We start from the raw sequence: 72,089 nt of genomic DNA, 5'->3' as shown, positions 1-72,089 counted from the left end.
TGTTTGTTATTTCTATTGATGTTTTATGTTAATTGAAAGATTAGTTAATAATTATGTAAACTATTAGATTGGTTAATTGTGATATTAAGTATCTTTTGTTTTTTTAACATGTTGGTATTTAGTTGATTGGTGTATTTAATTCTTCTTTTAAAATGAATGTTATATACAATTTGTTTTAATTTTATGTGTTCCAATTTAATAACTAATTTAATTTGATTCATGATTTTTTGTATTTTTTATTTCAATTTTTTGTTTCTTGGCACTTCGGGTAGTAGGTAGAGAAGTGTATATATTTTCAATATTTTAATTTTGTTTTATATGTTTTAATGAGTTTTGTATTATGAAATGTGTTTTTTACATTACATTACATTTTATTTATCTACTAGCTGTACCAGGCCACGCGTGGCTGTGGCTCAGTCTGGTTAAATGGAAGAGAAAGAAAAGAGTAAGCGCACATTTCTAATATGTTTAATTTCACAATGCTTGTGGGTACACAATATGTTTTTGTGACTATTGTCTCGATGCGTCCCTTGTAGTTGTTGCACAGCAAGCAAATCGATAGGGTCTGTACGGCCTTTCGATTAAAAACACGCACGTGTTGTACACGCGCGTATTCAAATCCAACGTTGTTTATATATAAACACGTGCCAATGTTGCAAAGGGAACCAACTCCTCCCCGCTCCCTCCACCCACTTCCCGGTGTGCCATCCTGACACCAACTGTCCATCCTAATATATGTAGACTATTGTCTCTACGCGTCCTTTCTTAATGTTACTAAGTGAACCAACTCCTCCCCCTCCCTCCAGCCGCTTCCCGGTCTGCCATCCTGACACCAACTGTCCATCCTAATATATGTAGACTATTGTCTCTTTGCTTACCTTGTAGTTGTTGCGCAGCAACCAAATCGATAGGGTCTGTTTGGCCTTTCAATTAAAAACAAGCGCGTATTGGACATGCGCGTATTCTCATCCAACGCTGTATATATATATAAACACGTGCTAATGTTGCAAAGTGAGCCAACTCCTCCTACCTCCCTCCACCCAGTTCCTGGTCTGCCATCCTGACACCAACTGTCCATCCTAATATATTTAGTCTATTGTCTCTATGCGTCTCTTGTAGTTGTTGTGCATCAACCAAATGGATAGGCTCTGGTCGGCCTTTCGATTAAAAACATGCGCGTATTGGACACGCGTGTATTCGAATCCAAAGTTGTGTATATATAAACACGCGCTTAATCGAATCCAACGTTGTGTAAAATTTTCAAAGCAATCGGTGAAGAACTTTCAGAGATTTAAGATTTTGAACAACCGAACCTTTACATTTTCAGTGTCTGTCCGGGCTTTTGATTAAAAACACGCGCGTATTCGAAACACGCGTTTTTGAATCCAACATTGTGTATATAACACCATGCGCGTTTTCGAATCCAACGTTGTATCAAAATTTCAAAGCAATCGGTGAAGAACTTTCGGAGATTTGCGATTTTCAACAAGCGAACATTTACATTTTTATTTATATAGATAATAATGCATACTTTTTTTTAAACATATTTTTATTTTGGATATGCATTGATTTTTTCGAAACAGTTTAATATTTGAAATGCTATGCCTAACCTCGCCAGAGTCCCCCACTTTTCCATCTGTTGCTTAGATTGGAGTGGGAATAGAACATATAAACCCTCCAATGTAGAACACTTGCCTGATTTTGCTTTTTGTTGGAGTGGCAATAGTAAATCTTGTGCTGCCAAAGATCAACACATTCCCTACTTTTGCTTAGATTGGAGTCGGAATAGTAAATCTAACACCTCCGAAGTCCAAAACTTTCCCTACTTTTGCTTGAATTGGAATTACATTAGTAAATTTGTCTCCTTTAAATTCCAACCCTTGTATATTTTTGTTCTTTAATTCAATTAATTTTATTATTTAATATTTACATAATCAAAAGTTATATTTTTGATAATAATTGAATTTCTTGATTAAGTTTGATATATGTTTTTGTTGTCTATGTGTTTGTTAATTAACATTTTTAAGTTAATGGTAATATTTTGAATGTAATTTTAAAATTGTTTATATATTGTTTTTATATATTTATATATTTAAGTTACATTAAAAATGTAAACAAATTCTTTTTAATTTCATATTTTTTCTTCATTTTAATATTTTAAATAAATGACATACAGTGATATATGTAATGTTATTCTTTTGATCTACTTACCTTTCTTCTGGTGATATTCTTTTCCACGATATTTATGAAACAATATTTCGATAGTTGGGTAAGTAATCTTAATATTTCTGTTGATGATATTTTTGACATGATATTCCTGGTGTCGCGATATTTCGATGAACAATGTTGTGTCATAAGATCAATGTATTCATGATAGAAAAGACGTGACATTGATAATTTCTAGCTCGCTGTGTGGGATCAACCATGTACCCTGAAACTCTGAGCACTCTGTAATATTGAAACATTATATATTTTACATTCCCTTTCACCCATATAGAAGAGAGGTCCTGGTCATTACCATCCAATAACACCATGATCTTTGTGCCTAACAGCAGAAATACCCCATTCAGAAAATATATCGGTTTTACCTTAAACATAAACACCATGTCAATTGTCTGCTAAGTAACAAATGTGTGTGTTCTTGAATAGTCTATCTTTGATGGAATAAATGTAGTTGCCAAAATAACGCTAAAGCTGAGGTGACTGAGTTCACAACATTAATGTAATAAGCGCAACATGTCTCCTTGGTTGAGGATGTCATAGGCGCCTCTCGATATGGCTACAGGAATAATTATCCCTACTGTCAATATGGTAAGCCCTCTTTATATTAGATAGCCCACGTCTTTTTTTTTTCCTTTAGCTGACAGGAAGTGAGTTACTTGATGGCAATTCTGTGACCCTGGGAAATGTCAATTTGGACAATATCTTCAGCTAAATACCATTTTGCTGAGAGGGCGAAGATTTTGGATTGGTATGGTTAGTTTTGTATGGTGGCTTATGCCTTCACTACCATGTTCTATTTTAGCTTTAAATACAAGCAGAGCATACTGAACTGGGCTGGATGTGTCAAAGTTGTGAAACTGAAAACTATCTTCATTTCTACTTAGATTTATGTTGTCCACAAACATTGGGTAGATTTTATTATGGGGTTTACAACTTTTTTGCTCAGTTTGATTGAGGAGCTGAGACCATCCATGTAAATTTTAACTTCGGTTTCAGGGGTGTTCTGCTCCTGTTTGTGTGATCACAGTATTTGGTAACACTATCTCAATTGGGTCAAACATTTAAATGCTTTGATCTATCGGAAAGTGATGAAATATATTGGGTTGAATTATCTTCCTTTGGTGGTTTCTTAAACGTTTTTTCCTGTCTCATTCTGACAATCAAATATTCCTCTTGTGATCTTGATTTTGCCAACATTAATTTGATCAATACTACCTGAATTGGCTACTTGACCAAATTTCTTTGCAAGCTCATTAAAGTATGGAATTGAGGAGTAATCATTGAAACAGTAATTTTGTAATGGCAAGTTCATATTTTCATCTATGTTTTCATTCATAAGATTTAGGCTAACTGATAATAAAGAGATCTGGACATGAACAGAGTTTTTTAAATTGACATTAATTCCTTTCATTTGTTTCCATTTTACCAATTCCCTCTAAAATGTTACAAAAAATTAATCACTTTATTATACATAGCTGGGCAAAGAAGCCAATGATTGCAGATGTTCGATTTGTGCCTCAGCTTTGTCTGACTGCAGAGTCAGAGCCTTAGTTGCTGCATTTAGTGAAAAGTTGATAATAGGTGTAACTGATATCTCAACCTTTGCATAGAATTTAGTTGCGCCTAAACAGGTAAGCTGTGATTTTTCTGCATTTGGCAAACTTCTTACATCATCAGCAACGAGCAGTAATAAATTGCAATCATTCAGCAGCTAATCTAGTTTGCTTTTCACTGTTAGTTTCTCACTACCATTGTCAGTATAGAAATCAATTTCATATGAGGAGAAAACTGAGTGGTAGATTTCAGATCCGGAAAAGTAGTGTTGTCCTCAGGATAATTAATTGTATTGATTACATTTCCAGTTTAGTTTTTAACAGTTGTATTAAGACCAGGAGTGATGCCTTGATCTTTAGGAGCAATTGCAATTGTGTCCTAACAGTTTTGTTCTATAGTCGAGGGTTGTTGGTTTTTTGAGAAAATAAAAAAAGATTTTTGTGTCTCAATATTTGCAATGGCATTTTTCAAATGCTACACCATAGCTCCTGTTCATTTTTGCCCCTATAGAGTCCTCTTTTAGAAAGGCTCACTTGCTTAATGCGCCAATTTCTCATGGTGTATTTAAAAGGGAAGAATAGTCATATGCCAAACCTCCAATCTGGCAAGTGTTTTGCAGGCAATATACACAGCATACATTCAAAGCAAAATACGCAGAATAAATCACCATACATATATAAATTTAAAGTATTCAAGTGGTTTATGATGAATGGTGTACCGTCATACTTACAGCCTTATAAGTTTGTGTAGATATCGTAATCCCAACCGCAGACTGCTTTAATATTAAAACAAGGGGTAGCGACCAAGAAAGAGGAAGTGAACCTAGAAAAAAAAGTGAGTGTAAAAAAATAAGTCAACACCTCCTGGGAGCAACACCAAAATAGATGTTTGATAGTTGTGTAATCGGACCACCTGTATTTAATGACAGATGTTCAAATCAAGACATAGAGCAGGTAAATAAGAGATAATTTCAGCATTCCTGACTGATCTAAGTGTTGCCATTATTGCCCTAAAGACTACATACTGACACTGTTAATACCTAACCAGGGCCAGATGCTGGTGATGCCCTATAATGTAAGCCCTGTACTGTGTTCAACCCTTTTTTAAGTGTGGTGTAAGCTATGTGTCACAATCTCTAAAATATATCCAGTAGAAATACATAATAAACATTAAAAATAACCACTTACTTTGGCTAACAATACTCTGTTATAACATGTATACCAGGTAGGAGTAATGATAATAATTCCTATTTGTAAAGCACAAACAAATCAGCCTTTAAGGTTTGAAGGTGCTGGGGGTTGTTGGGGAGATTAAGTGAGCTATTGGCCAGAGTCAAATGATACTGATCTGCTGCCGGCAATGGAACCATTAGCCACCCGCTTCAGAGTCAGCGGCTCTGGCTGCTGCTCCACACCTCTGTAAGAATATACTGTTTACAATTATGGAATTGCCATGTAGTATTAGCAGTGTTTTCACCCGCTCCTTCCGCCTTCTGGCCTAACAGCATGACGGTGAAGCTCTTTGTGCACTGTACTGTCAGTACACATATTGCACCAAGGTTTGTGGGTTGCTGGACCAATGAGTATCAATTACCTGACTTTGGCGCCATTTCTTAGTGTTGCTCTTTTGCTACCTACACTCTGCAAAGAATGACATACTCCACGGGGCAAGGTCTCGGGCATGAATGACAGGCACTACAGGTGAGACCTTAAAGTGCACAGTACTGGATGAGATTAAATCAATTAAATGCTCTGTTGACAGCGTTTCAGGAAGCACACCTGGAAGGTTGAGTCCTTACATTACTATCAAGATCAAGAATTTGACCATGTGTGGGACTAACAATTTCCAACAGTCTTGGTAGTAAAAAAACGTTTTTTCTACCAAGGCCACTTTCACTACAAAAATCCAGAAACAAGATTTATTTTTTAATTGATTGAAGATGTTTCTGATCTCCACTCACCATTGATCAAAGTGGGCTGGGGGAGAATGAAAGTTTACCCTCTGGTTGAGGTGGGGGTGGGCTTAATGTCCTTTATGGCTATTATCCTCTTGGGCTATGAGCAATAAATCCACGTTTGTTGTTGCCTATCCTGCGCCTTTACCAGACATGGGACGGGGAATTAAATTCAGTTTCCCCTTTACCTCGTCCTTGCCTAAAAGTTGGGGGGATGAAAATGTGGGTGTACATTTCCAGTACTCACCTCAGGGTCTGTGAGCAGGAGCAGGACAGGCTTTAGGACAGTGCTGACCTGTGGAGGGGGTGATGACCTGGGGAGGGGAGCTGTTTTTAGCAATAACTTATGGTTGTAGAGATGAGAGACACTTTTGCCCGGTGGTAGTGAGAGAATCCGAGAAGGCGGTCGTGCGGTGTGGGAGCGCCAAAATAGATTGTCCCACCAGCGTTAACGCAGGCCCTGTCTGGGAGTTTTCTCTCATCAAAGGCTTGAATTGTCTTTCCATGCAAGGATAGCTAACAAAACTGACGCTAGTGGCATGCCAAACAAAGGGCAGGTCGAGTACCATTTCCCGGGGGTGTGACTACTGCCCAATGATGGACGGTATGGCAGAACTGACAGGCTACCCCATCAAGAAATGACTTCTACCATTTCTAATGTACTGAAGCCCTATCGCCACAATCTTAGAAGTCAGGTCATTAGTTTTCTCTAGACTCATTACCCTAACATGGAAGGTGAAAGGGAACTCCTGCTACAAATGAGGTCATGGGAGAAAGCCAACCATCGCTAAAGGACAAATAAAAAAATATATATAAGTTGTGAAATGCCTGCGACACAATAATTTTACTAATTTAATTCACATTTGTAACATGAACAAGCAATGAGTGCCGTTTCGAAGCATTGTTATTATTTTCTTTGCATGATATAAATGCCCACAATGACGTTGATATCGTCAAAGTAAAAAATGAGTTGTAAGACTGCAAACCAGAAACTTTCAATCTATTCCGAAGGAACCATAAAACACATTTAACCCGGTATAACAAGCCATTATACAAGCGCATAGGTTTGCAGCTGCTATTTTTGATAAAAACTGATCATGAGTTTAATATCCCCCTTATTGTACTTCAAATCTCTTCACAAATTCTCACAATTTCATCAGCTAGAGCCAGTAGTCATGAACTTTCACAAAAAGGTCCCTTGCATAATATAGTTAGCTAAAATATGATATTGTGAAATAGAACTAAACGTAAAAAAAAGACAAAAATGCAAATTGTAGACCAATGGAAGAAACGCAGACACGCAAGCCAACTAGGAAAAAAACAAACTAAAAGCAAAGAGTGAGAGTGAAAAAAGTTGCTGCCTTGGCTAAAAAAAATAACCTTTATTAATATTCTTGTATCATTGAGTTGGTTCACAATAAACATCTGTTATTTCAGCGCTCAGAGACCCAAGACTTAGGTGAAGTGAGCTTTTCAAATACACTGTATGTTATGTAATACTTCACAAAGTAACGTTTCCTAAATGTCTTTTTGTGATAAGACATATTGAAGCCGGTCCCATGGTGATGCTTTCCCCAGAACCTTATTTGTTCTCATCTTATATCCTTTTCATTCTTGAGGCGCAGAGAGGAGGAAGTGGGAACAGAATGCAGAAGGAACATTTGCTGCGCGTACATACCTAATGAAAGGCTCATGCTTTGCTTTGTGCCAAACAGAATAGCCCTAAAGCTTACAACAGATTTAGTCATTAAACATTTATAACAGAATCCTAATGCTGCCAAACAAAAAGTCTTCACAGTACAGTGGTAACTAAACTTTTGCGGACTTCGAATCACCCGCCTTAAGGTATATTAAGCACTAAGATCATGACCAGGAGTTGGTCAGTGTTTTCAAACCTTTTGTGTGAATTTTTGCTTGCACAGGGGTCGAAATTCCGAGTTGTGTGGTATTTATTGAACTTATTAATTATCAAGTGCATTTAGTACCTCACCCTTTGCTAAATTTCAGCAGGCCTAATGTACTAGAATTTAACAAGAAACAAGCATTTGCAATGCAATTTGTCTCGCCTTTGGGACCTTGTATGTATTTAGCTATGCAGCACATTAGCCTGGATGCTGAATCATCTACTGTTCTTTAACATGGAGGGAAAGTAAGCACCAAACTGCGTGACACGCCAGGTATGGGAACACATGGAGAGAAATATTGCCTTTCAGCGGGAAATGGTATAGTCCAAAGCTCTGTTTTTAATATAAAAGCAGGGCCTTCTGTGGTCATATTACTGAAAATCCAAGATTTGAAAAAAATATAATTGTCTACAGGTGCTCGTGGAAGAAAAATTCTATGGACTGGAATCTAGAGATTGCTAAAGTGATCCTGGTATTTTACTGACCTCTGCTGGTCATTTTCCATCAAGAAAGTTAAATACAGGCAGTTGCGACAAAAATAAAAAAAAGAAAGTCCCTCAGCAGAAGCAATTCTGGTATTGTACTGACCTATGCTGGTCGTTTTCTATCAAGACAGTTAAATAGAGGCAGTTGAACAGAAAAAAAGTCCCTAAGCGGAATCAGACAAGTCCTAGGGCTGATCTCCAGAGCCACCAAAGTACATACATATAAGTATATAATAAGTATATACTAAATTATATACAAGGTCTCAAATGCTCGACCTAAAAACAGTATGATATTGGCCATTGTGTGTAGATTTTCGTGCAGCACGAAAATATATACAGGGGCAAATTTACAAGCCCCTAGCACCACCGGAGGGTCACTTTTTTAAAACTCCGGTGGCATACTGTGCTGGCCCATATTTACAAGGCCACATAAAGTCATCTTGTGTGGCTTTTCATGGCCTTGTAAATATGGAAGCTTTTCATGCATCACTGTGCGTGAAAGGGGCATGCAGTGGGTGCTGCTGTGGGCATTCCACTGCAACACCCATTGGTTTTTGATGCTGCCCCAGATTTAGAAGGATGTGTAAATCTGAGACAGCACCAAAAATTAACACCATTGAAAAGCCGGTGTCAGAGTGGCGAGACAAGGAGAAATACTTTTACTTCTCCTCGTTTTTTACTCTTTCTATATGTGGTGCATTCTGCAGCAGACATACGGATAGATTACAAAGTTGTTAGGAAACTGTTCTGAACTAATCCTCTCGGACTCGTTTTTTAACAAATCAGGTTTTACGAGTCTGGATGACAGATTACGATGCTTCCCAAAATCGTTAGGTCGTTCTCGCATTGCCTTCAGTGTCAGCCTGTGTTCCGAACGAGAACACAGGCTCCCACTTAACAAAGGGGTGGTTGGGGAAATCCGTGCACCCTGTGGAGAGTCCCGAAATGCATAGGGCTTAGATGTTTTACACTTGTGGACCTTACAGAAGAACACATTAATGATCTTATTCAGGAAACAATATGCTGTGTAATTGACATATGCTTTGTATTGAACATCATTTAATTGTATTATTTTGAGTCCACAACAATGTTGAGCAAGATATATGCACAAATGCATTAAAAACATAATTCTGTGATTTGAAAATCAAGGTAGATGGTCTATATATTTTTGTTGAACATTTGGGTAACAAACAGTGAATGTTGAACTTTAATCGTTTACATATGAAGTTAAATACGTTTTGCAGTGCATACAGGTTATTCTGGCAATGATTGTTTGGACTTCATTGATCTTTAGAATTGAGTAGGGAGATAGGCAGTTCTCTTCACCTGTTCTGCATGCACTCAGTGATTACACTCAGTTACATATAAAGAAAAATAGAAACATTTGGAGTGCTCCAGTCATCACTTTATTGTTTATGGAGCACTCCATGGTATCTGCCACATTGTGCGTGGTTGGGAAGATGGGTCCCTTGGCTACTTCTACGGGCCCTATTCGTATACCTCTGGGTGAAGGGGGGCCCACAACAGGCCCCCAAAGACAGATTACAACAGCTGTTTCTTGTCGGGCAGACTGAATCGGAGCGGCTGTTCAAATCGGTCATCATATTCGCTCGTCCGGAAACTGTGTCCTTGGAGCTATACGAATCAGCTCTGAAAGATTCAGGCTGTCCGAATGCCTTTCAGAACCGATTCGGACTGCTCAAACGGCTTCCGGGCATCGCGTCGGTCGTTGGGAAATGTGCATGATTCATTTGGAAACAAGAGTTCTGAATCAGATTCTGCAAAACCGAATCCCATTCTGAGGCTTTCCGAATGACAGCGTAATCGTCCCCAGAGATAGAGCAAATTGCCCTTAATGAGTATTAATGTGCAGGAAGGTGTCCCTTTTACCATATTTGAATTATAAATCAATTCAATGGCAACAATCATTGTAGTGACATGACGTGTAATAAACATAGGTCTTAAAAATTGCCTGCTAGCATCTTTTAACCCTTTCGGTTTGTATGACAGAATTGTTCCACCATGTTCCACAGTGCACGTGTGTGGATTTCCTTTTTTTGCCTCAGGAGTAGTGGAAGAGTTTCCCCACCCTCTCGAGGCATTTTTTTAACCAATGTAATAACGATCGCGAGTGGTGCACTGACGTCCCTGCATTGAAACTGAAACTGAACGAAGCCGATCTGCTCATTTCAGTTTCACTGTTTCTGTGCTCGTGGGAATATCTCAGCCCCGAGCACTGAAACACACGAGAGAGGTATCATTGGAATGGGGAGAATCTCCCCTTTCCAATGGTATCCCTCCCTAGTGGATCCCTGCTTGGGGATCACCGCAGGAGGGCAATCCCAAAGCAGGGATCCACCCACTAGGTACCAGGGAAGGGGAAGGGCTTTTGCTCCTTTCAACGTTTTTGCATACAATCAGTCTTTTTGCCCCCCCAGGGGGGCAGAAAGCACGCTAGACACCAGGATTTATTTTTTGTTTGTATATAGGAGTGGGGGCAGCCCAAAATGGGCATGCCTATTACTCAGCCCCCAAAAAACCTCCACAGTCTTTCTGCCCCCCTGTGGGGCAAATGGGGTTTATTACCCCTGATCTGCCCCCGTGGGGCAGAAAGCCCAATAGACACCAAGGATTTTTGGGGTTTTATAAAAGAGGGGTGGGGCATCCCACAATAGGCAAGACCATTCCCCCACACAAATGTATTTAGAAACAGTCATATGGGGCAGAAAGACTGTTTCCAAATACATTTGTGTGGGAGAATGGGGTGCAATAGTCTTGATCTGCCCCCCAGGGTGACAGAAAGACAATAGGCACCAGGGAGTTTTATTTATGTACATTTAGAGGTATGAACTGCCCAAAATGGGCATGCCAATGTCCCCACTCCCCTAAAATAGTTGCCACAGTCTTTCTGCCCTCCCCGAGACGCAGATGGGGGCAAAAGCCACTGATCTGCCACCCAGGGGGGCAGGAGCCCACTGAGCACCAGGAATTATAGGTTTTTTATACGTAGAGGTGGGGGAACTGGCATGCCTATTTTAGGCAGCCCCATCCCTACTAATTGGACAGTCTTTCTGCCCCCATCTGTCCCCCCAGAGGGCAGAAAGCCAACTAGGCATCCAGGGACTATTTTGTAGTTGAGGGGCGGGGCTGCCCAGAATGGGAATGCCAATGCCCCACACCTTAAAGAGTTTGACACTGTCTTTATGCCCCCCAGGAGGCAGATGTGGGCAATAGCCCTTATCTGCCCCTCCCGGGGTGACAGCCCACTAAGCGTCGGTGATTATGGGGTTTTTAAACACATGGATGGGAGCTGCCCAAAATGGCATGCAACTGCCTCCACCCCCAAAACTAATTGGACAGTCAATCTGCCACCCTTGTGGGCAGATGCGGGCAATAGCACCTGATCTACCCCCTCGGGGTGCAGAAAGCCTACTAGGAAGCCAGGGACTTGTTTCTTTTGTAGGTCAGGGGATGCTTCCTAGAATGGGCATGCCAACTCCCCCTAAAAAATGTGCCAGTCTTTCTGCCTCCCCCGGAAAGCAGATAGGGGTAATAGCCCCTTATCTGCGCCCCCAGGGGCAAAAAGTCCACAAGGACCAGGGAGTATGTTTTTCCTCTGCATAGGAGAAGGGGGCTGCCCAAAAAGGACATGCCAGTGCACCCAAACACAAATTGGAAAGTCTTTCTGCCCCCCTTGGGGGCCAGATGGGGGTTATTATCATTGATCTCCCAACAGGGAGGAGAGAGCCCTCTAGACACCAGGGATATGTTTATGTGCATGTCAGAGAGTGGCCCCATAGACAAGAGTTGCTCCTCTTTTTTCGGGGGACACATTTTGCCTGTTTCTGCAGCAATATTTTTAGGCTCATCTGACCTCCAATGGTGGTTGAAAACCACTAGATACCAGGGAAAGTTTCTGTGTGTGTGTGAATTAGAGTTCAGCTGACGGTCTGCGTGTACTGGTGTTTGGCTGGCTGTGTGTGTGGACCCACACTTGGCTGGCAGTGTGTAGAGTAGTTCTTGCTTAGCGGTGTAAGTGGACTGATGCTTGGGCTGGCGGTGTGTGTGGACTGGTGCTTAGCTGACAGTGTGCGTGGATGGTGCTTGGCAGGCGGTGTGTGTCGCTGGTGCTTGTATGGCGCTTGGCTGGTGGTGTGCGCAGCCTCAGCTCCTCTGCTATGGCAGAAGAGCATTGCCCCACCAAAAACGTCAGGAAAGAAAAAATAAAGCGAGGATAAGCACTCATTATTTTATGTTCTTGCCAAGTTTTGGGGGCAGGATGGGGGGGTGACCGGGGAGTGGGGGGACCGAAGCCGTTACCCAGTGTGATCCCCATATCTTTTGCTGTCATTTTCCTTGTTGATTTCTAACGTGTGCCCTTCTTGCAGCCCATCGGCAGAACAGTTGTTTCGTAGATGATGGTGCCTTATTTGGTACAATGGCAATGTTTTGAAAGTGAAGTGTTGCTCTGGAATAGATGACACAGTGCTGGGGGTGGGGGGGTTATTGTTCTTAGGTTTATTTGTATTGTCTTTCATTTGCTCCTGAACTTTCACGGAAAATGGTCAAATTCAATTTATGTATCTTAATGCAGCAGTTGTCTCTGGATCATAAAGCCCTGCGTCGTATGCGAAGTTTTGACAAATAAAATCTGTTTTAAAAAAAACAAAACTCAAATTTTGCATTTTCATATTTTATTTTATTTAAACAAATTCAAACAACTGTAGTGGCTGCAGCCTGCTCATTCCAAATCCAAAGTCCATCTCTGATATTTTACATTTGTTCAGGCTACCTATATCCCCTTAAAGGAACCTGAGGTAAGAGAGCATTTTTATCTCTCTCCTGCTTATCTCAAGCCTATTTGACATCTTGGTTTCAGGTAAACCTGTTTGTTTATTGTTGGCATGGCAAGTATTACACTTTCATTTTCCATGATGCAGACTTTGACACCAAGCATGCCCTCTGCTAGTGGTCCAGGTGAAATTGCTTAAAACCTTGCCCTCCATCCTACAGGGTTATTCACCATGTGTGGCTGTTTATAGAAAATGTCTTTTGGGCCTTTGTAAATATTCTAAGAGCCTGAATACATTTGAAGTATAGCTTAATCTGTCTTATACTATGACTGCCATCCACCATTATATCAGCATGTCTCATTAAGAAGCTCTTTAGTCTTTAATTTAACAGATTAAGCAAGACCTGGACCAAGGCAGGGTCCTACCTGTCTGCGAAGAGTAACTGTACACTCTATATGCAGCAGAAGGAATACATTTATTCCAACAAAATTGAGAGCCTACATCCTGTGCTGGCCTCATCAGTGAATGTCTGTCTGCAACTGCCACAAGGAACAGCTGAGTTGTTAAGCACCAGAACATGGGTTGTTGACAAGACCATGGAATGCTAATAACAGTAAACAAGGTAGGTAGATAGATAACATAAAACACTTAAGGCCTTATTACGATGTCGGGCGGAAAGCCTCTGACCAATGGTCGGAGGCTTTCTACCTGACGCGGTTGGTTTAAAGTCCAATCGCCGTATTAGGATGACGGTGGTCAGAGTTAAACCTGTGGGGGGATTCCAAAGTGGTTCCGACAGCTTCATCAGAAAGTCTGCATAGTCCCCTAATGATTGTGTCTCCACTGTCAGGGTTATGATGTCGGTTTCTGAAAGCCATTCCATGTCGACCTTTCCGACATGGAAAGGATGTCAGAAACTGACAATGTGAGCCCCAGGCAAGGCCTCCTTCTCCCTGGCTCTAGGCCTGGGTGGCCCCTATGGTGCACCCCTAAACATCCCTGCACCGTGCGGCAGGCACAGTGAGGTGCCTGCAACACGGTGCAGGGATGTTTCAAAACATAGATTTTCCAATGGAAGCTTGTTCTGTGGGCCATTTCCGCCCGCTGCACAAGCTTCCATTGGAAAATGGGTGTTTGCGACTGCCCTATGGGCAGTCACATCGTAATAGTGTGGTCGGATCTGCTGACCTAAGTTCGAGCGGTTCCTTTCCACAACGCGTCCACCTGACATTGTAATAAGGACCTTAGTATAACTTTCTGACTTATAGATACATTGGAAGGTCTAATGGCATTACAGGTACTGTACACTACCCTTTTCTATTGCATCATCTTCCAGACAGGGATCCAACTAAATTGTACATTGGTAACTTGTTGCGGGAGCATTGGACCTAGTTAAACTATAACTTCACCTCTTTCTGCATATGCCCACAGTTACAGATCTCTGTAGGAACATTACCCTTTCAGTTTATTTATTAACCCAACTACTCCTCGATCCCATGTGAAAGAGCCCCTGTGCATTACTTACATGAAACTGTTTGAAATCTCCTCCCTTCACCATAGGGGGTCCTGCTGCGCTCTGTGCCCTTGCATGAAAACAGCCATTCTACCTCTTGCCAGTCAGCAGTCATACAGGAGCTCATTTAACAAAGCCACCTACCTACTTACCAGTTCCAGAGATTAATTGTCTTCCATCACCTTGTCTCTTGTTGCAGTTAACGCCATCTGCTCTGGATGGACTCTTCCTATAAGGATAAATGTCAGTCGTTTTGAAGAAGTCAGCCCTCTGTCTAGAATGGCATGGTAGGTGAAAAACTATGTATTGGAATGTGACCCTAGCGATTGCCAGTGACTGAGATTAATTCAAGCATTTCCATCACCTTGTTATTTGTTGCACCTACCAGGATCCAGGCAGCTTACCACGATACATAAGCTTTGGGGGGCAGCCTCTCACCAGCAGGGTGTCACAATCTAAGGAGTGGCTCTACTAGTTTTAGCCTGAACAAGGAAGAGGAGACTTTTTTCAAGCAAAACCTGAGAAGACACACACGTAGTACCTTAAAGTAGAAACATTCCTTGGCCCAGTTCCTGAAGGTTATTCTAGTATATAATCCAGCTGACTAGAGCAACCATCCATTCACCTGCTTGCTCAATTTCCCTGCTCCAACTCCAACTTCCCTCTGTCCAGTCAGAGAACCAGTGTCACCCTCTCTGAACACTCTACTATGACTTCACAAGAACTGTCCTGTGTGGTTGAAACAGGTGGCCAGCATCCATACTAACATAATCTACGCCTCTTACACACAGACCTAAGCATACAGCCATCAATACTAAACTATGCTTAATTATGCAACAATCTTTAGGGCGGGACAAGCTGCACCTTGCACCAAACTATACGAAAGTAGTCTAATGAGCAGTGGCAGCCTTGAATATTTTGAACAGGTGCAGCACTTAGGCTCGGATTCCACTGAACCTGGTGAACTAGCATCCAAAACCTTTTGAATCAATCAGTACTTGTAAAGCGCACTACTTACCCATGAGGGTCTCAAGGTGCTGGGGAAGGGGGTGCCGCTACTGCTCGAAGAGCCAGGTCTTGAGGAGTCTTCTGAAGGTGAGTAGGTCTTGGGTCTGTCGTAGGTGAGTAGGGAGGGTGTTCCAGGTCTTGGCGGCGACGGAAGGAGAATGATCTGCCGCCGGAGGTTGTTCGTTGGATGCGGGTGGCAGCAGCGAAGGCGAGGCTGGCGGAGCGGAGCTGGCGGGTGGGGGTGTGGAAGCTGAGTCTGCTGTTAAGTTAGGCTGGTCCGGTGCTGTGGAGTGTTTTGTGTGCGTGGGTGAGGAGCTTGAAGGTGATCCTCTTGTCGATGGGGAGCCAGTGTAGGTCTCTCAGGTGGGGGGTGATGTGGCTGAGGCGAGGGATGTTGAGGATCAGTCGGGTGGAGGAGTTTTGGATACGTTGCAGTTGTCGCAGGTGTTTGGCTGGGATTCCTCCGTAGAGTGTGCTGCCATAGTCCAGCCTGCTGCTGACAAGGGCCTGTGTCACTGTTCTTCTTATATCGGTGGGGATCCACTTGTAGATCCTGCGGAGCATGCGGAGGGTGTTGTAGCAGGAGGTGACGGCGTTGACCTGTTTCGACATGGAGAGGGAGGAGTTGAGTATGGTTCCTAGGTTGCGTGCGTGATCAGTGGGTGTTGGTGCTGTTCCCAGCGTGGTCGGCCACCAGGAGTTGTCCCAGGCTGAGGGGGTTGGTCCGAGGATGAGGATCTCCGTCTTGTCTGAGTTCGCTGCAGTCGGCTGCTCCTCATCCCTTCGGCGACGTCCTTCATTCCCTCATGGAGGTTGGTTTTGGTGGTGTGCAGGTTCTCCGTGAGGGAGAGGATGAGCTGGGTATCATTGGCGTAGGAGATGATGTTGAGGCCGTGCTGGCGGGCCACTTGTGCGAGGAGAGCCATGTAGACGTTGTACAGCTTCGGGCTGAGGGATGAGCCCTGGGGTACGCCGCAGATGATGTTGGTGGCTTCGGATCGGAAGGGTGGGAGTCGGATGGCATTTGTGTACCTGTCTTGAGCAGAGTTTCTTAGGCTGTGAATGGACTACTTCAAAAAGCAATTACCTACTATGAAACGGCTGCTTCATAATATGTAGGAAACCAAATGATCAACCTAATGAGCAGTTCTCAGAGTGACAGCAGCAGGGCTTTCAGGATGCTAATGTGGACTATTACCTGAGTGAGAAAGGTGTGAGAACTGACATATTCACTCACTCAGCCACCTATACATTTGTCTCAGTGACTTGATCAACAACTCCAGAGATATGTCTGTAACTTACATATCATGTTTGTGTTCTGTAACCTGCATGTCAAACGTGCATTAGCTGCAAATGTAACCTAATACAGGTGGGCCCGCTAGATCTGTTCTGCAGGGAAATGGAAGATTGCACTTATCGCTTGGGGTACTGCTTTCGCCTTTGCTGACCGCGTGGAGCCCTGCTGACCGTTGTTTCACCGTGGGAGGAGACTTTGGAAGCCACAACTTGCCACACCCGCTGCGAGGGTGCCGCTTCGTGGTATTGGACTTTGGAGGGTGCCTTATTCACCTGGGCATCTGAGTTGTGTATGCTGTGGGGCGAGGGGGCCACGGAAAAGATCGCGCTGAAAGCCAGCAGGGACTCGAACTACCAGGAGTCCCTGCTTGACCTGAAACAGCTGGTCCCGCGTTTGGCTGACAGCCCCGCCCACGGATACCACAAGCTGTGCGGGAGCGTCCCGGGAGAAGCCCACGACAAGGGCGGGGCCGTCTGCGGCCGTCAGAGGCCAGAGGAGGCTGGGCTGGGCCCTCTCTCTGACATCTCAAAAAGCAAGGGGTGAGACATTACCTTGACTTGGCTACCGGCTTGATCTGCTGTTTTCATCCGTTCATGGGACTATTTTGCATTAACTGAGAATTTTCATATTGATATGGCCAAATCTTTAGCTAAAGTGTGTTCCGGGGGTGGGGGAGCTGGGACTTTGGATGCATTTCTGAAAAGAGCAGAAACTGTTGTGGCGAAAGAAATTGAACTCGTTGAAAGAAGGTTATCTTTAGATCCATCTTGCCAAACACTTTTGCCGAAAACAACTATAGAGCCCTCTATAGGTACCATTGCTCCCTCGGTCTCCTTGGGTATTCCTCAGATCTCTAATGGGTCAGTCTTAGATGCCAGTTTGTCCATTGTATCTGATTCTTCTTTTGTACCTAGTGAACCACCCTCTCCCTAGTTACATGCACTAGGCAGTTACGGTCTACTTCAGTCACTAATAGCAATGTTGCGCCAGGGAAAAGCAAGGCTAGTGATCCCCTTAAAAGTAGTTGGCGAAAAGCTAAGCAGCCCAGGAACTATAAAAATAAAAATATTTCGTCTGGGCGGGGTAGACTGGACGGAAATGTTACCAAACAGACTTTAGAAGATAGGACAAAGGGAGGTTTGGAGCTTGATGAACATAATGCAAAAGACACCATGGGGGCAACATGGGTGATTTCATTACAATTATGGAAGAACGTTTGAAAGCATTCATCTCCCCTGTTATGGACAAATTAGAGCAAATAGATTGTAGATTAAATATCATTGAAAAATATATTACAAATCAGAAAGCCCCAATGCATGAGTCGAACCAACTGGAAGTACACTCATCGAGTGCACTTACAACGAGAGTAACTGATTTGGTGGACTCACGGCGTAGATGGTTCCAAAGCAGCCTGCTTTGGAACCATCCACGCCGTGACTCTGATGCAGAAGATAAAATTTTGCTAGGTTCATCACATTTTGAACCTACACACTTTCTTGTGAGTTGGAATTGATTCAGCTTCCCTCACTTTGACTACAAGTACCGGAGCTTGACAGATCATTACTAGAAAATATAATACAATTTTAATGTCCTACGGAGGTCCACGACTAATTTAAGGTGGAATTGAGGCGTACGCACATAGTACCACCGAACCGACAGGACAACTGGAAATCCATTTTGTTGAGAGAGAAAAAATCTGTTTATGACCTTAAAGGATCTGGGCACGCGTTACCGGTTTAAACTTATTCGCCCTGAAGAAACTCCGTGGTATGGAGTGAAACGCGTTGGCTGATTTTTTGTTGCAAATTAAATTTTGACTGTGTTTTTAAAAAACATGAACATTACAGAATAAAGGAACTTTTTTCATATATTTCATATTGACAGTTCTTTTGTACTTTTTTTGTTGTGCGCCCCCATACAAGACAAACTACCTGTGATCTGGTTAGCACAGCGACGCCAATTAGCAGCTGACGTCGAGGTTGGCTGCACACACAACTCTTAAATTTTGGAACTGGGTTTCAGGTGCGGCATTGGAAGGTCCGCTGCTACATCTTTTATGCACAGTAAAGGCCTTGTCTAGGAAGTACAAAACAATTGACTTGTGTCTGGGGTCACTAATTAAATTGTCATAGGGACAGAAGGGGAAAAGAATATGATACCTACACTGGATTTGAATTGTGCAATGTCTAACTAGGAAACCGAGTTGCAATCCCTGCTTGATTAAACTGAGCGACACTAGGCAATTGCATTTCTTCACTGAGTCTTCTTGTCCATAATCCTCACATTTGAGAGTATCTCAAATTAATTCAGTTCAGGGTGCGCACTGTAAATAAACCTCTCTTGCATATGGTTTAATAGGCCATAATGTTGCTCCTGCCACGACCAATAAGTTTTATTTAGGAGAAACAAGACAACTGAGTTATCTCTTGAGTCATTAATAACATTGTCATTGCAAATGGGGTATTGCCTGTGTAGTTATCCTGCAGGGACTAAAGAAACCTGTCTCCACACACCTGACCTGCCTAGTTCAGTTGTCCTCACCGCCAGAGAGGCCGGTCAAGATAAGAGAAGTTGCTGAATCGGAGGGAGTACAGGAGAGTGAGTCATACAAAGTTACTCCAAACAAGGTCCTCAATTCAAAGTGTTGTCTGGTAGATGAGTTCAGATTGGTGGCCTCATTACGATGTCAGTCGGAGTTACCTCCAACTGACACTGTTGCGAAATCAGGACCAACCGACCTCCGGTCGGTGGTCCCATCTGCCTAATTACGAAAAGATGACACATGGTGTGGTAACATTCCTCTTTGGGAGCTTGTGTTATGGCCGTAAACTGGCTGTAACACAAGCTCCCATAGAGAAATAGAAGATTATGCTAATCCTTCCACCCCGTGTCAGGTACCTTAACTGCCACAAGGTGCAGGGATCAACAAGGGGGCACCATGGATGCCCACTCTGCCTCCAATTGGAGGCAGCAAACAGAAGGCGGCCCTGCTAGGGGACCCCAAACACGCTTTCTGACAGGCTTTCCAAATCGGAAAGCCCGGCATGGAAAGCTTGTCGGAAACCGTGCATCGTAATCTGGATGGCGTAAAACGCCGTCCATATGGATTACGGGCAGGCTTTCAACTGTCCGACAGGTTCCTTGAGCCCGTCGGAATCCAGCCAGAATGACCGGCTGGTTTCAATTCCAGCCCGCTGTATTGTAATCAGCCTGTCGGAAATGAAACCAACGATGTCAGTTGGAGGCTTTCTGACCGACATCGTAATCAGCCCCTAAATTGGGAGTCTTACATCAGATGACTTGCAAGATTTCAGGAAGCTCTTTCCATGTCTCACAAGACTATACATGTTTCTAAGCCTTTTTGCCTCCATGCTGGAGCTCAGGTATTGTGCTCAGGAGGCAATAACAGAGTTGGGCATTGGCCATTGGCCATAACACCATTGGGCATCGGTTTAAGTTTAAAATAGCAGCAGGGTTTATAAGGACGTTGGTCTTGCTTAGGGCACAAGTGTGGCAGAGGCTGGGACAGAAATGTGATAAAGAGTGACTGGCTTATGAGGTAAGGTAGACTGACAGTTACTAATTCTAATAAAAGCCACTCAGTGCAGTGATGCAATATAATGTGCTCAAGTGAAGCAATCCAAAACACATTCTCTCAATTTGAAAGTTTCTACCTCAGCTATAAATATAGTGGTAATGATACATTTTGAGATTTCTCTCCAGAACACAGCCCGAGAAAAAATGTTGGCACCCCCTGCTACTAAGGACCTCTAACTCAAAACAGAAAAACCTGATGGACTGCAACAATCCCACAAAGCCTTGAGCATCCATCAAGTAAGAAGTGTTCCAGGTAGCGATCAGTCCTCTGACATTTCACAGGGACAATTAGCGTAATGCTAATCATTCTTTCATTATGAATAGGCACACTCAAGAACACTAGGAAATCAAGAATTTATTTTCAAGATTTATTAAAATCAAACTCCTATCCTAGCACATACAATATGGATTGTAACTAATATAAAAATAAATAAAATAGTGACAATGAAACTTATCAGGAGGCAGAATAATAAAAAATATATTAACATCATGATGGTCCCTAAAGCTTATTTACAATGATATCCTCAACCCCTCCTTTTTGTCCACTAAATAGACTGGACTCAGCACCAAAATGAAGCCTACTTCAAGTTTGCCAAATGTGTCACACCCACATACCTTTTTAAATAATAATAGTAGTACTAATGTTCAGCTAAAAAATGAGCAGCTGCATCTGCAAGCCAGCAGAAAAGCCAAGCCTTCAGCAAAGGAAGATGATTGGTGTTCGGACAAATATTGAATACAATTATTGTGTCAAGAATATAATGACAGGAATATCAAATGTAAGAATATTGTTTTAAGTGCAACAGTAAAAAATATTTTTTGAGAAAATATCATTGTGTATAATATCAATGTTATGAGTTAATTTATCAGTATTTTCTTTTGTATGTTAGTTTTTGTGTTAGTATGTTTTGTACATTTTTGCAGTTATTTGTCCAAATTTACTATTAATGCTTATAATTATTATATATGTTATTATAGTATACAAGTGAGATTTGGGGTTTTCAGGGGAAAATCTGGCGAGATTATTAAAAGGGGTGAATATTAATTAGCCTCTATGGTAATTTTGATCAAATATGTTATTTTTGTATTACATTGTTTGAATGTATGATTTAAAAATTGCTATTTTTAATACATTTTTTAAAATGTGTAATATACATTTTCTATGTTTGCATATTTCCTCTTTTATAAGTGATGATATGTAACATATTTTATTTTATGTTTAAAATAAAAATGTATTGTAATTTGTAAGTAATTTTTGTTTAGATTTAAATTCCTAGGTTATATATCTAGAAATGCAGAATAAGGTAAATATTTAAAATAATTTATTTGTAAAATATTTAAGCATTATATTTCAAATGTAATATTATATTCTAGTTTCTCAAAATGGTGTAGATGGGAGTTGGTTTTGCAGTGTTCACATACATAATCAATATTTATATTTTTTATAATAAAAAAGGCATATAACACGTTTTTTAATATGTATTTATATTTCTGTAATATCTTTGTTATGTTATGTTATGTTGAATTGTATAGCGCATTGATTACGTAAGAGGGCGTCCAGGTGTTTGGACAAGTGTGTAGGGTTGTGGGCCCCAAGGTATTTATACATAGAGTCAGTTCTTCAGCTTGTGGTACTTAAGAAGTGAGGAGGAGGCTCTAAAGTATACATTTTTTATTACATATATATTTGTATACGTGAGAAAGCTATTTACATCATTATATTTAAACAATATGTTAGTACACTCTTACAATAAATAAAATACATATATAATATTTAAACAGTATTTTTCTATATTTTATCGTATATGTATTTCCATTGTGGTGACTATATTTCTTGGACATTAATAAAGTTGTTTGACATACGATTTTGTAAAACATTTGACATCATTTGTAAAATATTTTTTCAATAATTCTATATTGTTTTTTAATAGTACCTTTTATTTAATACTTGACATAATTGTTACATATTTTCATATCACTGTTCGTTTACATTATTTACAATTTTGTTTATTAAATCCCTATTGTTTTCTATAGGGAGATAGTCTTTTTTAGTTTCATTTAGTGCCTATTTATTACTGCTAAATTAACTGTTGTAGTCTATTTGTCTCATTTTTGGTTAATATCCAAGAAGGAATTCGCAGGAAGATGTTGCTTTCTTTGGAGCATTTATTACCTTTTTTAAGGTTTTTTGTTTATTAGGGTTTTGACAATATTACTGTTACTTGTTACACTTACGTTTTTGTGTTGTAGTTAATTGTTTCTATTTGATTTTCCTGGTACTTTTGGGCTTTATTGGTTGGGGGCATTTTTGTTTTTTAACTATTTAACAAACATATTTCAGATGTATATCTTTTTGACTTCTGTATATAAATATTCTGTTTAATATTTAAGTAGAAACTATTTTGTTATACTGGGTTATTGGGTGCTGTGTAGGAAATCAGTTTTTCTATTATAGGGTTTTGACTATTGATTCTAAGGGGACGATTACAATGTCGTTTGGAAACTCTTCCGACCGAACCAGTTCCTGAATCGTTTCTGACCGAATTGGGTTCTGCAAGTCCGACCGACAGATTACGATACTTCCCAACATTGTTCATTCGGACTCACATTGACTTTAATGGGAGCCTGTGTTCCGAATGAGAACAAAAGCTCCCATTGAAGAAAGGGGTGGTTGGGGAAAACCCTGCACCCTGTGGCAGGCACCCCATGGTGCTTGCCACACTGTGCATGGTTTAACAGGGGGTTCCTTGGGTACTCCCACAGCCCTCAACTGGAGGCCTGTGGGTGAAGGGCGGCCTTTGTAGTATACATCCCATAGCAAACATTAGAATAATATTGAGCACATTTCCATTTGATAGTTTCAATGGCTGTACTTTCCTGACTGTAAGTGTAGTCCATGTGAGAGAGTAATTGTTTCCTTTTCTTTGATGTGATGTATCATGCTCTTTCTGTAATATTGTATTAAATTAGTGTAATAATACAAAGAATTACATGTTTAAAATGTATAATACATTTACTATTGACATAGAAAACGATGGTACTTGTTTCCTAGTTTATACTTACATATGTGTTCTTGCTGGAAATTGCAGTCTTTGTTTTCAGATTTTACATTGGGGTATTGTTATGTTGGTCAGGTGGCTCCTTTTCGGTTGGGGAAAAAACGCTGGTTGTTTTATTTCAAATGATTGTTTGTTGGTAGAAAGTAGGGGATGATGGAAATTCATTTAATTTTCTCCTTTTTAGGCTGAGTTGGTGTTTAGTAATTTCTTTTAGCAGATTAGTATTTTCTCGATGTTGTAAACATTTCTTTGTAATATCTAAAGTTAAAGACATAAAAGTAGTAAAGTGTTTTTGTAGTTGTTATTTTAGTTTTCATTATTAATTAATTTATAAGTTAATATCAATTATTTTTATTTACTTTGGAAGGTAGTTGTATATATTTTTCCACACCTTTTTCAGATTGTGTTTGAAAAATTCGGCAGCGTGTTGTCTTCTAGCAGCTTTTGTGTTTTTGTAGAATTAAGTAGTCACATTTTGTGTGCCTTTTATATTATTAGTTTAATTGATTTTATAATTTTATTACAACATTTGGTTTACAGTTTGTTTTTATTGGTTAGTGTTCTTTTAGTTAAAAAAATGTGTTTAGTTATTTCCTTTTGTGCTGAATGCTGATGAATGTTTATTTTATAATGTTGAATATATATTGTGAGATTTTAGTTTTAATTTGGGTGTATTATTTAAGTATATGTTTATCATATTTTTTGCTTAGTATTTAAATGTTAGTACATTTTTTATTAATATTTTGCTGTAGTGAAGTGTATACTTTAGGGTCATTTATGTTTTTTTAGTAATGTAAAATGATTATAATGTTGTTAAAATATTTATTTTTTTAATGTTTAGTTTAAATTTTTGTTTAATGTAACATTTTATTTTTATGTTTTGTAAATACAAATATTTATGTTTGACAATAATGACGTAGTCAATATTGTGCGTTGCAATATTTTGAACCATTTAGATGTCTAGTTAAAGGTCACAATATTTTTGTTTTTGATGTTTTTGTTACCAATATAAATGAAAATAGATAGTTTTAACAGCAAAATTTTAGTTATCGATATTTGTGGTTTTCATCAGTTAAGTATTGAAAGTTGATAGTTTTGTGAGCAATATTTATTTTCCGATATTTTTGTGAATCGAATTTGTTAGCATCAATATTATGAGATTGATCCAAGGTGATTTTGTCTCTGTATGACCGTCAGTCTCAAATCCTGGATAGGAATTTCCTTTCTATTTCATAATGCTCTGTTCTAGTTTATATATTCTGTCTGAACATTGGTGATTGTTTTAAAAATACCCAATCACTAATATAGCCCTTCTAACATTTCACTTACATTCTGTGAAACCCTGCTTGCTTGAAAACAATAAGGGCGAAGCTATGACATCAATTTCCGTTTAAACAATTACACGAAAGACAATTCAAAACCATATAGAAAAAAACCTGAAAATATGTACAAGCAAGCTAATTTATCATGTTGCAATAAATAATAACATTAATACATGTTCATTTATATTTGAAGCAGACACCTGGATAAATGAAAAGATGATTCAATAAACTAAGAATGTCTGATGGTATCTTATGCCATAGTGTCACTTGGCAATTAATGGAAAATAAAAATGTAGCGCCTGACTTTCTGCCTTTTTTACTTTCAGGCAATCGCCAGTTAAACAGCTCAGAAGGTTAAATCACAAGGATAGTTTTTCAATTGCAAATACGAGAATAATGCTATTAATTGCCGCACGTTAAATCTCATAGAAAAAAAGCACATAAAAAAATATATTTACCAGAATAATGTCAGAAGTAGATGCCAGTGGCGGCTAGTAGCAAACGGTGGTGACGTGGGAAGTGAAAAAAAAAGAATAAAATTTCAATTACCTCTGCACGCCAACTCTCCTATGTTGTCTCTTCTCTGCTTCGCTTCCAGGAAGCACCCACGCTCCCCTAAGCCAATCAAGATGCTGCTGTCACCATGACAGCAGCGCCGTGATTGGTCTGAGCACTATGGTTCGCCGCTCAGATGGGGACAGTGGGCCTGTGCATGTTCTCCACCCTGGCTGTGTATTATAGCCCAGTGGAGAACGTGCTAAATGTGCATGACTGTTTGGCCGGACCAAAACGGCCGGCCAAACCGTCAGGCGCACTTAAGTGGACATACCACATCTCCGCCTGCTGGCCGTGAGAACAGACAAGTCCCGCCCCAAAACTGGCTTCAGCAAAGAAAAATACAATGATAATAACATTGAGTTATTATGATTTTATTTTGCCTTTTTACACTGCTGAAAAGCGGTGAGGCGACGCTCCTCCGCCTTAGTGGAGTAGTCACCACTGGTAGCTGCAGCTAGACGTGTATAAAGGGACACTTAGAAAGGAGACACTAATTGCTATTTTCCCTCTTCCTGAGAGGAGTTTGTTGTGAATTAGCTAAAGCACATGCATCACCATTTGGATGCACCCTGGCTTGAACAGGTGCAGCACATGCTGCAGGTACCGCCCTACAAGGGCCGACAGTGTTAACAAGTATGTAAAGACAATATAGAGATAGACTAAAAAGAAGAGCAATTTTACATATTTTTGCATTTTTAGAAATAAATACAGTCAGGGAAACTCATTGTTCTATATTATACAAGTAAATGTCTGTAAAGATGGAAAACTTAAGACACGAAGATGCAACATTATCGATTGTGCCTATTTCCCTCCTCCAACCAGCCAGCTGGAAGCGACAGGAGAGCTGCGGCAGCACTGCAGCACTGCACATTAGTTTCTCGGTTCAGAGATTTGATGCAGCATAATACTTACCAGGGGCAATGCCAAGGCTTTGCGGCGGCCCCTTCACAAATCAGGGCCTTTCATTACAAGCCAAATGAAAAGATTACATGCTGTCAAGTAAAAATATTTCATCAGTGTGCGGGAGCGCACGGTGCATTAGAAAAACCAAAGCAATCAATGATGGCCCAGCCAACCACCAATACATTTCATTGTAATGTATTTCCGCCATAGCTGCATTTACCCTTCAGCAGGGTTAGTTAAACTGCTTCTCAAACAGAAACAAGAAATGGATGTGCATTGTCAGCCTCCAGACTGAACTGCTTCATTGGGAAATCTGCAAACACCTTCGAATTAGAAAAGGGAGCCCAGTCAAAATTGAGAGCACTGTAAAACTGGTATTTTACTTCCTAGTACTCCTGTCATTCTGCATGAGAATCTATCACATGGTTTCTCCTGGCAAGCTGGTGTTATGTGCAGTGGCGGCTCGCACAGGTAAGTGCGGTAAGGCAGGACGGGGGTGGGCGGTGGTGGAAGTCAACATACGACGGGATAGTGAAAAGTAAGTAAATAAAACCACTTACCTTGCGGTTGCCGCATCCCCGACTCAACGATGCGACAAGCGCAAGGTAAGTGGTTTCATTTATTTACTTTCCACTATGCCGTCATATGTCGACTTCCATCACCCCACCCTGCCTCACCTCACTGCGCTTACCTGCTTGAGCCGCAACTGGTTATTTGCACTCTTACACAGTGCTTTGTTTGTGCCAGTGGCTGCTGGTGGTGATCACTGGCACTCGTTCGTGGCGACAAAGACCTATTTTTTATCATCAGACTTTGACCCAGAAAAAGAGAGAGAAGAGCAGAAAAGGGGAGAAAGAAGGAGAAAAATACCAGTGAAAAGGTAGAAAGCAGGGATGAAAAATAACCTGCAAGAGTGGCGTCAAATGAGTTAAAGTGGAGGGAGATGGAGGCAAGAGGCATGAGATACTTTCAAGACTAGACATCTTTGCTATTCAGCAACCCCTTCCTCTTAAGCAAAACATTGGCCTTTGCACATTATTAATAGCATTGCTCCTAGAGCACAGTTTTTTTCTCCCTCTGGATGAAATCCGCGTTTGTTTTCATCTGCTGCTTGTCTCTTCCACTCTGCTTGAAGGTTTGCCATAACTATCCTTAAAGGGCATTCTGAAGTGTCGTCATTTTGATGTGTAGCTTTCCGTGCGCGGTGTAATGCCTTATCAGCCCGTGTTCCATCAGAGAAGGAATGCTGCGCATTGCTGCAGATAATTCATTAGTTCAAGTGTGCAGCTGACTGTCGTACTAATTGAGCAAAATCGCGCGCCTTTCACCTCTGTCAGGGAAATGCGTGACTAACCATTAACTACTTTATTTTCCTTGTAGAAGGCGTTCAGTATGGTCACGTCCGAATGTGTGTCTCGTACTCATAACACGTTTCCACTCTCCGTTCTCCCTGGCAAGTGGCACTGCTCATACTCGCTGAACATGAATTGAGGCTTTATGCGTTTAAAATGTCTGAGTGAGTACGTGGGCAGGAATGCTTATTTTTCATTCTGTTTAAAGATCTGTGGGATGCCTCAACATTCCAAATTCCAAACAGAATTGATGTGCTGTTGGAGGAAAATGTGATTCTGTTTTGGTTCTCTGGTAACGATTCTATCACGAATTTCACTGAGGCCAATAATCCCACCTGATGTTTGTCAACAGCGCACCTTTTTGGCTTTCAGTGCTTTCAAAATAGCAAGTGTTTAATTTAAGCCCTGAGATATTTTTTGTGTATTTTTCCACGACCTTCATAAGGTGCCCACTATTGTTCATTAAATTCCTTAGCAAGTGGGCAAATCCAGCCAGTTCCCTCCACTGTGGTTTTGTCTCCAAGTGTTACAACGTTTTACTTTAATATTTTCAGAACGACGCAAGACACTCAGGGGTATATTCACAATAGAATGGCAAAGCGTGGTATTACGCTACAATTGGTAACGCCACACTCCGACATTCTGAAAACGCAGGAATGCGGTGTATTTATTAAAATACGGCGCACCCCTGCGTTTCCCCTAGTGCTGGCGCTAAATTTAGCTGCCAGCTGCTAATAGTGCAAGGGGGCCCGAGTTGGAGGGAAGGATTGTTCATGTGCAAGAAGGTGTCCCTTCCTGCACATAAACAATCAGTAATGGCGATTTGTAACTTCTATGTGTACTGCAGAGTGCAGCACATATAGAAGTTGCAGCTCTTCATTATTTCATGATTGTTTATGTGCAGGAAGGGACACCTTCCTGCACATGAACAATCACTAGTGGCAATTTGCTCCTTCATTCTATCTGTGCTGCACACATAAAAACAGCAAAAACGAGGAGAAGTCAATCATTTCTTCTTGTGGGGCCAGTTTAAGACCAGGTTTTTCCTGGTCATATTTTTATAATTGCCCAATATTTATGCCAGCCTTGTAAATGGGGACAGCGTAAAACAGCAATGAATGTTGTGGTGGAACGCCCACTGCAACACCCATCATCTGTCCCTTTCACGCCAAGTACTGCGTGAATAGGGTCATTATTTACCTGTCGGCTGTAAGCCACATTAAGTGGCTTAATGCCGCCTTGTAAATGAAGAGAAGGGGTTATCGCTATCAGACGGTAAATAAAAGTGATGTACCGGTGGCGATAACCCCTTGTAAATATGCCCCACAGTACCTGTGGGTAACGTATTCTTTTATTTTTCGTTTTTCTCAAGGGCTACATGCAAAAAACAACCACCCTGACAGCAATTGTGTCTTCTATTACGTGGCTCAGAAAAGCATCTACCCTTCATTTTGGATAATCATTTTTAATAAGAGTGTGAATCGATGCGTGGCTACTCTTGTCTTCTAGGATCCCCGACAGGGGGTTCCTAGCTGTCTTTAAAGGAGAAAAAGAGGCAGTGAAGGGTCGTTCTTGCACTGTGAATGGGCTATTGGTCTCAGATGAGAGAGACTGCAGGTAAAGCTCTGGACAGACCCGTCAAAAGTGTACAGCAATAGGGGCTAAAGGCCACGTGCTTTGTGGTGACCCACACTCCTGTCACAAAATGTATTAATATATTAATAAAGCCGACCTGGTTTGCACTTTTACAATACATCTAAAATGATGGCCCACACCTCTAGGTGACACTTAATACTTTGGGCCGGATTTATAATCCTTTCCACCTTGCTGCCCTGCATGCATGAAAGGGAAAGGACAAGAATGTGCCATATTTACCATTATACGGTGCACTCCTGTCATTTCCTAGCACTTTTGCCTGCCTAGCGCCATAGTGCAAGGGTGGTTGAGTTGTGGGCAGGATTCTTTGTGTGCAAGAAGGGAGACTTTACTGCACAAAAACAATTTTGAGAGGTATGTTCATCTTTCTAGGTGTGATGTAGAAGGCAGCACACCAAGAAAAGAAAAAAACGAGGACAAATAAAGATAATTCTCTTTGTTATGCTCACCTGGGGGGGTGTAACATTTTGCTGCATTCCCAGGTCTGTCACTAATGGTAAGTCTGGGAATGCCCAAAAATCTATGGTTGGATGTGTGGGAAACCCTAGCTCTAACCATAGGACGCCTCTCTGTCGCAGAGTAACGCAAAGCAGTGAATTGTGCTGCCTTGCGTTACTCTAGATTAATCAAGCCATGCAGGGCTATGCGAACTCGCCTTGTGGGACTTGATAAATCTCACTTAGGTTTTGCGTCGCAATGGCGCCTCCTTGCGTGGACAACGTAATACCTTGATAAATCTGCCCTTTGTTTTCTATCCGCAGCAAACGTATTGCTCTAAATATCAGGTGGAATTATAAAACAGAGAGAGGCACACAAATGTTTTGCCCAGGGTCCCACTAAAGCATCTGACAAGCCTGGTGGTGTATCACCTCTGCACCCTTTAAAAGGCTTGGCAGAGGGCTGCATAGGAAACAATTCTGTCAGTCACATTCTATATAAGAAGGGCAAGGTCATAAAGGCATGCATTTAAGAGATTGAGAAGTAGTTGTATGGTGGACTGACTCCCTGTCAAATACAGCCTGAATTGTTTAAGACATTTAAAGTTGAAAGACCTTCAAAGGGTTGTTTGTTATTTGTGGTAGAAAGGCCTTGGAAATACTTATGCTATCTGGGAGTTATCCTCCAACTAACATTAGAAGGGGTTGTGATCAGTTTGAAAATGTGATACCAATGAACAATCAGTAATTAAGGGACACTCTGTTGCCTGCCAGATACAGTAGTTCAAGCTAGAACCATCCCTACCAAATTGTAACTTTTGACATCAACAAGGTTGTCGTTGGTGATTCACATCTGATTACACTAAGAGAAAAATGAAGTGAAGATGAAATTAATTGTGAGAGCTCATCTGCATGAGATATGAGAGAAGCTCAAGGTATGGTTGAAGGGGAGTACATATTTTTGAAAAATATTCTGAATATTGGGCCCAGCAGCAATTAAGGACATAAAAAAACATCCGGACTACCTCGAGGCTGCTTGCATCATCAATGAGATACATACTGCTTCCACTGCCCTCATATTGGTGATGCACTGAGAACATCGAAATATGAGGATGTCTGTGGACCATCAAATACGTTTGAAGCATACCAAACCGCGCCGCCAAAGGTGAATGATGACTTAAAATGCCTAGCCTGATGTTGCTCATTTTGGTGAATAGTTTGAAAAGTTGATATTTCCAAATAACAATGGGAGCTGAAAACTGAGGGAAGGATGTATTCAGCTGCGTCCCACTATTCTATGACTACTGTTGGATACCACACGGCATGTTTAGAAAGCTTGCAACCTTCAAAAGGCTGTGAAGTGCATTTTGGTGAATATGAACTTTGCTGAACTTTTTTATTTATTTATAGATGGCATCATAATATTTAAAATCAATCAAAAACTGTTGAAGTTCCTACACCGACTGATTAAGCAGGGGTTCAAACTGTCACTAGACATATAATAATTTGGGACCAGGGTGAAGCATTTTGAAACAAATATTTAATCACTATTCTATACAATCCATAGATGTTTCCTGCCTCTGGCATATAAAGTGATCATCCTCAATTGCCTGTGTGATGGCAATGGAACTATGAGAACTGATGGAAACTATGACACAATCTGCCAAGTGTTCTACTGACCCAGAAAGTGTACCTTTGTTGATTGATACTACAAAAAGTGTACCAGGCACTTCCAATAAAAGACCTAGCCCAATAGACACCAAGGGGGGGTTGGCCAAGATGGCGACCGAGCTAGACGTGGAGTAAAGGAGCTCCGCAAGGCAAGCCTGTTTGTCATCATCTAGAAGAATCCCTGCTGTGCTTGGAGGACACAGATGTGACCAGTGGACCCCACCAGGCCGTGGTGGAGCTGCAAGACTGCCCTGGTTGGTGTGAGGATTGCCAGTGTACCGCGCCCAGCCAGCCCTAGGGACATAGCCTGTGGACGGCTGAGCCACGGCTCTCAGATATTACTCGGGATGCATGGAGGTGGTGCCCAGCAACAACGGCAAAGTAGGAGTGGTCACCATAAAGACCTTGGTGAGCCGGGGGTCTTCATGACACTTCCATGCGCGCCCCCTGGTGAGGGGCGGACACCAGGTGGCACAACCCCTCCAATGATGGTAGGGGGCAGTGGAAGCATTTCTGATATTGTAGGGATACCTGGAGCACCGTGACTCACTCTAATGGGGAACTGAGACCTGTGCGCTGCTGTTTTGCAATTTCGTGGGGCCCAGCAGCTTTGGTGGAGGAGGAGACACAAAGGAGATGGCCATGCCCCAGCTGTGTCACCCCATTTACCACGATGGAGTGCCATGTCCTCCACATTGACCCTAAATAAACTGAACTGGGCAGCGCAGCCCTTGTGAGTTGGAATAGACACAGGAGGGCTGGGACGATGCTCCATCCACAACATAAGTCAACGACCATGAGCTGCGGTCATCCAGGGGGAGCCAGCGAAGCCGAAAAAGATCTGTTGTGGCTAAATAGGTGGCATTGACTGATCGTCCTTCCCTCCCAACTTTGGAAGTTGGCGTGATAAACTCTGCCTTGGCATGGAGATTGACTGGCAACCGCACCACCCCCTTTTGTATTGCTCTGTGTTAGAAATTGGGTTCCTGGTTGGCAGAGGTATGCACTCTCTCCAAGCTGGAACCACAATCCTAGTCAGGGCAAGCTAGATACACACTAAACGATAACCTGTGCTCACCTTATGGTAGCTTAGGACACAGCAGTCAGGCTTATCTACAGAGACAATGTGTAAAGTATTTGTGCAACAGACACACAAAGGACACAACGAAAACACCATACAAAAGACTCCACATAGGTTTAGGAAAACAATTTTATAAATAAATTAAAACCAAAGAATAAAAATCCAATACGTAGAAGTTGAGTTATTCATTTTTTTTTAAAATAAATAGAGTTCTAGCACTTAGGAGCAATAAGTGCCTCTGGGGGTTATCTGGTCGCACTGGACAGGGGCAAGGTCAACAGTTCAAGCTGGGCACGATGGAGCGCAGGCCCGAGACAGGAGCCACTATGCCCAGTGAATAGAGTACCTTGATCTTGGTTGCAAAAGCGAGATGTGGGGTGCAGGCGAGCGATTCATTGATGTCCAGCCTGCAGTCAAGGTGAGCATCGATTTTCTTCATGCAGTGGCGATCATGGGTCGCGTCCTTTGAGGGAAGCACCGGTATGGAGTGCGTCAGTTTCAAAGGTGATGCACCGGATGAATCCACGCTGGAGGGGAGATGCATCGATCTAGTCCATGCAGTTGCGGCAATGTGTTTGTCCTGAACCGGTGGTACCAGATGCGATGCGGTGGTTCAGAGTGCAATGCACCAATTCTAATCCCGTAACAGGGTCGATGCGCCGGTTCTGCTACACGCAAAATAGAGATACTTCGATTTCCCTGGTGCAAGTATCTGGGTCCACTTCCAGTAAACCAGGCACAGCAGCATGTGTAGGGGCTTTGATAGGCCTAAGTCTCAAGCAACATGAGGCAAGCAAACACCTTTCCCGGCATTTCCGCCGCTCTCCGGTCAACTGCTGCCATTTGTGTGGAGAGAGTCGGGCGGGGAGAGGGTGACAGCTACATCGACGGCCGCCATTTTGAGTGGTCGATGGTCTCGCTGTTCAAACGCTGACAGAGCCGGCTGCACTATTTAATCTGCCCTGACGCAGATGCGCAGCCCACAAAAACTTCCTAAATTAACTTCCTAAAGGATATTTTAGGTGCCCGCATCTCCAGCCACTCACGAGGTTTTCATCTAGTATTTTTATACGTTCTAGGTTTACAGCCTTCCTGCTTCTCTTGCACTAATTACGCTGCTCGCATTTTATACTTTAAGCCCATAGTTTTTAGGTCTGGTTTTATTTTTTATTTTGATCCATTTACCTTTCCCGGCATTTCCGCCTCTCTCCAGTCCACCGCAGTGCATTGCTGCCGTTTGTGTAGAGAGAGTTGGGCGGGGAGAGGGTGACGGCTACATCAACGGCCGCCATTTTGAGCGGTCGACAGTCTAGCTGTTCAAATGCAGGCTGAGCCGGCCGCACTACTTATTCTGCCCGGACGCGCAGCTGGCACGCCAAAGGCGTGCCAAAGGCAAACCCGTCTGCACCCGTCAGTGCTAGGCCGGCGCTCAGCGCTAGCCACGCTGCCGGTTTTTCTTAAAATCCTGCCAGCAAGTAAGTTTTCTTACTCCCGAGACAATCTTCTGGCTATTTCTACCACTATACCGCGCTGCTTAGGTCCAGGTTTCAATTGTGTAAAAAGCACAGACCTCACAAGGCCCAGTCTAGGCTTCATTGTGCTCTTATCAAACCACGCTCGCTTGTCAAACATAAATTTGAATTTGCGAACTATGTTGAAGAGCAGAACCTCGACATTTTGTTTGTCGTAGAAACCTGGGCAGATGAGACTTCAGGGCCCAACCTGGTGGTGGCTATCCCGCCATGCTTCTCCATTACTAGGAAAGATCGCAAAGGAAAAAAAGAGGGTGGGCTAGCGATTGTTTATAGGAAGGAACCATATGAAAGTCTCCTTCAATGAGATTTCTACTGGAGCTAATTGTAAAGTGCTTTCCTTTCAAATAGCTATCAATCACATGTAGTCCTTTAATGTAATGTTGATCTATCGCCCCCCCTGGACCCAGGGTTAACTTTCTTCAAACCCCGGGCAGTTACTCGAACACAAAGTCAGTTTCCAGGACTACACCATTCTTGGGGACTTTAACTTTTATTTAGTTAACCAACAGGATAAAGACTTGATTTCCCTTATGGTCCTTCTAACCAGTGTAGGTTTGGCACAGCTGATTGAAGGTCCCACCCATAAAGCTGGACACCTACTGAACGCTGTTTTTTCAGACTGTCCATTCCTGAAATTTTATAAGGTACCTTGCAATTACTGTGGTTGGCCCATGCAGCAGTTATGCTAACTCTCACACTGCCTCCTACTGTTGATAATAAGATGCCACTTATTAGAAGCCACAGGCGCTTCCTATGGCATTGCCTAGACAAAATTGAGTTTAATACTCAACTTAGCCTGAGCAGACCACTCATACTCCTAGATCCAGAGAGAGCAGCTTTAGAATACCACAATTGGATTGGGTCCTCAGTTCTAGCAACAATTCCTCAAAAATCTGGGAAAATCACGAGGACAGCACCCACGAACCTTGGTTTTCAGAGGAGCTTAGACTTCTCAAAAGGCATTGTTGCAGGCAAGAAAGGTGCTGGATATAAAGGAAAAAGAGCACTATAGGGAATTACTAACCCTGTACAAAGGAGTGATCCACACCGCAAAAATTAAGAACTTTATAGAAAAAATTGAAAAAGCTAAGAATAATCCTAAAGAACTGTTTGCTACAGTCCAAAAATTCAGCCAAGTGCAAGTTCACAAAGATAATACACCCGATCAAGCCTTTTGCGATACCTTGGCTTCCACCTTTTGCAGTAAGGTTTGCTGTATTTATGACAAGTTTACAGCTCAACCTTGAGCTGATACTATCACACAGTCTGTATTCCGTGAGGTGGGTATAGGGGAGGTACAGGACGCTAGTGTTTCTTCTATCTTTCACCCTCTGGTTCCAACCTCTGATGCAGAAAGTTTGAATCTCTATGTTCCTAATAACCCCAGCAGCCCTGACTCTGCACATCTTTCCGAGTTTCCACCTATAACGCATGAACAGGTCAGCAAACTTCTTTCTGCCGCCAAATCCGGCTCACCATTAGACCCATGCCCTCCTAACATAATAATGCCCTCTCTGCGATTAAGCCAGTAGCCTGCCATCTTACTGAGATATTTAATCTTGTTCTTAAAACCGGTATTTTCCCTAAAAAATGGAAAAAGACCTCCATTCTACCACTTAAAAAAAAACTACTTGGATAAAACAGACCCAGGCAACTATCGTCCCATTGCTTGCCTGCCATTACCGGTAAAACGTCTTGAGAAATATATAAACCAAGAATTGACTTCATTTATCCTTGGACATAGCATCGAGCTTGCAATGATCACGGCGCCAGAAGAAATCAGGCGCTCTGTAGATAGGGGAGGCATGGCGGCACTGATCCTACTGGATCTTTCGGCTGCGTTCCACACGGTGGATCATAGCCTCCTAATGCATCGCCTCCAGAAAATAGGCATTGCTGGTTAAATTCTCCCTCTCGGACCGTGAACAATTTGTGGAAATGGATGGCCTTAGCTCCCAAAGTTTCAATCTTTCTTGGGGGGTTCCACAGGGCTCGTCCCTGAGCCCGACTCTTTTTAATTTATATGTGGTCCCCCCTGTCCAGGCTTATCAAATCCTATGGATTTGCTATGGTTTTATATGCTGATGACACCCAGATTATAGTGTCCATTTCAGATGAGTCCCGAAACACAGTTCATAAATTTCACACCTGTATGCGACAGGTGAGTAGATGGATGTCAGAAAACTGTCTTAAGTTGAACTCGAATAAGACAGAGGGTCTTCCTTTTGGCAGAGATGTTTCCCTCTGGTCTTCTCCCAACATGTGAATGCGATTACCTCAGCTACCTGCTATTCTCTGAAGGTCCGGAGGAAAATCTTCCCTTTCATACCACTGGACCTGCAGAAAACAGTGGCCTCTGCACTAGTCCTATTGAGGCTGGACTACTGCAACAGCCTTCTGATTGGAATTAACAAAGCTCTCCTTGTCAAACCGCAGGGTATACAGAATGCGGCCGCCTGTTTGCTCTTTAGATTACCAAAATACTCTTCCGCAAAAGCGGCCATTAATTCTCTACATTGGCTTCCAGTAGAAAAACAGATCAATTTTAAGGCACTTTGCATTGCTTTTAGGGTCTGCGCAACCAGGGCCCTGCAAATCTAGTTGGCCACTTTCGCTGGTACACACCAACCAGAATGCTGCGGTCCTCTTCACATATGTTGGTGGAGGTCCCCGAATCACGACTTTCTAACTGGGGTGGCAAAACGTTTTTCAACATCACTGCCAGACTGTGGAATCAGTTGCCATACAGAATTAAAAACTCACCTGACCTCATCTCCTTCAGGAAGGGTCTGAAGACTTGGCTTTTTAAGACATAACTTCTGTTATATTTTTTTAATACTCTAGTACTTTTTTATCTCACGGCGCCTAGACACCGTAGGTTATTAGCTGCGCTATACAAATAAATAATAAAATAAATACATAAATAAGCCCTAGGAGATCACTTTGGTGCAAAAGCAGAGTCTAGCTCTTCTCAGCAAAGTGAGAGTGCAGCAGGCAGCAGGGCAATCCAAGAGAAAACCAGGCCTTCCAGGTCAGCAGTCCAGCAGAATGTCAGTCCTTGATGCAGCAAAGCAGTTCTTGTGACAGTTGTAAGTCCAGAAGCCCTTTCTTACCAGCCATGACTCCAGACTGTCAGTAGGGCATTTGAGTGAGGAAAGAGCACAAGCTATTAAGGTGCAAATGCAAGCTCTTTCCTTCCCTTCTTGCCCAATAAGGGTCATAAGAAAGCAGATGAGTGCTCAGACACCCACCACAGGTGTGTACTGGAGTCAGGCTGCTGGCACACAGAGCAGTTGGATAAAGTGGCATTTCTAAAATAGTAATGTTAAATCCAACTTTATCAGTGAAGAGGATTTATCATTGCCATTCCAAAAATATATAAAACATGACAGAGCTACTCATTTCTAAACAGGAAGTATAGCTTAAAGTGTATTAAGTAATTCCCAGTGTTAAACTATGAGAGGAGTAGGCCTCACAGTAGGTAACAACTAATTTGGGTGTTTGTCACTACCAGGACATGCAAAGGGTAAAAGGACACGTCCTACCTTTTACTTACACAACACCCTGCCCTATGGGCTACCTAGGGCCTGCCTTAGGGGTGACATATGTGTATTAAAAGAGGAATTATGGCTAGGCAAAGGGTTTTAAATGCCAAGCTGAATTAGCCATAAACTGCACAAATCGGGCCAGCAGGGTCATGTTTGAAAGGCTACTTGTGTGGGTGGTACAATGAGTGCTGCTGGCCCACTAGTAGCATCTAACTTACAGGCCCTTGGTATATGGTATGCCACTTTACAAGGGACTTACAAGTAAATGAAATGTGCCTAGTTGTGTATACACCAATGTTACCATGTTTAGGGGAGAAATACATGCACTTTGGCTCTGGCAAGCAGTGGTAAAGTGCTCAGAGTCCTAAGTTCAACAAAACGTTAGAGTAAAACAAGAGGCAAGCAGCCAAAAGATTTGGGGGAAGACTACCCTGAGGATGACATGTCTAACACTGTGGCTCAAAGATTTGTCAAACAATGGCAAACCAAGGGGGACATGGACGGCGGGGGCGGTCTCGTCATCCCCCTCCTCCGCAAGAAATGCTTAACACTACTGCCCTAGTGGGCTCAAAAGCCCAGGGAGCATGCTTTGATGACTGCATTAACTGCTGAGAGCAATAAAAGACATTAGAAATATGCCTGCTCCTAAGCTAGATGCTCTGGCGATTGAGGTGGTCAGACAGAGATCGAACTTCCACTCCATAGAACGGGCACACAGTACAGAGCAAGGCCCCTTCTCAGGCTGCCCATCGTGGCTGGTGATGGTCCAGCTCCTCAATTACCATGAAAGCGACTTCATCATAAAAATGGCAAGGGCCTCAGGACATTAGCAATTGGCATTGTGAATATATACCTGGATTTCATGGCAGAAGGGCACTGGCTTTGTGGATTCTTCATGTCACTTAAACAGACGCTGCATAAACTGGGACTTAAATACTCGCTAATGTTCCCGGCCAAACTGTGATTGTTGAAGGCAGCGTCCACACTATTTTTCAATACTCCAGTAGATGCCTTGAAATGGCTGGAATCGAAGGGGGTGTCCATGGTCCCAAATTCAGCCCACCATGCAAGGACTCACGCGGCCCCTGCATAAGGCAGAGGCCACATAGGTCTTTCATGAGCAAGCCTACACATGAACTAGCAGCACGTGAACGAGCCAGGGCTTTGGCAGAATTGGAATCTAGTAGATGCTTTACTGCATCACCCACTGTTGGGGGGGGAGCACTTCACTAGACTGAGAGTTGGCTCTCGCCTTGGAGGATTTGCCAGAGGAGCTGAGAGTGGGCACTGCTCCTATTTCAATGACAAATGAGCAGGTGATATGATCCCAGTCACACCAACAGGCCCCATTGTTGATCTTCCTTAATTTGAGTGTATCTGGGGGACACTGGGATTTCCTCGGTGAGTGGGAGAAAGGATGCGCAGCGTGGTCATATGAGGGCTTATCCATCAAACAAACTAAAGTACTTGAAGGTGCCACGAAACACATTGGCACGTTCACCCCCCTTGGCATCCAGATGGACCAGATTCCTCATTCGCAGTTACTGTTGCAGAGATGGTTGCAGGCTTGTTGGTGCCTCAACCAGGTAAAGAAAATTAGGGTGTTCATTTCTGTTTTGTATTCCGTGGAACAAAAACACACTGTGAAGGATGTGCTGTGTAGAGGGACTTAGACGGGGACGAGGGAGAGTGTAATTGTAACTAATCAGAATGGATCATTCCTGCACTTCAGACTGCACCCTGCCGCACATATAACCTTGTGACCCAAAATGTCCGGGGCATGGCCACACATATACGCTCATATCTATGACGTAGACACATTCACATTGCCTATTTGCAAGAAACACACACATGTCTGCCATGGAACTCGCTAAGCTACAACATAGTTGGAGAGGCAGGTTGTTGGCACTTCATACTCTGCCTACGTAAGGGGTCAATCCTGAGGGCAGATATGTAGCAGTAGAGGGGTTCCTGGATGGGGCCCGATAATGCTGCCTGCGCTCTAATCACCCAATTCCAACCAACACCAATTTTTGCTGGATATACCCTCACATTGATACAAGTCCTGTTGACGGTGAGTATATAGGGTGGTAACTTCAGCACTGTACACATCACGTCCCTAGACAGATCCTTCGCCTCCACAGGGAACAAATGTGATTAGGATGATGCATGCATTGCAAGACTGACTTTGGCTCACCCAGATGGGTGATATCTGATACCAAATTCACCCCGATGAACATGAATACTCAATCGTCTCACCAGTACACCAACTACACACCAGAACTACCTTATTCCTCTGCAACCTCCAGATAGCGTCCTTGGTCATGTCTACTGTATATCTCGGCCATGTTCTGTCAGACCACAATACCCTCTAAATGACCATTCAGGACAGAGCTTTCTGTGATACCAATTATTTTGAAGACAACGAGGGGACTGCCTCCATGACAGGATTAGAATGGGGTGCTTTTAAGGCTGTCACTTAAGGCCTATGCATTAAGACATCATATGTTGCAAAATATGCCGTGTGCAACCAGATCCTCAATCTCAAACAAAAGATTAGGAGTGCTGCGGAGTATTGTTGTGCAGTGATCCAAGCAGGGTTCCTGACGCTAGGCGTGGTCCAAGCACGGACAGGCGCTATGGGGCTACCTTTTGTCATGCTTGCGGCTCACCAGAGGCGCATCCGCTGTTCGTCTATGTAGCAGCTGCCAGTAAGTATGTCCTGCGAGGGGGAGGAGTGCAGGATGCCTTGATGCCATTCCCTGAGCTGTTGGTTGATGGAAAATGAAGTCCTCTTACTAGGCTTCTTCATTAAAGATAGTTTTGGCGGGGACACCAGTAAGGTCGCTTCCTGTCCAGATGGATGATGGAAATTCAGTGGTGTTGCTTCCTGTGTTGTTGGATGATGGGAGATCCAGTGAAGTTCCTGTGCTGATGGATGATGGTAAGTTATGTTCCCTTGCTTGGATTCATCTTTTAAAGAACATTTTGGTTGGAAAACCAGTAAGGTCACATCCTATTCAGATGAATGATGGGAAATTCAGTGTTGTCACTTCCTGTTTAGGTGGATGATGGGAGACCCAGTTATGCCATTTCGTATGCTGATGGGTGATGGGAATTAATATAGCATTCAAAAATGTCAATAAAGGTTTACTTGCCCAAAAAAATTCTTGCCCAGTAGATTTTTTCGGTCAATGGCAATGCAAGAGATTAATAACTTCAGTGCGCAGAATATTTCTCTTTATGATTCCAGAAAACAAATGTATTGAGACTTTACTATCTATAAGAAACATCTTCACTTGAGTTCTGAAAGCCTAATCTACAGAGGATCAAATGACCGCCATTGTCCCTAAGGTACTATTGTTGGCTTGCCAGGGTTCATTCTGATTGCGTGTCCGCCCCAAGAGTCATCTTATCAAAGAAATGTTGACCCTTGCAGGGAATATAAAAGCTACACATGCCATTTAGGGTGTTGTAAAATCAAAATCTTTTTTCACTTGCTAGGAACATCAGTTTTCTTTTTTTCCTTTTATAAAAAACTGCGTTGCACTGTTGTTTGGTTCACATTCTAGAAGTCACTTCCATGCATATATAGGTTTAGTATTTAACATTTTAATCTCCAATACTTAATTATTTTCTTTTATTCCAAACCTGATCCTTTCCAACAGTGGTTCCTTCGTCGTTTTAAGAAGTGTTGATATTTTTTTGAAATCCTTGTTCCAGTACTCCTACAATTCATGACACACACATAGAATATGTAATAATGTCCTTCTGGGGAACACCAAATTATTTAGCCATGCTATTTTTGAATATGTTAAATTAAAGAAATATATTAAAGAAATAAAAATTAAGAATCTTAAAATCAAGAAAAGTGAAAGCTATGTTTTAATGTAGGTTAAAATAAAGACGTAAAAATGTAATGTAACTAAACTGTTGGTTTTCTTTTAAGCCAAAATGATATTAACTAAAAAAGCAAATGATAGAACTTGATGTGCAATTGGGCTTGGATTAAGAGTAAGAGTTATACATACAGATAGATTTAGGGTTAGACGTAGAATTAGGTTAGGTAAGGGTAGAGATAAGTGTTATGGTTAGGTTTTGGGTCATGGTTAGGGCTAAAATATGGGGTAATGATACGATTATTTAGCCTCAATGTTAGTGTTAAAGTTAGCTCTGAAGTTAGCATTAGGACGAGAGTGAACATGAATATTTGCCTTCATTAAGTTTAAAGAAAGGGCAAGGGCCTGATTATGATTCTGGATGGACTCTCGGTCCTGGAACAGACCGACCTCCGGTTGGCGGTCCTGACTGACAAATTACAATGCGACCGAACACTGGGTCTGTTATAATGGCAGTGGGGCCGCCACCGCCACTCTGTCCATCCAGCCCATTGGATCCGACTGCCACATTAGGATGCATGTAGCTCGGCTGTCAGGGGGAAAGACCGCCATGTCCAACAGGATCAAGGATCACGTCAGGGCGGCGGCTGGACTCCTATTCCCTGCAAAGACAGTGTCTGCTCAGGTACCACTGTAGGGATTAGGATGTCCCATTTTGCCTCATCTTTCATGACGGTTCAACAGCCATGAAAAGACAATCGGAAAGTGACTTCCCCCCCTAGCCTTCGGCAATGGGGCCTGGGGGCACCTATGGTGCCCCCCTAAACATCCCTGCACTATGTGGAGGGATGTTTTAAATCTGTATAATTGTTATGCGGTGTGTGCAGCAGACAACAGCTCATGCCGCAATGCAAAATATACACATTACAACCGACGTGAAGGCGGTTGCATCATAATGCGGGCAGCACGACCACCATCTTTTAGTTGGGCGGTCCTGCTTCCGCCACAATAGGAGAGTCCGACTGGCATCATAATCACGCATACTCCTATTCCTCAATGGGAGCTCATGTTGCAGCTGGAAACTGTCCGGTGTTGTTTATCCCTGCAGCCCATGGCAGGCGCCTCAAGGTACCTGCCACAAGGTGCAGGGATCAACAGATGGGCACCATAGGTGCCCCCTCTGCCCCTATCCGGAGCCCGCGCATCCAAGGGGGCCATGATGGGGCCCCCCCAAACAAGCTTGACATGGATTCCATGTCGGACAGGCCGGCATGGAAACCATGCCAGAAACCTTGCATCGTAATCCTAAGGACAGAAAGGCCCACCCTTTGAGATTACGAGCCGTTTGGCCGGCGGGCTTTATGAGCCCATTGTAAGCCAGCTGGAATGACCTGCTGGTTTACTTTCCAACAGCCAGCATTGTAATGCTGCAGTCCGAAAGAAAACCAAGCAACCGATTACGATGCGGCCAGGAAGGCTTCGACTGTTGGTCGGAGCCTTTACGGGCTGCATCATAATCGGCCCCTAAGTGTTTGGATTACAGTTGGTGTCATAGCTAAGGATGTTACAATGGAATTTCCTCATTATGGATTGTCTATTATAGGTTTACCATTTATGAAAGCATAATGCAAAATAATAAAGGTATTTGTATAAATCTTTCAATTTTAATTCATCATGATTGTATGTTTTCACTATGTTATTCCTTATTTTTAAACTGATTCTCTGTGTTTACTGAAATGTCGAAGTCAGACTTTGGCCATAGTATCTATTTACATGCTCTGTGAAGTAGTATTTTACACTTTTACAGAGAGACTTTACATGTGAAGCCATGCGAAAGCACAAATCCCTTTGTCACACCTGTCTAGGCAATAAAAGTTACTTGTGAAGTCCTGCAAAGCACTTTCTCAAACCAGTCCAAGTCTTGAGCTGGTAGGCCGGACGGGGCATTCAATGGCAATTCAAGTGCTCTTGTTGACCCAGAGCGTCACTTACGTCCGTGCATGATGCACTCGTTGCGCTGGCCAAGTGGACAGTAGTCAGGGATCCTGCCGAATTTCCATCACATGAGGGGATTAAAGTGATAACAGGTCCCTTGAAGTGTATTACATTAATCACATTCTAACATTTCTGAAAAATGGAGCCGGCCGGCGCATCTGAGTTTAATATATGAACAGTTTGCTCCGCCAAAAATAAAAAAGACAAATGCCCCCTTTCAAGATGAACAAGCACAATACAGTGTGGCAGTGCCTGCTTGAAGGCGGAGGAGCGTTGCCCCTCTGCTGAAAATGAAGTAAACATGAAAAATAAAATGGTAATAAAACACATTCTCTACCATGTTATTATTCATTCTGGCAGCAGTCGAGTCAGAGAGGGCGGGCCAGCAGCTGGGAGGGACAGTGTGCACTTCAGCTTAAAGTGTGCATATCAATTTGGCCGGCTGTCTGGTGACCACCAGCCTGACATGAGCACTTTAAACACTCCAACCCATGACCCATGCTGTCTCACACAGCTGGGGGAAAGCAAGTACAGGCCTCCAGGGCCTGAAGGAGCGTCGAACCAGCACACTACAGCTAATCCTGGTGCTAGCAGTATGCCAGGATTGGTAGAAGGGAGTTGAATGAGGCTCTAGGAGCCTGCTGCTTTTGCTGGAGGAGTCACCGACTGCGGAGATGAAGAGGAGCAGTGGGTGAGTAAACCTTTATTTGTTGATTTTAATAATAATTTATTTAACCACGATTGAGAGCTTTGACGTTGAGCTTAAGGACCCCCCACAGTCCCAAACGAAGTGGGCCAGCTCCAGGGGATGGGGTCCCCAGAGCTTCAAGTGGCCCGGGATGGTAGCCATGCGGCCCCTCTCCCCAAAAGTTTGAAAAAATATATATATATATAAAGGCCGGCCCCGGGGGATGGGGTCCCCGGGGCCAAAAAAGGCCCGGGAGGGGTGCCACGCGGCCCCCATCCCCAACAGTTCAAAAATCTTTTTTAAAAAAAGGAAAAGGCCATGCCCTGGGGGATGCGGTCCCCGGGGCCGATTAAGGCCTCGGGAGGGGGACCACGAGGCCCCCTTCCACATTTTTTAAATAAAAAAAAAATTAGGGGGCAGGCCCTGGGGAATGGGATCCCCAGGGCCGAAAAAATAGAAAATGAGTACATTTCTAAGGTTTTTTAAATGCTAATTCCTAACTATAACATGTCTCAAAGCTATGGTTTTTTCAGTGAATTTCAAAGGTTTATATATATTTATATATATATACTAGCAGCCCGTCCCGACGTTGTCCGGGTATGAATTGCTGCTGGCCAGTAGTATATTGTTTTGTAGGCTTTCGTTTTGATAGCATTTCTTATCTTTGACAGGCCTGTGAAACACTCCGATTCACAGTGCACTGCTGATGCACTTAAGAGTGCGCGTTCAGTAGTGTGTGAACTCGAGTTTCCCTACTTTATTTTTCCTTGCAATATTATATAGCGCGAACTCGACAACATGGCATGAGCACAATGTACATTACAGAAGAACACATTCATTTGTGGTAGGCACGGGGAGACAAAGCGATTTGCCTGGAATCACAGGATGTTGAGCTGATGACGAGATTCGAACGTAGCTCCCCAGCTCTAAAGTTCGCAATTCTAGAACTTGGGGCGGGAGGTGTGTCTAAAAGTGTATGTCGGTGCTGGCCATCAATGAGAGAGACCTGTGCATTTTTCAAATGGGTGGTGAAAAAATATGAGTATGTTGCTGGAGATGTGGGCCGCCGTGCCACCAATGTACTTTCCGGGGAGGGTAAACACCCATTATTCCGCAACTTTCTTTCCGCATACCATCACTCCGCATACTTTCATTACGAAAGTACCATGACTCCGCAATGCCATTATAACGCATGATTCAGAAAAGGGGGGTGGTGATGAACAGAGTGCCTGAATTAAGCAGACCACTCTTACCCAGTCCAAAGATCAGGGCTTGATCCATCACCGTTTTTTAGCTCACTGCACCATCCCAGCTCAGAACTTGGCTATATGCAAATTAGTCTGTTCCTGTCCCAGTGCATGATGGGAACAGGGCAAACCAAACTACCAAGCCAATTCTTATACTGGGAAGGAAACAAGCTTCCGGGGACTGGTTTCTGCCATTTCAGGCGTCGTCGGCCCGGCTTGCTTGAATCCTGATGGTGCAATGAGCAAGGGACTCACATCTGAGTATACCCTTCCACGCTTATGGTGGACAAAATGACTCAGAAAAGGGGGGTGGTGATGAACAGAGTGCCTGAATTAAGCAGACCACTCTTACCCAGTCCAAAGATCAGGGCTTGATCCATCACCGTTTTTTAGCTCACTGCACCATCCCAGCTCAGAACTTGGCTATATGCAAATTAGTCTGTTCCTGTCCCAGTGCATGATGGGAACAGGGCAAACCAAACTACCAAGCCAATTCTTATACTGGGAAGGAAACAAGCTTCCGGGGACCGGTTTCTGCCATTTCAGGCGTCGTCGGCCCGGCTTGCTTGAATCCTGATGGTGCAATGAGCAAGGGACTCACATCTGAGTATACCCTTCCACGCTTATGGTGGACAAAATAATTCAGAAAAGGGGGGTGGTGATGAACAGAGTGCCTGAATTAAGCAGACCACTCTTACCCAGTCCAAAGATCAGGGCTTGATCCATCACCGTTTTTTAGCTCACTGCACCATCCCAGCTCAGAACTTGGCTATATGCAAATTAGTCTGTTCCTGTCCCAGTGCATGACGGGAACAGGGAAAACCAAACTACCAAGCCAATTCTTATACTGGGAAGGAAACAAGCTTCCGGGGACCGGTTTCTGCCATTTCAGGCGTCGTCGGCCCGGCTTGCTTGAATCCTGATGGTGCAATGAGCAAGGGACTCACATCTGAATATACCCTTCCACGCTTATGGTGGACAAAATGATTCAGAAAAGGGGGGTGGTGGTGATGAACAGAGTGCCTGAATTAAGCAGACCACTCTTACCCAGTCCAAAGATCAGGGCTTGATCCATCACCGTTTTTTAGCTCACTGCACCATCCCAGCTCAGAACTTGGCTATATGCAAATTAGTCTGTTCCTGTCCCAGTTCATGATGGGAACAGGGCAAACCAAACTACCAAGCCAATTCTTATACTGGGAAGGAAACAAGCTTCCGGGGACCGGTTTCTGCCATTTCAGGCGTCGTCGGCGGAAACAAGCTTCCGGGGACCGGTTTCTGCCATTTCAGGCGTCGTCAGCTGTGTGGAAAACACGAAAAGGGAGCAGGGTAGAGACCCCCCAACCCTCTAACCCTTCTCAGGGGGTCCCAAAAGGACCCCCAAGGGCAAAAAAAAAATCGCGGGGTACGCGCACCGTACGCGTACCATGCGCGTACTCCGCGATTTAAATTAAAACAAATTTTTTTTTTTGCACTTGGTTGTCCTTCTGGGACCCCCTGAGAAGGGCTGGGGGTCAGGGGGTCTCAACCCTGCCCCCTTTTTGCGTTTTCCACTCTTGTTTTGTGCTCTCTTGTGCCTCGCTTCTCCTGAGAAACAAGATGGCTGCTCAGGTGGTCCCAGAATGATAATAACATATATAAACGTTATCCGCTAATAGAATTAGCATTTACAAAACCTTTGAAATTTATTGAAAAAAAATATAGGTTTCACGCCTGATATAGTTAGGAATTAGCATTTAAAAAACCTTGCAAATTCACTGAAAAAAACATAGGTTTCAAGCCATATATAGTTAGGAATTAGCATTTAAAAAACCTTGCAAATTTACTTTAAAAACCATAGGTTTCAGGCCTTATATAGTTAGGAATTAGCATTTAAAAAACCTTGCAAATTCACTTAAAAAACCATAGTTTTCAGGCCTTATATAGTTAGGAATTCGCATTTTAAAAACCTTGCAAATTCACTTAAAAAACCATAGGTTTTAGGCCTTACATAGTTAGGAATTAGCATTTAAAAAACCAATGAAATTGCTCCTATATAGTTATTTGTACTAACTATATTTCGCGCACCCGCAATCCACTGCTGATGATGTCACATATTACATCATTCATGACATGGTCAGTGACATCACAGATGACATCACTGATGACATCTCAAATGACATCACTGATGACATCTCATTTGACATCACTGATCACATCACTGATGATATCATTCATGTGATAATACGATGCACCTCCTCACACTCTAATATAACCTTTGATACACCCAGTGTTAAATACAGACTACCATTCTTGAAACCATTGACACACCAATACCAGTTACTACATATGCACTCACTGATTCCTAGGTCTACACACACATTCACACATTCACTCATTCACTCATTCACCCATAGAATCACTCATACATACAGTCACTCATCAATACAACACTATCATATGCACTCATACACCTATACAGTCACACACACACTGCCACTCATCCATGGAGTTACTCACACACCTAGTCAGTCATGCAAAGATCCCACTTCCATTTCCTCAACTATACAGTTATACACACAACACCTTACTTATTCAAACATATATAACACATACTTACTCTCTTATACAATCACTGATACAAGTACACAATGATCCATACAGCCACTCGCACATTCACTGGCTCTCATGTATAGTCATTTATATATGCCAACTCTCACATGCTCCGTGTTTTACATATGTACTTACATATGTACTTACTTGGACATGTAGAGTCCAAGATATCCATTCACTCACCAACACACCCATGCACACAGTCAAACGCCCATATAGCTGTGTCCACATGCACTCTTGAACTCATACACCTAGTGAATCAACTGCTCACACATCTATGCACAGAGTCACACACCTCCCAGCCACCCCCACACACACTCAGTCTCCCATTCAAATACTTGGGCAACCAATCAATAACCCATATAGCTACTCATATAGCTACTGATCAACCCATGCAGCAGCTTACACAACAACAGACATACTGATGCACACATTCAGACAGTTTAGTCACTAACTCATGCATTTAGTAAGACACATTTAATCTCCCACTCATACAGTCAGTCACGCACCTACTAAATCCTTCATCCAGACACTTATACATCCACTCATTCTTCAATATGTAAAACATATTTAAACTTCACAGAAACACACAGTCACTGGACGCCTGACCCAAGACCACCTCTCCTTCAGGAAGAAGCTGAAGACCTGGCTGTTCGAGCAGTAGCGGCACCCCCCCCCCCCCCAGCGCCTTGAGACCCTACGGGTATGTAGCGCGCTCTATAAGTGTCACTGATTGATTGATTGATCAGTGATGTCATCAGATATGTCATCAGTGATGTCACTGACCATGTCATGAATGATGTAATATGTGACATCATCAGCAGTGGATAGCGGGTGCGCGAAATATAGTTAGTACAACTAACTATATAGGAGCAATTTCAATGGTTTTTTAAATGCTAATTCCTAACTATATAAGGCCTGAAACCTATGGTTTTTTAAGTGAATATATATATATATATATACATACATACATACACATACATATGTATATATTTAAAAGTATTTAACTTTATAATAGCAATACAAATATAGCATATATGTGTGTGTATATATATTTTGACTGAAAAAACAAAGGTTAAAGTATCATTGTAGTTAGGTCAATATGTCGGTGATAAGGAGAAAGTTTTAAACTAAAAAAATCACAGAAATTCACTGATTATAGTTAGTTAAGGTGACTATAATTTGCGCCCTATCATGCACTGCTTATGACCGCACATATTAGATCACTCATGACATGTTCTATGACATAATTTATGACATCACTCATGACATTTCCAATGACATCACTGATTACATCACTGATGACATCATCCAGTTACTGTGTTACTTTGTTTTTATAGTTTACGTAGTGGCAAGTAACACCCATATTACTTTTCTACCTTTTTTGTACAGCCTGTGTACAGCCAATGGATGTAACTGTTTTAAAAAAGCATGTGCTTCCAATGCATAATTGGTGTGTAGAGGTATTGAACATGTTATAAATCTTTGAACTGAAGAGTAACTCTGTATTCAGATGACAGTTAATGACTTGTGACCAGTATGTTCCACACAAGTTTTTTGGATCTACAAAAACAGTTTCACAGTGCAAAGATTCTACATATGCACTTAGATACATACTAAGTATTGTGAGCAGTCTTGAGTTATTAGACAGAATGGTCTCAGCATGACAATTTCTATATAACATAGAAGACGGTGTACCCCTGGTACTAACATATGTACATGTGCTTCTTTTTCTTCAAAATATGAATCTGTGAAGTTTTCATTGTAGTATGAAGGCTGTGGATTGTATGATCTTTAGCACCTTCAGAAATTTGTTATTTTAGGTGAATAGTGTCATTTTGACAAATGTTTCAAAGAGTGCACACTATTGTTACTAGACACTTTTTAATACTCTGTGGTGTATTTCCCATTAGAGTTTCACTGACTGCAAACATTGTGATACAGAGCAAACATTCTCCATGTGGATACTGTTTACAGTATCCACTTTTCTACTTGTATCAACTTCATTTCTTAATGTTGGTTCAGTGACTGGAATACCCTGCCCCATTGGTCCATGGAGGTGTCCCAGAGGGCTCCCATGGGGGCCAAAATGAAATAAAATTGGTAAATCTTGCCACGATCCCTGGGGAGCCCCATGGAATTGCAGCCAAATAAAATGGCAGCTGCCATATAACTATATTTATATGGGAGGGGGAGTTTTTAAGAACGGAAAAAAGGGAAACATACTGAAAACAGTTGAGAAAAGGTCTATTGTTAAGTCAAACCGGAAGATGGAAAAAAAACACAAATGAACTAGGCAAAAATTAATATTTAAAGACAATTATCTTTCACATGAATATGACCAGTGACACATGATTGATGCAAAAAAGTATAAATGCATTTTATTGGATTAATCAAATTGTATCAGAGAAGATATTATTTTCATAGATCAGAGTTCTGAATTCATTTTTCTATGTATATACATATATGTTATTTTAATGATATACATTTCATCAAGATAAATATTTAGACACAAATACTCATGCAATTGTTCATATAAACAGATCATACAAATATAATCATCGACAGAATCCTAGACAGAGACTGAAACGGTAATTAGCTATTGGTGAAGGCAGTGCGGTAGAATAAAAAACTACGCGCGTTTCGGCTTGTAGGCCTTCGTCAGGTTACCGTCTGTTGCAGAAACAGCCCATGAAGGTGAAGTCTATATGGTAAAACAATCCTGGATTCAAAAAACAGTAACGGAAATAGGGTAAGCCAAATACCCAGGCCGTAAAGGGATGTATATCTACTGGCTGAAAAAGATCGAGATGTCTGCAAAAACTTCAATCCAAGGATGCACGGTTCTTATGTGCATAGATAAACTTGAGACCCGAATCAACTTGCGACACGAATAGGTAGAGATATGGATGCTTCTCAATGGCAGTAAAAAGGCTGAAGACAGTAATAATGTTCTAAAAAAAACATACTGAAAACAACAGAGAAAATGAAACTCTAGGGTAGTTCTGAAAAGAGCCGTTTCTGTAAACATTTTGTAACAACTTTACATTGTTTTGTGTTTTCTAACTTTTTTTCTTTTTTGCTTCTTTTAAAATGTTATTATAGAGTTGAACTAAAACATACAACTTGGGGGGAGGAAAAATAACACAGACATCTCCTTAAAAACAAAAAGGAGAAGACTGTGGAAAAAATAACTGCTCAAAAAAAGAAAATGCTGCCTACAGGGGCAGTTGTGATCTTGGACAAGCTTGTCTCTGGAGACCTGATTGTCTCTGATTAAAAAACGATCTTCTTACATCAGCAGCAAAAAAGTGCTTTATTAAGATAAGTAGGTTTGTTATCTGCTTCAGTACTCAGTACCTGGGCAGGCACAATATCTTCAGGTTCAAATGAGGTGGAAGCATCTGAAGAGTTGTCCAGCTCTACAGCACAATCTAACTCTCCCCGAGCAAGCCTGTGTAAATGCATAGATTTGAGGTGTCTACACATGCCTGTAGTACTCATGCTGTACTCTTTGTTTCTACTCCCCCAGCTGAACTCCTTCTTGCAAAGTTTGAGGATGACATATTTTGCAGGTACATTTTTGTTGCTTGGCCTCATTTAAAAAAATTGTCATATCTAAGACTTGTTGGAAGGCTGAGGTGGCTGACCTGCTGCTCATCAGAATCTGAGAAAGACATTCTTCTATGCCAAAATAAAGGCACACAGAGCACGGCAACAAGGTCTACCCACAGCAAACTCCAACAGCCCAAAAAACCCAAAGAATAGATTCTACCTTTTGCAAAATAAAGACATCCATATCAACCAATTACTACTCTTGCATGGGGTGTGTTTCCTCTTCTGGACTTTTAATGAGAGTCTAGTGAGATTCTAACAAGCATCTCACGAGATCATGACAATATTATTGCTTTATATATTGAATGGAACAAGTTATAATTAATTTTTTTCACTTAATCAACATTCTCTATTACATCATTGATAATATCACTGCCACATTTGGAGTGAAATTATTGATGCAAAAAAAGTGCATGGCAGGGGCACAGGTTCTAGTTACCTTAGGGCATGAGTTATAGCTCCTTGAGAGAACTATAACTGGTGAATTTAGTGGTTTTTAGAGTCATTGACATTTCGCCGCACTATAACGTTACATAACTGTTGTGTTCACCGAGGTCCCCAGATGGTGTGTGGGACCACTCGAGCTACAGAGACTGGATTTCCTGATTGATCGGGCTCTCAAGGATACGGGAAACCAAAGTCAAGGAGACACACACACTCTGATGTTCTGGGTGTTGACCTGCGCTTAGCAGCCCTGCCCCCTTTTATATACTCTACAGCCATGTGACTGGGGAACAAACTAAAATCTTACTGGTCCCTAGGGATGAACTCCTAGAGCAAACCATAAACATTACAGTTAGTGTTCCTGCCACGTTTATAAGCAAGGAGTTTATGGTTTAAGTTATACACATTAATTCCAATTTCAGTCCCACCCCAGAATAAGGTCTGACCCACCTGGGACAGAATCTGCAGTGTATACCTTGTCACTGGCATTGTTACAACTATAGAACTGAGATGAGAGACTGGACTGTCAATGCTATTCAGCTGGGGCCCTAAACAATTGTTACCCCGAAAGGTGAAAGAGGCATTCTGGTAGGACTCTGTGTAGTTGTTGTGTATGTTAAAAAAAAGTAACTTGACTTTATTCACTGAAAGACCTTCCATAAATGATCTGAAAATGATTAGGACCATTTTGAAACATGGGGCTGATTCTTCAATCACTGAAATGTGACGGAATGATCAGGTTACCAAAAGCAGTGATTGGTATAATGTGGGAACAGAGAGGCTTCTGTGCAGGTGCTGCCTGTGGGGTGTGTGCACTGCGCGCCTTGTGGCACATTGGGGCCATCTGCTTCCTTTGCTCAAAGGGGCATGCTTGCTACAACCTTGGCCCTCGTTTCTGGATGGCCCGAGGGCAGGATGGTTTACTCAGGACAGTGATGAGTCATAATGGTGGTTCTGGGGGCGAGGTCACAGGGTCAACTAATTTAACAAATCCATATGCTGCTTTCATGCTGTTTGTAGTAGTAACCAGCATTAGAGCAGCACCAGGATTGGTTGAGGCAGGCTAACCTAGCGCTCCATAGGAAACCGAGGGCCTTTGTGAGAATTTCTTCCGGCTGTTTTGGAGAAGCCTAAAGTGCACATGTTGGGCTGGCCATTGCAAGAAAGACGTCCAATCTGACATGAGCACTTCAAACTTTTGGCCATTACCTCGCACCTCTGCCAATCAGTAGGATTTGCCCTGTCCCCAACCATAAAAACACTTGGGCTGGATGAGGATGACAAGGCATTTTATTAACATTTACTTAAAGAATTATTGAGTTATTTGTGTGGGCTTGCATCAGGGGCTTGACGTTCTTGCACCCTAATAGAGGAGCTGCACCTGTAGTATACTCTGGTGAATGAGTATTTGTTTGCAAAATGTTTCATAACGTGTTGTACATCTCTATACTGCGCTGTTGCTGAAGAAGCTGTTGGAGTTTAATTTTTCCTTAGAAATGGGATAGTGTTATATTTTTGTCATGATGATCTTTATTCTGATTTGCTCAATATGGGTTATTACTAGTCATGCCATGTTACATTTACAGTTTTTGCTTATTCATTATTCATAACATGTGTATAAACACTTCTAGTTTTGGGGGTGAGCCAGAGACTTATCCTGTTTTACTGGGGATGCAGTCCATTTAGTGAGAGGCATTTTGTTTTCCTCAAATAACTCCGTCCATTAGAAAGATTATCCTGAACATCTATTTTGCTTGGCCCTCTGTCCATTCCTGCATTGATTATGGTGCTTATTGGGACTTAGAATGATTCTGATTTCTGACTATGTACTCTTCATCTGGGCCTTCATGGCATGTATCTTGCATTTCTCTGTATTGCCTTTTTTAAGATTTTGTAATAAAATCCTTTAACGTTTTATGATATAGAACTAATTTCTTGAGTGGTCCCAGTTACTGTTTTATTACTCTGCTAAGTTGATTTGTTGGACCCAAAGTCGAAGAGGGAGGTGACTCGTATTGCGAAATAAAAGGTGCAGAGCTACCATAGGTACATTTTGGGGTGATTAAAATATTGGGGTGACGTGAAATCTTGAGGTTTGACCACCACAATTGCATTTGCCGTTGTTGTATTATTCTGAACCTTCTTGTTTGCAAGTTAAACTGCAATTTTATTTAGTAGGGAATTGCTTTGTTGACTATTGCCACCTATAGTCGACTGTGCAGGGCTATAACACTTTGGCGAGCCAAACTCCTACCTACTTTTAAAGTAAGTTTACTTTGAGATGAGCGCTGTGATAAATGTTGCATCCCTTTGCTATCGGTGTAATTTATTTTGTCGACAGCTGGAATTACTTTTGTAGTTATTTGCTGAGACTATTTTGCTTTTACTAATTAACAATGTGTGGTAAGTGAAGATGGCACGGATCATTTTTATAACAGAAAACTAAAGAACATTTGTTTCTAATCTTAAAAGTAATTGTGCGAAAAAACCACCCTGCTAAAATCTGCAGTATTTTAATAGGTTTTGTTCGTATCTAAAGAATTGATATATATCTTCCCAGGAATGGATGCACTTTCTATATTTTCTAATCAACTGAATGTGCAATGCTGGTAGCTTAAGTATGTGATTCTTTTACAAATGCAACTTCAGTTAATTCCACTTATTTGTTTTATTCAAAAGGTTTATGAATTTATTAAGTGAGAAACAAGGGTATTTTTGCATGGGATGGATGTGCAAAGTTTGTGCCTTTGATATCAGTTTTTTTAAGGCAAAAGTTTGTCCCTTTCTAACTTCTGTTGAACTTTCACACCTAAGAGAACATCTTTATACAAGCTTCAAAGGCCACTCAACTGACAAGCAGTCATGACTAAGAGCCTTATTTGGAGTTTGGCACACAAGTGTAAAATAGGCCCCTGCAATCACTGAAGTGCAGGCGTCCCCCACCCTTCAGTGTCCCCCATTCAGGATCAGCACTATGAATATCTGTGACATACAAGAGTCTCAGGAGCTCCTCAATACATTCCAAAAGAGGCCCCATCATTATACCTTCTACCACCGGTTTCATGGATATGCACTCCCTCAAAACAATTCAGTATTCCTGTGCCATGGGCTACAATACACTTGTAATATGGTGGACGGGATATGTGCCAGGTCTGTGACAGAGTATCATATTCAAAGCAAAGAGGAGGGGCCAATGAAGGTCCACTACCTAGGCTCGAAGACAAAAGCCCAACAAAAAGGGTAGGTACCGTTCCTATCAGAAACTGCTCTGGTGGACGAAACAAGGGGTGGGAATCCTAAGTATTATTACTTGGTGCCCTCACATATCCCTAGGGATGTCATGCTTCATCATTGGGTGTGCTCCTTGTAGGACCGGCACTGCAATGTACTACAGGCCCCATGAAGGGTCACTTTAGCAGAGATCTTTTTTATTTTCTTGCAGTCTGATGAGAGGGGTATTTATGAGGGTGTCCTAGTTGTGTGGGGTGTAGTGATTGTGTATGCATGAGTGAGGAAAAATGAAAACTGCCTAAGAGATAACAAGTTAGATTTTAATGAGATGGTTCTCTTGACAGGATTAACAACCATTAAAACGGATCGGGCTGCTAAAGGGGCATAATGTACCCAGGTAGCCTCAAGTCTGTGGGTGCAGTCAGTCAACATGTTTGTGCCCTGAGGCCCAAAAAGGATAACATCACTTCTTCAGAACCAAAGACCAGAACAAAGGGATATAACCCTATCCCAGACCTAAACCATGTGGAAAAAGGTAAATGAAGACAGGAGCGGATGTGGAGAAGGACAACATGTGTTGGATTTATACATAATGTGCCTGAACTCCATACAAGTTAATGGATTGAGGATGGGTAAGAAAAGGCTAATGTTACTGTCATACCTGATCTGCGAGGGCTGTTGGTTGTCCTTTATCATCACCTTTTTTTCAGTTAGATAGTTCCCATGTAATCTGGTATACAGTGTTTGAAGATCTGTTGACCTAAGTGCTAATGCAAACAGGTGGTGCTGATTAGTTTAAAGCCTCTGTTTTCTGCTGACCTCATGGTCACCTGATGGTAGTCTTTGGGATAGCTTACGACTATCTTGAACCCTGGAATCTGGTCATTCAACTTGCAATGTCACACTCTCATCGCCTCAACTGCAACCATCATTCTCTTACCTCCTTTCAAAGCTCCAGCAATTTGGCTCATTACATGGACCTCAGAGTACTTCTCATGACTGAAGGAGTGCACCTAGCCACTTGAACTCGAGGGGTCCAGATCAGAAGGATTAACATACTCACCTGCCATTCTTTCATGGGACCTCCAGGTACATCAATATCATCTCTTTCTCTCGCTTTCTCTCTCCCTCCCTCTCTCTCACTATCGAACCCCACCTTTCCTTCAGGGTTAGTAACCAGCATCAATCATCAACCCCACCATCCCCTCAGGGTTAGTCATCAGCATCAATCAACCAATCAATCCGACATTTGTAGAGGGCAGCAAATCACCCGTGAGGGTCTTGAGGTGCTGGGGATGTTTGTTGCTGCATGGTGGGACTGTTCATTTGAACATCCAGGTCTTGAGTTATCTCCTGAATGGTTGGAGTGACGGTGCAGTCCTGAGGTGCAGGGGAAGGTTGTTTCATGCCTTGGCTGCCAGGTGCAAGAAGGAACGCCCTCTCTGTTGGTTCAGAGGATTCCTGGGGTGTCTGCAAGGGAGAAGGAAGCAGATAAGAGGTATCTGGTTGGTTGGTGGAAGGTGAGGCATTTGTTGATGTATGCTGTTCCCTTATTGTGCAGAACCTTGTAAGCATGGGTCAGCCTCTTGAACTGGAATCTCTTCAGTAATAAATGTACTCCAGCTCAGAGCTCAAGTAAGTCCTGCACCACACAGGGACAACTACTGCCACTCAAACACACTCCTATAGAAAATAATGAAGGTAGAGACTTAAAGTAAAACCCGGTAGGAAATACATAGAAATTAAATTATGTAAACTATTTAAAAATATAAATAAATGTTATTGAATGTTATAAATATTGTCTAATAATAAAACATATTGATGATTTTATTTTAAACAAATGCAATAAACTTTTTATTAAAAAAATAATATAATATTACTTTTTTATTCAAATATAATTAAATTACTTTAAATGAATTATGTGAATAACTTTTAATAATTTGTAATATATAGTAAAAACATATTCTTTACTTGAGGTTGAATTTTTTTTAATTGACACTTTAAAAACTATTATTCTAATTTAATATATAAGAATCACATTTTAAATTACAATTAAGGACATGATGCCATTGCATATTTTTATAATTTTTTCTACATTTAAAATATATATATATTCACTGAAAAAACCATAGGTTATAGACCATATATAGTTAGGAATTAGCATTTAAAAAACCTTATTTTACTCACACAAAACCATTGAAATTCCATATATAGTTAGTTGCACTAACTATATATCGCGCACCCGCAATCCACTGCTGATGATGTCACATATTACATCATTCATGACATGGTCAGTGACATCACTGATGACATCACTGATGACATCTCAAATGACATCACTGATGACATCACTGATGACATCTCAAATGACATCACTGATGACAACATCCAGTGATTATGTGTTTCTGTAAAGTTTAAATATGTTTTACATATTGAAGAATGAGTGGATGTATAAGTGTCTGAATGAAGGTTTTAGTAGGTGCGTGATTGACTGTATGAGTGAGTGATTAAATGCGTCTTACTAAATGCACGGGTTAGTGACTAAACTGTCTGAAAGTGTGCATCAGCATGTCTGTTGTTGTGCAAGCTGCTGCATGTGTTGATCAGTAGCTATATAAGTAGCTATATGGGTTATTGATTGGTTGCACAAGTATTTGTATGGGAGACTGAGTGTGTGTATGGCTGGCTGGGAGGTGTGTGACTCTGTGCAGATCAATGTGTACTTGTATCAGTGATTCTATAAGAGAGTAAGTATGTGTTAGTATATGTTTTAAAATGTAAGGTACTCTATGTTTAACTGTGTAGATTAGAAAATGGAACTGTGATTGATTCTTTACAGGACTGACTAGGTGTGTGAGTAACTCCATGGATGAGTGGCAGAGTGTGAGTGTCTGTATAGGTGTATGAGTGCATATGATAGTGTTGTAAAGATGAGTGATTGTATGTATGAATGATTGTATGGGTGAATGAGTGAATGTGTGTGTAGACGTAGGAATCAGTGAGTGCGTATGTAGTAACTAGTATTGGTGTGTCAATGGTTTCAAAAATTATACTCTGTATTTAACACTGGGTGTAACAGAGGTTATATTAAAGTGTGAGGAGATGCATTGTATTGTCACATTAATGATATCATCATTGATGTGACCATTGATGTCAAATGAGATATCATCAGTGATGTCATTTGAGATGTCATCAGTGATGTCATCAGTGATGTCACTGACCATGTCATGAATGATGTAATATGTGACATCATCAGCAGTGGATTGCGGGTGCGCGATATATAGTTAGTGCAACTAACTATATATGGAATTTCAATGGTTTTGTGTGAGTAAAATAAGGTTTTTTAAATGCTAATTCCTAACTATATATGGTCTATAACCTATGGTTTTTTCAGTGAATTTTCAAGGTTTTGTAAATGCTAATTCCTAACTATATATGGTCTATAACCTATGGTTTTTTCAGTGAATTTCAATGGTTTTTTAATAGCAAATATCATAAGCTGTCGAATGTCAAGTACGTGGTAAGTAAAAACATTTTCGTGTTTATGCACACTGATCTGCTTTGAATGCTACCCCCCACCCCTCATTTCTATTAGGAGTACTCTCTCTTTGCAGATAGTGAAGGGTAGTTAACGCAGCCCTTTGCCCCCTTTGTAATCCGTCGTGCCTGCTTCTCTCTCCATTTGATTGATTGTTCTCTTTGGTTCATTCTCTATTTACAAACAAGCACAGAGTCAAAATACTCTGTTTAGTCTTTGCAGATAGCGAAAAACCGTGTAAAAAAACAAAAGGAATCGAGCAAAATCAGTAGGCCACTAATGGGATCTCTTTTTGACCTCGCTAAAATAGAAACATTAGGAACAACCTGTTGAAAATAGCAATGCGTATGTACATAAGCGGCGTTCATTTGTGTTCACAGTACCCCTTGTTGATTGTTTGAATCGAGCATTGAATTGTTCGAAGTTGGTTCTCTTAAGGATCTTCTCTGCCTGCAAACGAGGAAGAATAGGAATATTCTCTCTCCCTTTGCAGATAGTGAAGGGTAGGTAACGCAAGCCTTTAACACGTCGTACCTATTTCATTCCTCATTGATTGATTGATTGTCCGAACATTGACTGTTTGGGAATTAGTTCTTTTTGGAGGTATTCCCTGTTTGCAAATAAACGTAGGAAAATCTTTGCAAGTAGTGAAAGGGTACGTAATGCGGACCTTTCTCCCCCGTTGTAATCTGTCATGCCTATCTACTCCCCACTGATTGATGCACCTGTTTCACCCGGACCATTTACTAGACATACGTCATCTGGCCCGACCAGAGAGCACCCCTAGTGAAAAAGACATATGCAATAATAACGAAGTGATCACTGTATCCTGTTAACAGAAACTTTAGCATGAAACAACCTGGAAAGAAAAGAATAGGAAATCGAAAATCAGTAGGCCACTGATGAACATGAACTTTTATTAAACAACGAACAAAGAAACGATAACATAACGTAATGATAAAACCTATTAATGTCCTAGAAACAAGAAAACGTTAGAAATATGCCAGTGGTGAGAGACCAGAAAAACAGTAAGAGAAACCAAATCACCCCTCGCTGTCCCACCGCCTGCCACGCCCAAAAAATCGATAGACTAGGGAAAATGCAAGTCAGTAGAACATCCGCCCCCACTCTGGAAACTTCCAAGGTGGGGCAGGGTTCCGGCTACGCCCAGCCGGGAGCAGCCCATATAAAGCAGGTCCTGCTGCCACGCCTCGGCCAGGAGATCCTAACGTAGGGTGTAGCCGGAGGAGAGGCCGAGACCAGCGGGACCCGGCCAGGGGATTGCCTTTACAACGCTGAACAGTTGCAGGGGGGGGGGGAATGTCTCCTCGACCCTCCCCTCTCTCTCCCAGTCCGGCCGCGGTGGCCCTTGAGAGTTGCAGGTAGTCCCGCCACATGCTCTTCCGGTCCGGCCACCAACGGTCGGGGGGCCGAGGCCGACGGGATCCGGCTGCAGCCAATAAACCAAGAAACCCGTTAATGGGGCCAGAGCCAGGGGCGTCCGGCCGACATCTACCGGAAGCCCGGCCCGAAGACGGACGGGACACTTCTTCTTTCTTGAAAAATGGCTGCGACAACACTGGGGGGGGATGTCTTGCACATGCCTCCGACCCCCCCCCCCTCGTCCTCATCGCCTGGTCCGGCCATAACAAATCTCAAGCGAGACGCCGTGGGGTGCACTGGGAGGGAGAGACGGTGCGAACAGGCCTCTCCCGCCTCCCCAGGTGGAGGCTTCCCAGCTGCACCCTCAGCGCTCCAGGCACCCGGAAAAGGGTTCTTCCACTGTGGCTATGCTGCAACGTCTCGCCCGGCAGGGTGGAGCCCGTCCGCTCATTTGACCCCGCGATCGCCAGTAGCTACCGAACTCTCAAAATGGCGGTCGACCTGGCAAGAGCGGGCCCAGCATAAAGAAATGGCCCGGTCACTGGTTGACTCCACCACCGTAGTCAGTCCTCCACGACCTTGAAGATTCTAGAGGAGCCGCGGGAGTCTCCGACCCCCGATGGGGAATGACTGCCATGATCACCCGTGGAGTGACGAAACTGTATCCGCGGGACGTCGGCGCCAGCCTCACTTTGAATTACTAGAATCCTGCAGACCTCACTTCCGGTGAAAGCACAGTGTGACCCGGTAGGAAAAATTGTTGCACCCCCTCCCCTTTTTGACTGATAGTTCAAACCACCGATCCTTTCCTTTGCCCTTTTAACGGAACTTTGGACTGCCTCCCCCTCTTTTACATTTTCTAGAGAAAACAAAACATTAACCACTACAATAGCATAGCAGTTGACACCAGAACTGTTTTCAAATTGAAAACCAACAACATCTTCAACAGAATCCTTTTTGTTTCTGCTGTGACCCTGCTACAGCACAGGCATTGTCCCCAGCAGTAATTCTGCAATGCCGCTAAGAATAGCTGTGGTGCCTACTGGACTCACTCACCCCCGCGGCGCCCCACGCCGTTATTTGCTGGGCGGCAACTTGCTAGACATCACTTTCGTGCCATCTAGATTTCAGCGCGTTCTGCTGCCTTGGAACTATTCGCACAACAGACCGCTACTGACAACAATATTTCATTATTGGTGCTGTCAATTTCAATAAATCTATTGGATAATTCAAAAGAAATTGCCACGGTCTCTTCGTTGTTTAAATGTTTTTACTGTTTTTGTTTTGTTGTATATATTTATATGTTATTAAAGTTTTATATTCCTACTACTTTGTTGGAGTGCTATATATTTTTAATGTGACACATAATTGTAAAAACTTTGATGTACAAAGAGTCATTCCTGGAATCTTCCGCTTCAGGCTCTGTCCCCTCCCCAATCACAATACAGGATAGTTTTCAGATAGTAGGAACACGTGTGGTGTGACGGATCTCATCGGGTGTGGGCCTTGATCTACTATAACTCCTTTGAAGAGGGGTGATTCTTTACAGCTGGGGCCATAAACTACATCTGCAGGGCTAGCTGATAGCCTGGACAATCGGACACAGAGGAAGAGGAGTGTCAGAGGGTGCGGTAGTGAATAGGGCGAAAGGGAGGTGTCGGGCGGGCACAGTGTGATTCTCAGGGAAGAGCAGCGCAGATGGGGGGAGGTTTATTGCCCATGCATAAGACAGAGAGCGGGGGTGACCAGTGCCTGGGGAAGATGCTTGCGAGGGTGAGGAGCCATGCTACGAATCGACAGCGTGCAGAGAGTGGGTCTGGTCAAGACATCTAAAATGGCTGCCGTGCACGACAAAAGTGTGGCATTTCAAAAAAGGCAAGATGGCGCAGACAATGTTTTTCAACACTTCCTCATTTCCTTCGAATCGAACGTTAACAGACGTTGGGGCATATTACCAAAGTTAAGCGATATTTATCGCTAACGATGCTTACCAACGAATTTTTTACCGCTAAGCATCATCAGAAATTATCGAAGATAAACCTTGCTATTATCAAGGTTTATCACAAATGCGATAATAAACGGCCGCAATGCATGAATATCGCTAAAAACTCAGCGATATTCATACATTACCGAGCTAATGCTCTTAGCCATGTTATCCACCTCCCATTGGATAACATGGCTAAGAACTGCTCAGGGCAGGTGTTACTTTTTGGAGATATTCGCGCTTAGCGCGAATATCTCCAAAAGTTGGTAATAGGAGATAGATATCTTGCATGTTGTAATGCAAGTTATTGTGGTATATGGAACTCATACCATAATCTCTCAGGAAAGCAGAAACTGATCCTTTTGGGACCGCCTAAAAAGGCCTAGGGGGTGAGGAGTACTCTACTTTGCCCCCTTTTCACGTTCCGAACTATTTTATTTTACTCTCTTCTGTAATTACACAAAATAGCAGCGATAAGATGCATCGGAGACACACAGTGAGAGAAAGGAGGCCGGAGATGAAGAAGAGATGTCAAATACACATTGGAGATAATATAGTGGCAGAAGGGAAGTAAATATGAGTAAACTTACCATGTAACATAAAAATGTTGCACTCTATACTATAAGTCTCATTTTATACTACAATCACTTCGCTACAACCTCATAAATTAAAAATAAAAATGAATAATGTCTCAAACAATTTTTGATTTCTAAATATACATTTATTCTTCAGAATTTTCTAAATTTGAAAGAACTAGTAACATGTCCTCATCAGCAATGTCCTCATGAAAAGTCTCCAATAATGATTCTTGTAACTCTATGGTCTCCAAACACTCGATAAATTCGCCATCAAGAGATTGATCAAAAAAATCATTCAAGTCATCTCCTCCTTCTGACAATATTTCATTATTGGTGCTGTCAATTTCAATCAATGTAGTGGAATCATTCAAGTCATCTCCTCGTGACAATATTTCATTATTGGTGCTCTCAATTTCAATCAATGTAGTGGAATCATTCAAGTCATCTCCTCCTTGTGACAATATTTCATTATTGGTGCTGTCCATTTCAATCAATCTAATGGAATCATACAAGTCATCTCCTCCTTGTGACAATATTTCATTATTGCTGCTCTCAATTTCAATCAACGTAGTGGAATCATTCAAGTCATCTCCTTGTGACAATATTTCATTCTTGGTGCTGTCCATTTCAATCAATCTAATGGAATCATACAAGTCATGTCCTCCTTGTGACAATATTTCATTATTGGTGCTCTCAATTTCAATCAATGTAGTGGACAATTCAAAAGAAATTGCCACGGTCTCTTCATTGTGAGCCATTTTATTTTGAAATTGCTTGCTGTAAATTGCAGAAAAAAATAATCACTTTCATTTATCGTTTTTAGTAATACATAATATAAAACTAACGTTATCAAGTATTTAGTATAACAGAAGGACTGCAAATAAATAACAGAAAACATTTTTCAAATTATCTTCAAGTGTACAACATAGTTCCCCTTACAAATTAACAACTCACCTTTTTAAAAGTAGGAAAAGTGTTAGTACTGTGTAAATCAAACACCAGAAATTCACCACCAAAAATTCCTCACAAATGTACCTCAGACAGTAGTATCACAAAATGGCTGTGGTTTCCTCTCATTTGACATATATACATAACCAATTAACTTTCATCACACACAAATACAAACCAAAGTAACATTTTAATTGGTTCTAAATTTCAACACTTTCAAATGTGTTTTCCCCATGCAATTTTCCATAGGACATTTACATACGTCTACAGCCTGAATGGCTGAACGGAATTACACCAAACTTGGCAAAATGGTACATCAAACCTAAGAGGTCAGGAAGGATCTACTATGCCCCCTTATGGTCATTTCCCCCTTCGCTTTGACCTCCTCTTGTCTCTCAATCCTACCGAGAGACAAGATGGCGGCCGCTACGGACTGTTTGGAATGTTGACAGACGCCGGAGAACCAATCAGCTTCGCAAAGCTCCGTAACGCGAAAAGTACGCGAAGCGGAGCGCTGTTACAGATATATATCTTTTTTTGAACGTTAATTTCTCAAAATCCACTGGAGCACATATATTGAGACCTAGCAAAGGCACATCGGGCTACCAGTCCCTAATATTTTACCAAGTTTCGTGCAAATCCATTCAGCCGTTCGATTATTATTATTATTTTTTTTTTTTGCCCCGCGGGGCCCTTTTAAAACCTCCACATCAAACCTAGGGGGTCAGCGAGGATCTACTATGCCCCCTTATGGTCATTTGCCCCTTCGCTTTGGCCTCCTCTTGTCTCTCGATCCTACCGAGAGACAAGATGGCGGCCGCTACGGACTGTTTGGAATGTTGACAGACGCCAGAGAACCAATCAGCTTCGCTTCACAAAGCTCCGTTGCGCGAAAAGTACGCGTCCTGGGCCGCTGCCCGGTCCGCTGTTACAGATATATATCTTTTTTTAAACGTTAATTTCTCAAAATCCACTGGAGCACATATATTGAAACCTACAAAAGGCACATCGGGCTACCAGTCCCTACAATTTTGCCAAGTTTCGTGCAAATCCATTCAGCCGTTCGGGCTAAAAGTGAGGCCAACCGCCCTATGGAAAACTCAATGTTAAAAACACGTTTTGGGACCCCCCTTTTTTCTCGGCCCCCCCTTGACGAACCCCCCCCAAATTTTCAAGGGCTGCTCAGAAACAAAATGTGCCATTTTCCTGAAAATTTCAGCCAATTCCGTCCACAAACGCCAAAGTTATTAGACATAGAATTTTCAAAAATCCCATAGAGAAAAAATCCTAACTATATATACCTACTGGCGACCGCCAGTAGGTAATATATATATATATATATATATATATATATATATATATATATATATATATAATTAATTAATTATAATCAACATAAAGATATTGTTACTCATTTTTTTAAGTATAATAAACTTTTTTACTTTTTCCCTCTAACAAGAGACAAAGGTAAAAGGATGTTAAAAAAAAGCTGCTCAAGATTACATATGAACCCTAAGGGGACGAGGTACCCAATTATGAAGCCCTGCAAAAGGTAACACATGATGTCAATCTAAGCATGGGCCAAAAATCCGTTACGCTCGCAAAATTTGCGGAGCAAATTGCATCCTTCACTTTCACGAGCGCAATCCCTGTGCAGTTCCTGTGACCAGGAGCTTATTTCTCCTCGTCTTCTGCTCTGATTGGTCTCTGACCTTTTATACACACAAGAGGCATGTGAACTCGCATAGAAGCACGCCCATTTGGCCCCGCCCCACACACTAGCAGTGTGCACCGTCTTCCCGCCATTTACTCACTATGATGGACAGCTCGCTCAAGGGACCCCTGCGCCCTTCGGCGCGATGGCATAGTAAGACACACATGGTCACTGGAGACAACTCTTCTGGCACTTTATGCAGCTGTAGTGTAGGAAAAGCACTATACATTTACCCAACGAGGTAGCACTTACTGATTAGCCAGTAGAAAGTACTCCAGTTGAGTAGAGGTATTGCACAAAACGATGGTGTCTTCTTGGATGAATATGAAGGGCAGGGTTCATTCTAGCACGATGCTCCTGTCACAAAAATTAAACCTCAACAGGAAGCACTTCAGATATAAATAAAGCAGGTGCCCGAGTTGATGCTCAAATTCAGCGACGCATTCATCAGCCCAAAAACAATTGTGAGCTTTGTCGAGGCTGGGCAGGTGTGCTTTCTCCTCATGGCTATCGTGTCTGTGCGGGGCCATTTACCCACTATGATGGACAGCTCACTCAAGGGACCCCTGCGCCCTTCGGCGCAAAGGCATAGTAACACACACACATGGTCACTGGAGACAACTCTTCTGGCACTTTACGCAGCTGTAGTGTAGGAAAAGCACTATACATTTACCCAACGAGGTAGCACTTACTGATTAGCCAGTAGAAAGTACTCCATTTGAGCAGTGCCGGCTCGTGTAGGGCGTTCCACCGGGCGGTGACATAGGGCGGGAAGGGGCAGGTTGGGGGGTGTAAAATACGGGAAACGGATGATTACAGGTAAGTAATGTAAAAAATAAATAAAACGATTTTCGTTGCACGCGCTGCAACGCCAAATGCAATGCAGCGTGCGCAACAAAATTTGTTTTATTTATTTTTTACATTACTTACCTGTAATCGTCCATTTCCCGTATTTTACACCCCCCACCCTGCACCTCCCCCGCCTCAGGTCATCGCCCGGTGGAACGCCCTACACGAGCCGGCACTGCAGTTGAGTTGAGGTATCGCACAAAACGATGGCATCTTCTTGGATAAATATGAAGGGCAGGGTTCATTCTGGCACGATGCTCCTGTCACAAAAATTAAACCTCAACAGGAAGCACTTACAGATATAAATAAAGCAGGTGCCCGAGTTGATGCTCAAATTCAGTAACGCATTCATCAGCCCAAAAACAATTGTGAGCTTTGTCGAGGCTGGGCAGGTGTGCTTTCTCCACATGGCTATCGTGTCTGCGCGGGGCCAAACGGCGGGGTGGCTTCTATGCGAGCTTGCAGTGACAGACTGCAGTCGTGCAGAGTAGCGTGGCATAGAGTTCAGTGGCAGAGAATGCAGTTTTGCAGAGCTGAGTGTCAGAGTGCAGCGGCGCAGAGTAAAATAGTGGTGCAGTATAGAGTGGTGCAGCATAGAGTGCAGTGGCGTAGAGTTCAGTTGCAGTCCAACGACTATAGCTCAGTAACTCCGACCTCCAACTGCTGATACATGCGGGAGGAGGCTTGATGGAGCTGCTAACTTTGGTGATGTAAAATGTAACATAAAGACAATAGTCTTAGTGGCTAAGGACTATCATATACTTTGGTAGCTGGGCCAATGAATTGGGGTAATCACACAGGAACAAAATACACAGCAAGGATGAACAAGGAGCCAGAGAGGAACAGTGCTAAATAGGAAAAAGGAGAAACGTAGGAACACTTAGCAGGAAAAAAGGCAATCACAGCACACTATAAAAGAGGGAACTAAAGCATCAATGGTAGGAAGGTGGAACATTGGGCAAAATTAAGGAAGTGGGAAAGGAATGTAGCACACAGGGAAACAGGGAACTAAGAAAGCAGGTATAGCATATCAAGGACTGAGAAACGGGGATCTGCATAAATAGACAAAGCTAAAAAATAATGGTGCGCAGAAAACTGAGCTAACTCTGGTAGCAAGGGGGAATGCTAAGAAGAGCTAGCTCTAGGAACAAGCATTTGCAATGCAATCGGTCTCGCATTTGTGAAAGTTAGAGCTATTGCCATTGTAAATGACAATATTTTTACTTAAGTTATTTTGTTTGCAGTGGAGTGAATCTTTAGAAAATGAGAGTTAGCACTATTGGCGTTGTAAATGTAAATATGTTTTACTTATGTGTTATGGAGGGCAGTCGATGTATGTGGTGTGTAGTGGAATTAAGTGGGCACCATTGTGATAATGTGAGCATTTAAGAAGCAGAGGTGTAGTTAGGATGGATGGGTTGGTGGAATGAAAGATGTCTGTATGACTCAAAATTTATGGCAACCAGGCCAGAGGTCAGGCGCACAGCAATGGTAAGGAAATGTATCAAAAAGATTTGTGTATAAAGCGAACTCCAAGGGAGAAAGGGATAGGTTACCATGCAGTCCCCAAGAACTCAGAAAATATTCCTGAGTTATACAAATTGAAGAAGATATCTCCCTGAGCTCCGCAATTAAAAGTAACACAGCATTATTTTGCCACAAAAGTATAAGGAACAGTTCAACTCAAGTGCAGGAGTAATGACTGCTTGAATGGATGGACGTGTGGGTTATAAGATAAATTAAACAATGGTAGTTGGTTCATGGGTGGAATAGTTTCAGATGGTTGGTATAGATACAGAAAGATAGATACAAAGGCAAAATATTCTTAAACACATTTTGAGCCCTAACTGCCTAATTAACTGTATGAATAATTTTGATTATTAAAATTGTTGTGTATCGATTTTTGTAAACCCACAGAGACCGTAATAAGAAACAAGGTCTTTTTTTGTTTTTGTTCTTGTAGATTACGTGATTTGGCCAAATGAACGTGTGGTCAAATGTAGGGGTTTTAGGTTTTATTTTCTAACAGTAACAACATGTATTATGGAGCAGAAGAAACTAGAAGTTTCCTGTAAGAAAGTTTTTTCTTTGACTTTTTTTTTTGAAAATATTTCATATTCACCTTCGAAGACAGCAACCCCTGTGGCAAACTAGCCCATGTACAGCTGGGTTGTCTCAAAAGCCTGCATGCATCCCTCCTCAAGCCTAAACCAGAAGCATGGTCCCCAATATGCTTCTTGCTTGGGGTTGACATGCATATTTGCACCGCAAAGTATTTTGTTGCTTCAAAAAATATTTTTTTTAGGATTTGAATATAAAAATATTATATAAAACAACTGCAGATCCAAATTTGCAGGAATGCTTTGCTTTAACAAAAAAAAAAGAATGAAAACGTTTTCTGAAACACTGTCTGTGTGAATGCCTTTTAGATCAAGCTTGCGTTAAAACTGAAGAGGAACAAACAGTGTTTATTTTAGAAACGTTCAGAGGTGTCTGAATAGGTCTGCAAAACTGGCTGTAACGGCTGAGGCAATATCAAAAGGAATTAAGTGAACGTGGGTTTTATTTCTGAATACATGCCTTTAGCCATAAGATGGCTTTCCCATACAAGAACAAGGCATGGTTTATAGTGCCCCAATTCTCTTCCTGAATGTCACGCACACTTCCTTCTCAAGAAAGTCATGCAAGCCTTGCCGCTGCTCATCCTTCTGTTGTGCACTTCTGAGCCCAAGATCTGATGGCATGTGCTGATGGCAAGAAATGGTGCAGCCTTCGCCACCAAAGATTCGAACCGTACCTCATATGATTAGGAGTTGGCCAAGGTAGCTTTTGGTAAAGAAAAAAAGTAAAAAACAAAGGAAAGAGCACGCAGGACAATGAGACAGCACATAAGAGAAATTAGTCATCAACTTGACTGGATAAAAAGACAGAACTAATCGGGGTAGAGGCAGAGAGAAAGCTACCAGACATAAGAAAGAGAGAGCAGATAGGAAGGGAAAAGAGACAGCAGCCAGGAAAGGGACAAGTTACAGAAGTCACATAGAGGAAACACCATAGAGGAAGATGGAGAAAGCTGCCAAACAGGTAAAAGAGACATCCAATGGACAGATAAACTAGACAGGAGCAAAGTAGTGTGAGATGGCAACCTAGTTGGGGAAGATTCACCCACCAAGTAGATATGGGAGAAGAGGAGGTGGTGATGAGCATGCTGAAGAGACTTCACCCTGGTTTCCCTCTTCCCAGCTTTAAGGGTGATTCCATTAAGAATCTCGGCGTCGGGTTCAGTAAGAACCTGATCTTCTCCTCGCAGGTCAAGAAGTTGGCGGGCTCTTGCTTTACCATCCTCAAGTCTTTGAGTAAGTTTCTTCCTCTTCTGCCTAAGGCTGCGAAGGAGAAAGTGGTTTGTGCTCTAATTCTCTTGTGCCTCGACTATGCTAATGCATTGTATGCTTGCATTCCAGGCTACCTGTTGGATAAATTGCAGGTGATTCAAAATTCAGCCGCCCGACTACTGCTAGGTCTTTCAAGCAGGTGCAGTGTGCGTTCTCAACTGCAATCTCTGCATTGACTCCCGGGAAGGCTCGGATAAAATTCTAAATGTTATCCATTGCTCACAAAGCCCTCTATGGGCTAGGTCCCATCTATCTACAGAATAGGTTGGCTTTCCGGCAAGACTGCCGCGTTCGTCCTCTCAACTTTTGGCTCAGATTCCGCAATTCAAGCGCCAAAGGCTCAGCGGGAGCTCTTTTTACCGGCTGGCGGCGCAGGCATGGAATGCTCTGCCATTGGCTTTGAGGTGCATTAAAGACCCTTTGATCTTTCAAAAAAAGTTGAAAACATTTCTGTTCTAGTTCTTTTATCTGCCTTTGATTCGGACCCTTTTCAGGCTCGCGCTGGGACACTCCTCGGAGTATCTGTGCGCGGTACAAGTGTATATAACATAACATAACATCAGCTAGGCATGTGCAGAAGAAAGAGCCAGCTAGCAGATAACCAAAGTTCAGCTAACAGCATGTAGAAGCACAATAAAAACGTTTCACAATCTGCGTGTTCACAAGTTTCACAATGTCTGAAAATGCAATTAAATTATTTTCACATTTGTGGTTCTATTATATGCCTAGGAATTTCTAAGTGTATTAACTATGTAAGTTATGCGTACTTGGCTAGGTAGATGGGAGTGTTTTGTACTGTCTGATCAATTCTCCTGTTCACTCTGGTATTTGTAGTCACGTCAGAAGGTAGTGTACTACTGTCTGCAAAATGGTGGCTGTCTGCTATTATAGATTTTTTAAGGGTAAACCATAATTTACAGTAAAACAACTGTTGAAGACTAACTTTTTTTATCAAGTAAATCATGACTAAAGTTATAACTATTTTTGTAGTAAAATGTAATGTATTTTTTGCCTTCATTATTCTTGGTTGCTTATGTAGAAATGAAAGAAAGTCAGATTTCGTAAATGTAAATGCTGTTTAACTAGTTCATTAAACTTTTGTACCATGTTGTGATGTGTTACTTTAATTATTTTTTGGGGGGGAAATATTTCTAAAGTACTGCGATAATTTGTATTCTGTTGTATTCATTTAGAGTGATGTTTAAACATTTACTTTCTGTTGTGCTGCTTTGCTTTGTGTTGTGTAGTAATATCAATTTGGATAAATTTGTGTTAAAAGTATTGCATCGACTTGTGATGTGTTGCGTTGTGCTGACTTTTGTTGCATGGAGACGCGCATTGTATATTTTTTTAATGCTTAGAACTATTGTTAAAAATATGATATCTGACATTATGAATATATTGTTAATGTATATATTATTTTATACTCTTTCTATGATTCTGAAATGCTTTTATGATACTCGCTATAGAATAAAGCCTATTTTGAATTGAATTGAATTGGATATATTATTTTGAATTTTTCAATCCACATTTTTTACAATTGTTTCTAATAAAAAAAGATGCATCATAAAGGTTTATGTGGTAATGGTATGCGTGGTACATTTAATGCTTTTCTATGTATGTAAATGGTAAAGACATGCATGGTGAAGACGTGCATGGTAATGGTATATACATGGAAAAGACTGCATGGTAAAGGCATATGTTGTAACATCATACAACCGATTTTACGAACCACAAAATACAGCCAGTAAATTGCATTAGGCTTTGGTCAAAACAGAAGCCAGTCTTTACCCCATACTCCATACCCCTTTACCCCATAGCCCTGACCAACCTCATACAATACTCCTCCCTTCCAGGACACTTCTTATCCTCCCCCCCATTACCCTTACCCTTGACCCCCTCCATCCTCTACCTACATGCAAGCCCCTGCTTCTATTTACCACCTGCACAGAGCAGGTGTTAAATAGGACTATTAAACTCCACAGCATTGGGAATTCTGACAATTTTATGGCTGGTACAATCCATCTACAAATGTATTCCCTGTTTCATGGAGTTTCATTCATGATTGTTAAGAACTAGTGGGTGTTCTCGCATGGTACCTGTAATCACATGTGCAGGGTTTTTACCAGTACCATGCATATCATAATAAGGGCCTTGAAGTTTAGCGACATAGAGACATGTATGTATGTTTGTGATGTAAATATAGCACAAACATAATCAAAAGGCATTGGTGAGATTTAGGGAGTCCAAGGCATAGATACAGTTATCATGTGCGCAGAAGGTTATCTGGCCTCTAAGAGCAAAAGTGGACTGTTAATGCAGCATGACGTGATGTTCTTTAACAATATAGGTCTTCGGCACTTTACTAAATTGTAACAGGGTTGGGGCAGTCCAGATAGATGTGAGCATGTTGGTAAAGATTCTGGATGTATAGATGAAGAAGTCCATAAACATATGGGTTCACAGATATCTGCTGATGACAGAATCCTAAAAACATAAAATCATCTCCAGAATAGATTACCCAGGAATACGTTCATAGGGCCAACTAGAGCACCAGCAGTGCGAAAGCACTCGGACCCGAAGGGTTAAGCTGTGAACTATT

The sequence above is a fragment of the Lissotriton helveticus genome, chromosome 11 (assembly GCF_964261635.1).
Source record: "Lissotriton helveticus chromosome 11, aLisHel1.1, whole genome shotgun sequence".
Lineage (NCBI taxonomy): Eukaryota > Metazoa > Chordata > Amphibia > Caudata > Salamandridae > Lissotriton > Lissotriton helveticus.
The sequence above is the reverse complement of the archived record's forward strand: the minus strand, read 5'-3'. Positions refer to the sequence as shown.